General features: G+C 41.7%; 1 long non-coding RNA gene across 1 annotated transcript; it reads left to right on the top strand.

Annotated features, from left to right (window-relative positions):
• Positions 1-21841: 21841 nt before the first annotated feature.
• Positions 21842-53086, top strand: LOC136373775 (uncharacterized). The gene is made up of 4 exons (XR_010745729.1): positions 21842-21991; positions 43466-43551; positions 48671-48726; positions 52911-53086. It is a non-coding gene; the product is annotated as an uncharacterized lncRNA (long non-coding RNA).
• Positions 53087-72089: the final 19003 nt, after the last annotated feature.

Genomic DNA, 72089 nt, shown 5'->3' with positions numbered 1-72089 from the left:
AATAAGTACAATATTCTCTCCACAGCGATGCTCTGCTTCATTATTAATGAGAAATCTCATAAATTAACCACTTCTACAAGTGCACGCAGCACAACTGTCTTTAGGAAGTTACTTTGTTATTCACAGCATCCAAGACCCACTAGGCTGGAAGAGGTTGGGAGATCACCTCCTCTTTCTGCCAGACAGCTCTCAACCTTGTCAAACATTCAAGCATCTGCAGCAATGGCAGAAAGATTGGCATAAAATAGCTGTGCTAACGAGCCATTGGGTAGCAAAGTGGTTTTATTTTCCTCTACCTCGATTAGACAGCTATAACAACTAAAACATTTGAAGAGGAGACTAGGTTTGCAGGAAGCAGAAGTAGCAAACCCAAGAACTCATTGCACTTATAAACTATGTCCAGGGCATATTGAGCTGCCAGCTCTTTTGAATGCCTCTAGAGAAATGTACTGATGCTCATGGCAGCAATAGGGCTAGAGGAGTGTTGAAACAGTCTAATGGTTAGTTTTGCTTAGGGCAAAATATTCAAACCTACTGACTGGCACTTCCCTGGTCAGTTGTCTTGCTTGCTTGTGGGATGTGCTTGTACTAAAGGCAAACTTTGCACATCCACAACTAGCAAACCACTTGAAAACACTGTTTTGCTGTTCCCCTGATCCTTCTGAGATCTTCGACCTGCAGCAGCACCCGAGATAAAGTGCTGGCAGAGCAGAGCTGGCCCTTGAGAGCAGCCTTCACATTCATGTGCTGCTTCAGAGTGGAGCACCCCTGCGGTGTGGAGAGGCTCAGGCTCCAGACCACATGGATTTCAGCAGTTCTGCATGGCAGTGGTGAAAAGCACTGGCTCTCCTGTCCCAGGGCTGTCCTTCCAAGGGCAGTCCCTAGTGTTTCCTCTGCAGGGTGCTCACTTCTTTTGCATTCACAGAGCCAGCTACAGTTTACCTTGTGGTTAAGAGTGAGCAGCCTTCAGAAGGTGGGTTCCATAGGCTGGGATTGATTGCTCCAGGCCTTGTCTTGGGCAACTGCCTGCAAAAGAATAAGCTGATTTGAAAAGACATTATTGACTCAGCTGCAACATTCAGAAGGTCTTCAGCAGAGGCAGGGCGGCATTTAGTCTTAGTATGGAATCCAAAAACAGCTTGCTCCATTGTTTTCTCTAGGTGTGTCTTTCTTCTTTGTTACCAGGGAAGGGTTGGGGTAGATGAATATACACTTGTCTAGCACTAGCTGCTCAGCATGCAAACGTGATGATTTCACTTTGGATCTTAAAATCTGCTCTGTACCTACCATGTTAAGGCTGCAATGTCAGCACTGCTGTCAGACTGTATATTTTTGGAAAAGACTCTGATTCTCCAGTATCTCACCAGTTGTTAAATCAGTGCAAAACAGGAGTCAGATTCAGTCATTTAGATGTTTTACACAATGTCTAAAGGGGAAAGGCAAGCAGATTATTTTAGAGGTATTTTAGGGCAGCTGCATTCAGGCTGAAACCACAGCAGCACTACAAGGGGGAAAAGCTGCACTAACAAACTCTGCCTCTGCTGCCTCCAGCTCCAGCACTGCCAATTCTGTATCACCATGGCTCCAAAAGCAAAGTGCACACAGTGAGAGCAATAAGGCACCCAGAGCTTTTGGAAATGAAGCAGATCTGGGAAGTTTATCTTGGGCTCCTCTTTTTCACAATGTCAAGCATCACCTGATGCTACAGAAGATGAAGGGATTTCATGCTCTTTGCACTCAAACAGGACCAGATAAGCATGACTCCTGCTGAAGGCAGGCCAGAAGTGGAAGGAGTTTTGCTCCCTGCCCAGATCTGACATCCAACCTTGGGGCAAATGGGGCACCTGACAACTCCCTATCATCCCCACTGGGATACAGAACTAGAGGAGCCTTTCTCCCTAGAGGAATATGACCTGCTTGCTGCAGTAACTCCTGTAGAAATGGATGATGCTGTTATGAAAAGACTGTTTTGGGATGAATGCTGTCACAGCTCTCAAATGGAATTTTTGGAAGGCTGTGCTCATGAGGCAAATATACGAGCAGGGGATGGGCTGCTGCTGTGAGAGTAAGGGATGAGCTACAAGGTTATGCTGTCAGGGAATGCAGATGGAAGCCCAGTCACGTAAATGCCCCAGGAGAGCCTGATAAATGTCAAAGGCATAGGCAGCTCTAAAGGAGAGCCAGCCTAACTCCAGAGACATGCTACATTTAAAATTTACTTCAACACAGCTAATCATGAAAATTGCTTAAACATTTAGTGGCTGTGGAAGCAACAGGCATTTATGGTAGGAGAGATTTCTGATTAAGTGTACAAACAGTAATGGATTACTTTAACTCTGTTTACTTCTTGATTTCTTTAAAATTAAAATACGATTAAAATAGAATGAAAATAGTCCTTATTTTTAATATGGCAGTAGGCTTCAATTAAAAGAATTTTTATTCTTACGAGCAAATTAAGGACATATGAAGTGCATAATGTTTATCTATAATCAGCCAAAAAGCTGCATTCAGAGAAGCTCCATCAACAATTTGACATTCTATTGATACCTACAATTCAGGTGATCTGTACTTGAATACTCTCTATATATAGTATTTTCAATCATAATTCTGATAAGGGAATAAAGGGTGCACCTACAAAATTTTCTGAAAAAGATTGCCTGGATTTTGGATGCCAGGATAAAAAATAATAAAATAAAAAACAAGGAAGACCTTTCTAGACTGAAAATGGGACTAAAATTGAACAAATGGCATTGATTAAAGACAGCTGTGATATATTAAGAAGTAGAGATCAGTGTACCGATGCAAAGTGAGTAGGCAGTGGTCCTGGTGTACGACATCAGGCTTGTGGTGGAGGCAAGAGCAAAAGGCTGTGACAAAAAATGGCACCAGTTATACTGTTAAGTATTATCAGGGCTAACGTGAAAATCATGGGAGGCAATTCTGTATTTGCTTTTCAACTAAAGGGAAATCTTTACACTTGGACTCAGCACTTAAAGTTATAAACAAATACAGGAAAGCCCAAAGAAGTTCAGACAGCAAAAAGAGAAAATGCAGCTTGTGAGGAGCTGATTTTTTTCTGACTTAAAAAGAGAGTGCTGGAAAGGGACATGGTAGTTGTAACTGGAGCAAAATCCAAGAATAAACTGCTTGCCAAATTCAGTATGAATAGGATAAGATGTATTTAATTAACTAAAGGTCTGCATAGTTAGATAGAAGGAAAAGTTTTCTAACTCCAGAGGCAGTTGCTACAGTTGCTTAGGATCATTGTGGCAACCATATCTTCCTTATGTCTGTGTCCCTGTCAATGTACAAATGCTGGCTGGGATGCTGTGGTTATGCCTGATATGACTTTTTGTCCCTATAATTATATGGGAATGTAAAGCTTTCTAGCTCTACTTCTCTAACTGTTACTGTGCAAAACCTCCACTGCTATGTGAGGTAAATCCTACTACATCTTTTAATTAGGAATTTTCCTTCCTGCGTATATTGCAACAATTATAAATAAAATTTTGGTACTAACAATCATAATTTTTAGGACATCTTTTATCCATTGCTCTTAATATTCCTCAAAACACGGAAGTTATTATGGTCTGTATTCATGAAGCAAAGGCACAGTAAGATTATGGAATTGCTGAGTGTTTGTAAACTGCCCTGGTATTAAAACCAGGCACATAACCTGGGAAACATGTCTCCCAGGCCTTTCCCTGTGTGCCAGACCACATTATTTATCCAATAAATTATGCTGGTGAGGATGGAGTACCTAATTCACAGCTCAGACACAGATTGTTTTTTCTAGAAGAATGGAGAAACCATAATTCTCTGATGTAGAGGAAGTCCTAGCTGGTGACAGTCCAAGGTAAAATCCATTCCACAAATATCTCACAGAATGCAGGTTAATACAACCTGAGAATTGAGGCCATGATATTAAAGTATAATTACCTTCTTTTTTCTCTTATAAAAAACATGTTGCTCTGATTGTGAAACTCTCTATGATTTGATTTGGAAAAGTTAGAATACTTAATGTCAACAGAAACTAATATTGTCTAATTAATTAATTTACCTCATGATGCAATATGTAATATAATATGTTTTCTCACAGTATTGTGCTTTTACAGAGCTGCCATTCACTGTAAAGGTTATTATCTTTCTTTTTATTATGTACAAAAACTAACTGTAAAACTTGAAATCTTTCTGGGAAATTTCTTGGATACACAAAGAACATACAAGCCTATTTTTCAATTTTCAGTGCTTTCTGAGATTCATATAAAGGAGTTTTTGTCAGCTTCCCATAGTTAGATGTGCAGAATCAGGTCCTCCAGGGTTGCGGTTTATTTTGCAACTTTCTCACAACTTTTATAATTGCAGATGTACATTAAGATAAAGTGTCAGTTCTTTTGCAAGAGTCTGTTACAATTTCTAGATTCCTGTGTTGCTCAGTTTGCTGCTTTAAAAAGAATGCTTCCTGCTCAAGAACAAAACCAGTGAATGCCATGAAAGTGTTGCTTTTTCAATGTTCTTGCTTTCTGTTTTTTACGGACTACTGTGTGAACAGCTATGTCACTTGTATTACATATGAGTAAGGAGGAAATAGCTTGACCCTGTTGATTAATTATTGTTGTGACATTCAGTGTTTGCTTTGGAAACACTTCTGAAAATCTTATGAGGAGATGAATGCTTCATCCTGCTGGATATTCTTCACATATCCAAAAACTTCGTTTCAGTGACCTTACCAAGGCATTTTCCATTCCTTTTCTATTCTTCTCCTTCTTCCCTTCTTTCTGTATCAATTACAAGCAGCCTGTGCTTGAGAAAATCAAAAAATAGACATACAAAACAGTCCAGACAAAGTAATTGCAGTGACTTCAAAGAAGATTTCTTCAGTCTTCCAGTCGCAATTAGATGCCCAATGCTCCGGGAAAAGTCTGTAAGAGAAGATGGTTATCTAGTGTGCTGTTGAGCAACCTGGTAGTACCTGCCTGCACCCAGAATCCAGCCTTCCCAGAAGTGTCGGAGAAGACAGTGACAACCAAATCCAAATGCTTTATTTAGGATAAGCAGATTCCGGAATGACCATACAGCTGTGTTCACACCTCTTACTGGTGTCAGCTAGATAACAGCAAGATTAGCATAAACTTTTATCAATATAATAGGGAGGGAAAGAGGAGAAACATCACCATTTATCCTGATTTGACAAATTTCAGAGTGTTTATGGCTGCAGGAGATGGTGACCCACACAGTGATGGCATGTACACATTCTGTGATATGCAAGGCAGGCATGTGTGTTCGACACTCAGGAACATGTCCACAAGAGAAGAGCTTTGGCACTGGGCATAAATATGTCTAAGAAAGGAGCAATACATCTGTATTCTGTTTAACTTGGTCAAATAATATCCATAATTTGTCATTAAAGTTGTTTGGTTATTAATTTTTCACATTATAGATCCAGACATAAATTAGTCAAACAACATTTGTTCTATAATTTAAATCCCCTAGTGATTCAGGAAATAGCTGGTTAAATTATAGATTGTTATTTCCACATTATTCACTCAGCCTTAATAAAGCACTGAAGTGTTGGCCTGAGTAAGTTTGCTCCCACTGGTATTGTAGCAGTGTCCATATACATGCCTCAGTCCCGTGTTGCACCTTTCTAAAAGTTTTTGGTTCACAACTTGTTCACTGGTGGCCCTGATGCCAAGTGCACTGACTTGTTAGACTTCTTTCCTCTTCCCTGGTTTGCAAGTAGTTCCCTGAAGAGCAACCCTGTTGGTTCTGTACTAATTTATGAAAATTTATATAAATATTGGCAAAAAAAATATATATATAAGTGATATAAGTGTGAAATCCCCCACAGTTTACACAGAGCCTGAAAGTGATGGGACAGCCTCATCACATGACAGTTTAAAGTGTGACACTGCCTGCTAAACCGTCTTGCTTTGTTTACTTAGGTGAAGTAAAATATCCCTGTGCTTTCAACAGTCTTTTGTCTGCATCTACCCAGACAGCTTCCTCCTGTGGGACGCCCCATTTCTTCTTGCTGCCCTTGCCTTGGGAGGAGCTGGATTTGCTCAGGGGAAGCCAGGAAGCAGAGGAGGGTGCCAGGCCAGGGCCGGGTGCTGTGTCTTGAGTCAGGATGGCCCCAGGGAGGCGGCTGCTAGGTCAGGGCACAGCAAGGGGACATTTCAGGGCCAAGGTGCTGGAGGACAAAGGACACACACTATGGCAGAGGCGCTGCTGGGGGCAGGGTGGGGGCATCTGCTCCCAGAGACGGTGCAGGTGAGTGATCGTGAGGACAGGAGAGACTGTTCTGTCAGTCTCACAGAGACTGGTCTCACTCCCTCCTCCATGGATGGTCTCGTCAAGCTTGCTCCCAGCAGAGGGGCTGGGCAGGCTGTGTTTTCACCATGTGTGCTGCCCCTCAGGAGACAGCTGCATCTGCTTTTCTGTCACTGAGCAGCTGCAGCAGGATGTGGTCACAAGTTTCCATCTCTGTCTATCTCTGGCAGTTTCTGTAAGTCACCTGGGCAGGAACCTGAACAGGAAACATTTTTCTAGAATGCAAGGTGCATTTTAGCAGCAAAACCGAAACCATCAATACCAAGGCGGAAAAAGAGATAGCCATCGATTAAAAGTAAAATACAGCTCTTTCAAAAAGCACATAAATTGATGCATCATGTTAATAACCTTGTGGCTTGCAGGGCTACACTGTTTCTGACACAGCAAGACCACCCCACTCCTACAGAGCACAAAATGAGTTGCTGTTTTTGTAAGGTGCCTCTTGGCAGAGGGTCGTGTTGTTCCTCTTGGCTTCTTCATCTGTGGTCTGCCTGTACGATTGGAGGCCAAGGATCAGGCAGCACTGGGAAAGGAAGCACTGAATACTGTGAATCAAACTGGTTTGGACACAGGGACCTTTATAGAGCCATCTGTTAGAACGAGACTTCTCTGGCCTGATCCTGACCACATCACTTGTGAGCAGCTGCATAAAAATCAGGGATACTGCCTGGCTACTTGTACACCCAAGGCAAGGGTGGCCCTGGGGTGCCCTGGAGCAGAATGTCCTCTTGGGCCTCTCACTGCAGTGCTGGGGGTCTCTCGGTTCCTCAGGGAAAGCCAGCCCTGGGGCCAGTAGTTCAGGGTGGGACTATGCTGTGAAAGGTTTTCCAAACCCTTGTGTCCTAGAGAACACATTTCAGCCTTACCAGCAGGCTCACAGCACCAGAAAACTGGGATGTACTAGAAAACTGAGATGCCCTGAAGTTGCCCTTACCACAGAGCACCAATCATACAATGTGACTCCCTCATCTCTAAGCTCATACACAGAGACTGTTTTTTTTTTTACTTTTTCCAGAAAAATACATGACCAGTTTTTGGCAAAACAGTTCTTTAAAAAGTGGCAGGTTTTTCAGCTAAAGGAAATAATTCTCTTAAGGGAAATATCACTTCCCAATTTGTTCTGCTAAGCATAAGATGTGCAGAGCAAAGCAGAGATCTGCAGATCAGGAGCATAGTCAGCAGCTTCTCCCGGCAAAGTCAAAGCACCAATAGTTCATATGTGGGAAGAATGCCAGGAAGCCAGAAGTATATTCCCATGTCTCTGTGAAAAATCCTCATAGCATCTACTGGTTATCACAAATTTGATGCTCCTTATGTAATTAGGAGCTGTATGGGTATAAAAAATGTCTCACATTTAAAGGATGAGTAATTATCTGAATTCCTGCAAGTAACTGCAAGTCCAAATTCCTCAGCAATCTCTGAGCAGTTGCAGCCTGCTTTGAACATGCCCTGCTCAGGATGATGAAATCAAAGAGGCTTACAGCAACTTTGACTAAAAAAAATCCAAAAAAACCTCTAACTCCCCAAACAAACAAACAAACAAACACACAAACTAAAATGTAAACCTAAGAAATCCCCAAACATTTATTCAGAACAGCAGATGTGAGAAAACACCGCAGTTATTCGGATCTGCTTTTAGACACAAGCCTTTCTGGAGCTGGGAAAGGACCTGGCCCCTGGGGCTCACTGCTGACACAGGTCCCCGAGGTCTGCACTGAGGTTTGGCTCCCGGGAGCCCAGGCACAGGCAGAGCAGAGACAGGGGCTGGCGCTCCGAGCTTCACCTCTCTGCTGGGTGACAGCTCCAGCCCCTCCGCCTGCTTCTCGGGCTTGTTTGGTTTGGTTTTGCTAAGCGCTGCTGCTTTCAGTTCCTCTACAACAACGGAGCTTGTGTACAGAAAGGTCATCCTCAGGTCAAGCTAGGATCTTTTATCTATTATTTTTTTTTCAAACCTGGTATGCAGACAAGCCTTATCCTGTAGAGATAAAGTGAATTTAGGCATCTTGAAAAATATACTGGAAAATGTTAAAAATAATCATTGGACAGCAGCTTTTGAATCCCCTTTTACTCTGAGCATCATTAATGCGTTGTAAATGTGGAATAAATGCCCAGTGTCCCTGAAAAGAGCACAATAACAGCACATCTGGATCAGAATGGGTTTATAAAAAACATTATTAAAATGAACTGACAGGATTAACCGCTGTAACTGAAGAAAATAAAACCCACATTTTCCCACTGAATGTGAGCTGCATTTTTACCATATAGGGAAGTATGTGTCTCTTTTCAGTTGCTAGCAAGAATTGATCCAAACAATTCTTTTCCTGATTTTAACTTCAAGGCTAATCAGTGTAATCATTTTCTGTGACAACCCAGAGAGCTCTGTGGTGGTGATGGCTGTTGTTTTGCTAAACATCTCCCTGCGAAATAGATTTTGGCCAAAGGCAATGTCATGTGTTGTCCCCCCTCCTGTGTCTCATTGTTGTGTATCTAAAGTCTGTACCCAAGGGCGACTTTTTTCTCCCTGGGTATCTGGATATATCTCTGGTTAAAGGTATTAAACAATTCTGCTTTGCTGCTGCTATGCCCTGATTAGGCAGCTAAAATTTGGGTTAGCAGTGGCATGGAGGATTTATTTCTGGTGCTGTGTGCTCACCAAAAGAGCTCTCTTGGTCAGTGTGATCAAGTGTGTGAGGGAAACTTCTGTAGACTCACTTCGGTTTTAGTGGACACTGTGCAAGCACGCAGCCAGAAAGTGGGCTTGTCCTGTAGGTCCTTGGTTCTGCAGAGGAAGAGCAGGCTGGAGCTGTAGTGTGCTCAGATATCTGATGATGTAAGTAAAATTTATCCCAAAAGTGTGAGTATCAGAGCAGCAGTCCCAGATGATATCAAGTTTGCTGGGCCATGTTGCATTGTTGTAGGGCCGCTGCCCTGGAAGGGAGTGGGATTAACTCAGAGAGACCCAGAATACAGTAATTCAGAATAATACAGAATACACTGATTACCAGCACCCAGTCCAGTGTCCAGCTTATTGTCATCAGCTGAGAGGAGATTTTCACTGAACAAGAGACATGTATGAGATGTGATGTGTAACACTAGCCCAAGACCACAATCTCTCTCCTTGATCCCAGTGGCCCTGTGATGCCTCTCTTTTCTGGCAGCAGGGGGAATTTTCTAGGGAGCCCACTGCCTGCCGCATTCCTTCCAACAACACAACTTGCAGACCGCAAAGCAACCATGCTACAGCCCACCATGCTAAACCAAAGGAACACCCTGCACAGCAGGAGAGGACACTGTGGTGCTCCAGGAAAGAAGAAACCCAAGAAACTGGAGGACTCTGGGAACTGGAGAACTGGAAACCAGAAGAAACCAGAGGATTCTTCTTTTACCGACAGAAGAAAGGTAAATAATTTCACTGATGGACCACCATGCTTTATTTTTTATCTGTTACTATTAATTTCAATAATGCCCTGCCTTGCTGAAGTCACGATTTTATGGAAGATATCTTCTGTTGAGAAAACTGGAATTAGTGTAAACTTCTGTGGGAGCAGGGTTGAACCTCATGGCAACAGCCCATCCATGCATTTTATCTTCACTTTATCAAACCTGGGAGTAGTATAACCAGTCCTGGGACTGCCTGTACAATTCAAAGGCATCTTGAGGGCCATAAAGGGCCCCAGATAATATAGGATCAGACCCTACAGATGCAATTGTAATAGATGATCAAGTGTGAAGAAGTTTGCATGGCTAAAGCTGGTGAGAGAGCAAAGGGGATTCTTACTAGCATGATGCCAGCAGTCGTGTAGTTTGAGTGAAGGGAGGGAAGTTGGCTCTTTGGCTGTGGTGACTAAATCCTCTCTTTCTGCAGCTGTATTCATGGGGCACAAGGCACCCAGAGATCATTTTCTTCAACAGAAGAACAGCAGAGGTTTTTTGGCTACCCAGCCGAAACTCCAACAAGTGTCTCAGACCAGGTCTTAACTGCTGGGGAAGGTCAATGGAATACTGTCAGAGTAAGGAGGTAAGGAATGTTTGTGAATATCATACAGCCATTCCAGTTACGCCACGACAGCCTCACCACAGTGGGCAAATTGTGAGTCATGGACCGGTCCAGCTGGCCCAGGCAGAGCTTATCAGACCCTGGCATTGGAAAGTAGAGAAGGCATCTGCCTGCACTGCCAAACAGGATAAGGCACCTCTGTTTCCTAGGCTCAGCCTTTCACCCTCAGCCTCAAAATGTGGAGGGCTTTCTAGGGAAAAAAATTGGCAGGATTATACACATTTACCATCTCTGCCCACTCCCTTCCCCTTTGTTCTCACCAAATCTTCTGCACTGTTTCACTAGGACAGTATTTGGCTCCTGCAATATGCATGAACACATCCACAAAATGTCATGAGTCAAACCAACAATCCATCTTCTTTTGCATGTATCTTAATTTTCTAGATATTCAGCATATCTGAGCACCCGCTTAGACATTGCCAGAATTTGGCATGGGAGTGTAAAATGATAGATCTTTTCTGTATCTCTGGGATTCTGTGCAAAATGACATCATCCAGCCAAAGAGAGTGTGAGAGACAGCTGAAATTATGAATATACACCTGCACCAGGCAATTCAGCATCAAACAATGAACAATTACCTCTGCTTGCTGATTATTTGTGGCTGGCATAATGCCCAAGAGAAAAAGGGGAGTATTGCCTTCTGCAGGTTGTTTGTAGGCCCTGCAGTCTGCAGACAAGGCAAGAAGCAAGACAATTGTTGCTGTCCTAGACATCAGAAAGTGTTTCCTTTGGGCCAGCTGTCTTTGTAAAAGCATCAGAATAGCTTTAGTTTGCTAAATTTTAGGCACCAACAAACCTGTATAGTAGGTTTGCAAAGTAGAACGTTGAAAAATATTCAGTGAGCCAAAAGTCTAGTTGTCTCTGGTGTAACCAGCTGAATTAAGCTACACGGGGAGAGGGTGGAGGCTGTGAATTTCATCAGTCTGAGAGATCTCTTTGAAACTGTCACATTTTCATCATAGAAAAAAGGAACATCTGGACATATTGTGCAAGGGCCACATTCTGCTTTCAGTCATGTTGAGGCAAACCCCAATGGGACAATTCAAGATTTACCCCAGGATAAACAAGCACAGGATCTGTCACCATATTTTTGACTTTTTTTCTCCAAGCTTAACCTGTTTATGCCCTGTGTGCACTCTGTTTCTCAATTGTCCTCTTCTTAAATGAGACATGGGAGCAGGAGGGAAAATCTAAGAAGTCTCCAATTTTTCATTCAACTGGCTTTTCCATCATTCTTAGCATTATCTAAAAACCTATATCCAGTATCACCCTTTCCAAACTTCTCCCCTTGGCAACCTGTAAATGAGTTTTGCTACTTTCCCCCGACCCCTACATTGCTTACTCTTCTTTATTTTCCACTTCCAGTAAACAAGAGTGAACAACTGAGAGTTTTGTTGTTGTTTTTATCTTCCCACTGGCTCCAAAGACCTCAGCTAAGCAAACAAAACAAGACAGCTAGCTTAGGGCCATGCTGGGAATTGTACTTTTCAACTGTCTCCACTGTATTCCTCTGACACTGCACAAAATATGAAGAGCTGAGAGAACAGGAAGAGGCTGTCAAATGCAGCAGTCTTGTGCTTGTTTGATTTATCTCTAATTCATCTTAATTCCTCTTCTTGGTCTCTGACTAAACCTTCAGTTCTGCCATCTTTTGGACAGACTCAAATTTGAAGCTCCAATTTTTTGAGTAAAAAGTAATCTCAGAAGTAAGTCATACAAGCAGGGCATGATTTTTTGGAGATTTACTCTTGACACCTGAATAAGTTCAGCTTCCTTCAGCAGGATAGCTCAAACACTTTAGGAAACCAGGGTCTCTGGCAAAGTATTCTAAAAACAAAGGAACCAAAAAGGCTTAGATACAGCTTTGCATCCTGAGATGATCAGCAGCAAGAGACAGCCCAGCACCATCCTGGGTGCTGCATGTGGATGTTGGCTTCCGTGTTTTGCTGGGACATACAGGGCCTCAAGGTTGTGCCCCCTCTGCTTTTCCTTCTTGCATGGCTAGTGCATTAGTCACCTAACACTTTTTATCTAATGTTTATATTTAAAAGGGGCAAAAAGGCATATATTCTGCAGATAAGTGTCTGCAAAGAATATGGACAGCAACCTTCCCTACCTGTCCTTGCCTTTCCTCTCACTCTCTGCACTACTTTACCATGAGGCACCTGGGACCTGGTAACATATTGTGCTTGAAGTAATGGCAATTCTAAGATAGCTGCCTTTTTTCCTGAGAAAGTAATGTTCTTTCCCTGGTAGACATGAAAAAGCATCTTCATACAGACATTTCCTTATGCTTCTCTCTGCCAAAACTAGAACAGAGAAGTAGAAGGGAATGCTTGAATAGCATTGGCAAAAGGACAGTCTGATGCATATAATGCATATAATTTGAAAAAGTTAGCACAAAGAAATGGTTGTTATTCTGCTTAAACTGAGCTCAACTCAGTAGCTAATTAAGTACAGACTTTTTCCGTGGTTATATGCAGTTTTCAAATTCCTATAACACAAACTGTTTTAGAGGATAAGTTAAATACAGAATGCATTGAGTTTGGTAGAGAAAGTTTAAAGGTCTGCATTTTCCCACCAAAGCTATTTCATATCAGCTACAGAGTGGGGGTGTGTGTGTGGAGGGGTTATGACCTCTTTTATTTTTACAACCATTGCCATGATTTCATAATACTGGCAGCAGTCACTTCAAGCGAGGGACTAGACTTTATTACTATAATTATATGCTAGTATGTGGGCATAAAACAGAAAAACTTTTCTATAGATAAATGCCAGTAGCAAAATCCTTTTGTCCAACAAGCAGTCCCTTAGCAGTGTTATGAATATTATATTAACCTCAATAAAAGCTATGCCAGAAATGTCTACTGTACATGACGTGAGTCCTGTGTTCTTAGGCAGCTTTGTTCCAAAAAATTAACAGCACTCAGAGCATGCAGCACCTTTTCTTTGCAAAAAGATGGCAGAGATGTTCACTCATGAATCATAATGGTCCATTGTGAGAGGTAGTAACACCATCTGAAATGGAGGGAAAACAGGCAGAGAGGGTCCAGTTGCTGTGGAGAGAGTGTGGTGCAGATGCAGGGCAATACAGAGTGAGCCACAGCGCTCCAGCCAGCCCAGTACCGATGACTGAAACCCGTATTTAGTTTCTGGGAGGCATAAAAAGGAAGGATGTATTGTGTAGGGAAGATGAGGCACTGAGCCCCATCCCCACTGTCCCTAGAGAAGCCTCCTGTGGTGGCAAGGCAGATCCCACCCATGTGGGAGCTCCATCAACAAAGATTAAGGGGTTGAGGAATCAGAGAAGACAAGAGCTTTGTTGAGCTCTTGTCACTTTTCTCCAGCAGCTTCTCTTCAGCTTCAGCCCAGCTGTGAGATTTGCAGAGCCATGGGCCTACCAACCACCTAAGCCTGGCTTGTGTGAAGCCTGTGTTGAGGTGATGCATGAACATAGAGCAGAGCCTGGGTAGTTCACAGCCTGGGTTGGGAGATCTGGGCCCATGCAGGATGGTCCCTGCAGCACAGAGAGCTGCGAGAGCTGACAGCAGGTAACCTCCAAATGTGAGCAAACTAAAGAGAAAAAGCTTTTAGCCTGAGCAAAAGCTGGCTTTGCCATCTGAAGCGATTTTACACTTAATGACTCTCCTCTCATGAATCTCTTTGGCGGAGTTGGACTGATGGCTGGTGAGGCAAGGGCCTCAGCAAGCAACTGGTTCCCTTAGCAAAGGCTAAGCAGGAGTCACTAGCAATTTAGCAAATAGAATCACATGACTAAAAAAATGATATAAACCCCAACAAACTATTGATCTTGATTTTTTTTTCGCATTTCCAATAACCCTGTCCCTGTTTTCTGTAAGGTGATAGAGGAATACAGAGTAGTATACCCATCTTTGAGGAATTTTAGTGTTTTTTTTCCAGTGTCTCTTTCTAGCTGTATTACGTTTTCCATCAGTGAATTATATAAATAACAGCTTTGTCTCATGTTAGCTGGAATTAGCAAAATTACCTTTTTTAAATATTTTGCAATAACATTTTGAGTACTTAATTTTTTTAGTGATCTGATTTTAACAGGTAAAAAAATGGTATTTGCCTACTAGCATGTGGAAGAATTTGATGTATGGCTGAATACAAGCTGTTATTATTAACCATTTGTTATCAGCCATATAAACCATGCAGTACCCAATGTGTTCTGTGTTTCTGCTTGACTGAGACTTTTCCATTGCACAAATAGTGTGAAGAATTTACACCCAAAGGCCTGATTCTGATGTGCTGATTTTCAAATTCGTACTTACACCCTTTTCAGTATGGTGGATCTGGTATTGACAGGTATTGACAATCCTGTAATGATGTTGAAAATTGAATCAAAAAGAAAAATTACCACATGCAAAAGTCACCCTGCTGTTCAAGCATGTGAGGATAACCTAAGGTGATCTAGCTTGCTTCTGACACCAGGTACATTTAGGAGTAGTTTTAGTGTGTGGCATGTTCATGATTGAAAATAAAATGGCAGTCAGTAAAGGCTACCAAAAGTGATGGCCAGACACAAAACAAGCCAACCCAGTGCTCATGCAAGAGTACTGAATTCCCATCTACTCACCCCACAGATATTTTTGGCATTGCTTCCCTCAGCTGGCAGAGTCTCTTCCAGGTGCAGTGTTCATCCTCACAAGGATCAATGATAGGCCTTATTCTATCTGTAAGAGATCTTCGCTTCCCATTCAGCAAGATTAATGAGCAAAGACTGCCAGTGGTCTGTGAGATCACATCTGGGTTGCTGGTTTCAAGTACTCAACAAGAAAATTTGACAATGACTAAAGAGAAAAGGTACGAGATAATTTTATTGTACTGATGTTCTGATAATTGTTATTCTCAAACTCCCACCCAACTAGTCTGTCTCATGGCATGTAGACAAAAGTAAACAGAAACTAGTTTGGTGTCTGTTTTCATGCATGGAGCCATAATAGGATTAGTAGAACACCAGCAGTGCAGCATAGGGCTGATCTGAGAGTCTGTATAGCCATTCCACACTGCCTAGTCCCTGGCTAGAAAATGGAAATATATTTGGGAGAAGCTAAGACATCAAAACATGTCCCCAAATAAGCAATCATTAGGCACAGTCTTAAGATTAGGGCCTACATTGCTCTTTTTTTTTTTTTTTCAGTTGAAAGAATAGGAAAGAATAACTCAAGTCAGAGACCTTGTTCAACAACTAAAACATCTGAGTTTGGCTAAGCATAAAAGATATCCACTTCTGAATTACTTTCACAGCGTGGAGAGAAGAGCAAAGGAGGGAAGGACCAGTCTGCTGTGTCAGCAAGGGGAATAAAAGGGGTTTTTACCCTTGCAGTGGAAGAACAGAGACTGAAGAATGGACACAGCTTCTCGTCCTAATGTACATGGCATGGTTTTGGCGAAGCCTTCCCCCAGTGTGTGAGCCCTTGGCAGACCACGAGCCACGTACTGGCAGAAGCCAAACTCATGCTGCTCCTCACACGAGAGGTGAGCACCAGGGCTGGGGGAGGCAGGTGCTGGGTGCAGACATAGGCAGGGCAGCAGAAAGGGCAGCAGGGAAAACAAACCATGTATCTCAGAATGGACCAAAAATACATCAAAATCCTTTGGTATATTGACATTGACATATTGATATAAAATTGACATATCAATTCCCCCAGATAGTTCAGGGGATTCCCTAATAGCTGTCTTGAACCTCGAAGACTGGTACTCACTGACAAAAAATTAATATTAAACATTAATTGTTATTATTTATTAATTTATTAGTTAATTTTCTTTACCAAGATTATATTTATTACTATGGATACTTGAATTTTTCTCTAATCATCTCTTTTTCCTCCTAGATGATTAATTTCTTTTCCTAAGAAGTAAACACACCATTACATGAAAACATCACTCACTGCCAGAAGTCTGCTTTTCAGCCCTATTTCTGTGCTCCCAGTGAGCTTCAGTTTCCAGGTCCAGTGTGGCAGCCAGGGAGAAAGTCCTTGGTTTCCCTATTCTGAAAGGAAATATTTGTGCGTAACTTTAAAATTTGTGCCCACGATTTATTAGAAAAAAATTAAACTCCATACAATTGTGCAATGCAGTTTGTAATAACATGATATTTTGCAGAAACTGTTTATTACTTGTCTATTTTTAAAGTTATGTGGAGTGGGGGAAACCAACATACCTCACGTGGGCCACTTCTCTAATTGGGTGTGCTAGATACCAAAGGGGACCATTTACATTTGCAGCTGCTAGTAGATATGCTAAAATTAGACTAAATAAAAAATAGCAGCTGCATGGGTAGAAACAAATGAAAGCTGGTTCACAGATGAGAGGCAGCTTGGGGGACTCAGGCAATTGCAGCTAGATTGGACACAAAGGCTGGTCCAGTGTAAGATCCCTGTGCCTACAAAGACACAATGGACCATAATGGTAGGCCAAAACTATGTTCAGCTGTTCAGCTCAACCTCATTGCTGGGGAAATCCTTTCACTGCCCTGGACTTCTTTTTTCCTCCTCCTTCTTTTTTTTTTTTTTTTTTTTTTTTTTTTTGTGCTTAAACATGTGGTACAATGTCTCATTATGTAGGAACACACTTTCCTTTAACATGTCTGTCTTCTTCTATCCCCTCGGCCTCCCCCTCAGACTTTCCTTGGACAACCACACTCATTGTGGCCAATGCCAAAAAAAGCCCACTCTCTGCTTGTGTCCAGTCCCATACTGCCTGCTAACTCCATGCCAAGACATTGACAGAGTGCAGGATCTTTCTCAGCAGCCATGTCAGCCTGTTTTTTTGTAGGATTCTCTTTCAAAATGCTAGTGCAGTGGAACTTCATGACCTCTTCTACCAGCAGCTCCATCTTACATTGCCCCATGCATTATATTTAGATAAAAGGATATATTGTTGGATTTAAGGCTCAGTCTGTGTTACAGGGAGGAGGGCACAGAAGGGGCAGACTGCACAGGCTGTGCTTTCTGAACAGTCAGACTGGATTTTCCCTGGGCGGAAAATACAAAAAATTCTAACTGTTTTTCAAAGGAACTCTCAGCAAGATTACTTCCAGACACATTTGATTAAAAAATACTCTCTCTTGTCAGGAAGAGTGGGACTGTCCCATTCATGGCAATACAATATTAAATGGGCTGTACAGGATTCCACTGTGGTGTGTTGGAGAAATCAATGTGACAGCACAGAGTCAGTGAAGACCTTTATGTCAGCCTGTTCATTCCCTGCTGCTCTGGTTTCCAGGAAGGTTTTTTAGCTTGGACTCCTCACAGGCACAGTGCCCTGGGAGCAGTCCCACATGCCCTCAACACAGCAGAAGTGTGGGTCTTTTATCCCCAGGTAACAGAGAGCACATGCACAAAAGCAGTCTGATGTCAACTCTCAGGCAGCTTCACTTCCAGACTTGTGCAAAATGAAAGAGAGTCTTCACCACCTTGTGATGGCTTATCTATCCTCATTCCTTCACCTCCTCTCTGCTTCCACTCCCAGGTCCTACTGGGACATTGCCTGGCAGCCACATCACCTCTGCCAGACTGCTCCAGCTGCAGTTCTTACCATGTGGCCTGGGCAGGACTGTGCCAACTACAGACAAACATACATCTATGTGCTTCAGACCTAATTCCTCCTACTTAATCAAAAAAGGATCAAAAAGCAAGGCAGCGGTTACCAACAAGTCAACTTGCACTCAACTTCAAACAGCATTTCTGAGCAGATCCTCCCTTCGCACTCTTCTGTACATCCACTCCTTGTCCCAGGGTAATTTCCAGGAGAACCTTGCAGCTGCCTGGCAGTCACTCTGCCTCTGCAGTGCAGCTGGGACCTCAGATTAAATTCAGAGCCTTACAGGACAAATTGAGTACTTGTATTGGTAAGGGCTCACCTCTGTGGCTCAGGTAGGAGGACTTGGACTTTTGACTTCCTCCTTCACTGTAAAAAGTCCTTTTTGTGAGTCATCTCCTGAACTCTACAGGCTCACTCTCACCCTTTTATAAAATTCTTGGATTTAATCTTATCTTCAGCTTTTGGGTCCAGCTTCAGCCAGAAGGCAGGACAAAGTCTTACTTGCCCTCCATGCTTTGGTGCTTATGACTCCCTGGGAAAACAGGAAACATACAATTTGACTGAAGATGGAGATGAGTCCATATCTCATATTCAAAGAACTATTAAATTAGAGAAGGAACAATTATTGGCTGCATACAGAAGGGACTGCCCAATGTGCATAAGATTTGGACACATAATGGGCAGAGTTTGATCTAACTTGGGAGTGTTCTGCCAAAAACCGGAGGCAACTGCATTTATGAAAAGGAACTTTTGGAACTGCGATTTTGTTATGAGGCATTACAATTCCACTTAAGCCTTCCTTTAGACAAATCCATTCCTTGCTGAGGCTTAAGTGTCCTGTTTAATGGCCAATGACCTTGGATGCCAAAGCAGCAGAAAGAGTGGAGGCCCTGAGAGCTCTCCCTCTTGGCCAGTTGTAATCCGTGCTGCAAACCTGTTTGGTAGCCCTTGTGTGAATGGGGCCTTTGTTAGCAACTGATGAGTAGGATGTTCAGAGAACTTGGGAAAGTATGCTTGGCAAGTAAACTCACCTAACTAATAATAAAAAATACTCTTCAAATTTGCCAGGCTTCTTTGCCTCAGGCAAGAACAATAAAGTCAATGAATTGTTTAATGTGAGGAAACAACAAGAGAAGGAAGGAAAAAAAAAGCATAGTGTTCTCTGATGCTGTTTTGGAATTTCTCTTGTGTAGATCCTCTTCTGGATTGACAATAAAGCCTTTGGCATGCATCCCACAGAGAAATCAAGAAGGATAACAGAAATATGTGATTCTGTTGAGAGTTATAGCACACCTAAGCATAGGGATGGATTCTCTGATCTAAGGCATTTTTCATTTGTAGCTGGGGTGATCCTCTATCTGGCAGGCACATATTTGATGTTGAATGTCTTAACAAGCCAGAGTACTTTCATGGGAACACTCACAATGGCATGGAGAGCTGTTTTAAACTGCAATCCTCCTCCACAAGAGGCCCAGAGCAGGCACTAATTAATGGGATGGGTGTAGCACATACCTGCTTCTGGTGGGAAAGAACTGAGCCTGAGAACTGCATCTCTGCATATCCAACCAATACATTCTCCTCCTTGTAAAGCCAGAAGGCAGAAAATAATTTTAACTCTTAAGAGGAGTCATAATCCCTGTGCATAAGCCAAGAACCTGATTTAGAAAACGTCCTTCTTGTGGCCTGGACAACAGTTCCATCATTTTCCCATCACTTTTCACTGTCACCTCTCAATTAAAGACACAGCAGCCCTCAGCATTTTTAGGAGGCAGACGTATACTAAGAGCTTGCAGATTAAAGCAAGCACTAAACTTGTTAGGTACTCACCTTTGGAAAGACTTCCTTAATTCTTGAGTTCTACATCTTAAATGACCCCTTACATAACTTGCTATGTATTTTCCTGGATGGTATATTGGTAATCTTGGGTTGAATGAGAACAGAATTCTAGGTAGTAGTTTCTGTTGTTCTGCAATTCCTAGTTAAATACCAATGGATTTTTTTCCTGTAATTGCAAATAAACAGACAAAGGAGAGAGATTGTTAGCTAGGCCTACTTTTGATTGTGGTAGAAAGATCACAAAGATTAACTTTCCTTATTCTTATTCTATAAGATGTTCATCAGGATGTGGGAGGAATGGCACTTTCTACAATGCCTAGTGGTTCCCTGTCATTCCTGATCATTACAATGTGGAGTAAGGGCACACTTCTCCATGCTGGAAAAAGCCAGGGACTGGTTCCTCTGTTGCTGGTTATTTCTGACATTAAAGTTCTCGGCAACACTTAGGTCTGAGCAGTGCTACAGGTGGAAGAGCGGAAGATGCAATGGGACATTGCAGTAGCCAGATTCTCACAGTACAGCAGTCACACTGCTAAGCATCCTAAAGCTACCACAGGTTTCCAGTCTCTTGGCTTAACTTTATCAGAATATCAGAATATTTTAAACCACAGAAATATGGTCTTTAAATGGAAAAAACCAGACTTGATATATGATATAGACTAAAACACACCTCCACACTTTGCAGAGTCAAGCCCCACTTCAGATGCAGCAATTTTCACAGAATCACAGGATACCAGAATCACAAAATTAGCTAGGTTGGAAAAGACGTTTGAGATCATCAAGTTTAAGCTATGACCTAACACCACCTCATCAAGTAAGCCATGGGACTGAGTGCCACATCCAGTTTTTTTTAAATACCTCTAGGGGTGATGACTCCACCACCTCTGTAGATAGATGACTCCAGTGCTCAACCACTCCTTCTGTGAAGAATTTTTTCCTAATGTCTAACCTAAACTTCCCCTGGTGCATCTTAACACTGTGTCCTCTGATCCTGTCACTGCTTGCCAGGCAGAAGAGGCTGATCTCCACTTGGCTACAGCCTCCTTTCAGGTAATTGTAGAGTGACAGCATCCCCTGAACCTCTTTTATTCTGGGCTAAACAACCCCAGCTCCCTCAGCCATTCTTCATGGGGCTTGTGTTCCAGGGTCTTCACTAGCCTTGCTGCCCTCCTTTCTTTTCAGTGGTTTCCTGGCTTTCAGCAAAGTTCACACTGTCCTCATCTGATTGCCATGACAGCCAGATTTTCTTCATCATATTAAAGGTTCAGGTATGGGTCCACTGAAGTGAGGCCTCTGCTCTTTATGTCTTTTACTGACTGCTGTTCACAGTTTCTCTCATCCCACTGTGTCTCCCAAGGCTGTATACATGCCCAGCAGGTGGGCAGGATGTAATGTCACCCCACATGACACTCACCAGCAGACTGTCCTTCCTTGCAGGCACAGAGAACAAGACAGACAGACTCTCTGCCATGTGGGATGACATTGCACGCTGCAGGTGGGAGCTCTGCTGCAGAGGGACAAGAGGGAGCACTGAAGGCTGGGTGCTGGAGCCCTGGAAAACAGGGGGCTGTAGTTTGTAATCCCAAGGGTAAATTCGGCTCTAAGTGCAATGCAGTGGCAAGCCTGTTCTGAACGTGCCTGTCCTCCCTGCCTCTCCTTGCTGCGAGGACGGCAGGATGTCCGGTGCCAGCAGTAACATTCCAGTAAAGCCGCAGCTGGTGCCTCCATGCGCAAGGCAAGCTGCAATTCCTCAGCCCTGTGATCACCATCAATGATGCATTCACAGCAGAGGACAGGATGGAAGAGTCAGTCAGCTAACAGTGCTCTCAGGCTCCTCAATGGCACCACTGTCTCTCTGCCTGCTGACAGGGGCTGTGCATGTGCAGAGAGTTGCACGCTCCCAGCGAGGATACACCAGTAGAGCTGGCAGGTTGTGTTCTAATCTCCAGGCAGGCTCAGCCCAGGCTGTCAAATTTGCTTAGAACGAAGGAAATCATGTTTTTTCCTGCCTTTCCCTCCTGCCCCTTACTTAAATAACCTCCTCTGTGGCTTAAGGAAGAGGCCCAGATGGCAAACAGCCTGCAGCTGTGCTACCCGGGGAATAGTACAAGGAAACAAGTCTCACACAGCAGGAATAGCTCATGGACTTGTTGGAGCTTGTGCAGAGCAGGACTCCTTTAATCACCCTTTCTCAAGGTAAACTGCATACTTTCATTCAGCTTCATTTTTTGTGTTCCTCCTTTTTTCCCTCCCATTTGATGCAACTAATTCAGGTCCGGTCACAGGTACTCATGCAAGGCTTTCCACACTGAGGTATTCCATTCACACACAGGGAATAATGTCAGGCATTTTCCTTTCCCCACCGGGCCTTCACACACTCTTTCTACACCATGTACTCACTGCCTGATGATCCATTGAAGTCTAAATACCTAATCCTCAAAATCTGCAAAACTCAGGCAGTGACTTCACAACAGGGGACTATTCACATGAGTCAGGGTGCAGAAGATACACCCTCATCCTTCTCTATCCCTTCTCTACTTCTGGCACAGGTATACATAGTGTTCAGTTCATAGTCTAAACCTTGTCTCTCTTTTGTTTCTCTGTTCTCAAATCTCTAAAACTTTATTTAGAAACAAAGGAGGGAGGACACAAAAGGTTTGCAGTTCTTGGTGTGGATGTGTGTTGAGGGTGCCCTGAACACCAGCCAGAGCTGCAGGGTAGGAGGGCAGATCTGAGTGAAGGAATCAAATCTTCCCCTAGGCTGCTAACATAAGTATGATCAGAAAGAAAATATTAAAGTATAATGACATAATTTTATGACATTGAGATCTACAAAGGTCTTCTTGCCATGGAGACAACCATGAGCAAAATGGGATTTAGCAGAAATTTGCCAGTTAAAGACATTTAACTCACAGTATGGTCTTGGACAGGGTTTTGGTTTACTTCCATAGGGAAAGATGGGTTATAAAATGCAACAGTTTTGATGCTGTTTCAGGGAAGCTGGTTCAGTACATGAGCATGGGACAGGTGAGGGTACAACTCACTGAAAAGCAGCTCTCCTTGCTTCCCATGCTTGCAAACTCTCTTTGCTTCCCATGATCATGGGCTCAGCAATGGTGCAAAGGCAGAATATGTACAGTGGGCAAGCTGGGGCATTGCTCAAAGGGGACAGAGCTAACATGCTTAGCATGTGTCCTGGTTTTCAGAAGTTTTAATTTTTGCTGAGGTGAGTACTCTGAAGTGGATAATCTTGGCATCACATTAATGCAGCTCTCTGCCAACAAATTCCACAACATTTAAAAGAAACAATTTTCTTCTTAATACGCATATAAGAATCTGTCATTACTCCCTGGTTGTGCAGGTGGCATGATTTTGTGCCTAGTTGTAGGTAAAGGACCTCCTGAAATTCTGTGGAAATCTTCCAGTTTTGCTTTATACTTTACAGACTGAAATAAATTATATTTCCAGGGCACAGCTGCTGACTGAATAAGCCATACATAGGGTTATAAACAAAACCCCATTAGAACCCCATTCTTCTGGTCACAGTATCTCTCATATAATAAGAGTAAGACACAGCTCTCTTCCTCTCTCTAGTTCTTCCCCTAACACATCTTGCAACACATATCCATGCCATAACTTTCATCTTAACTCCTCTGTAAGACATTAACTCTCTAGAGACCCCAGTATCTTTCTTGCCTTTGCTTATATGTGTATAAATGGCAACTGGAGAGAAACAGTCCTTTGTTTTCTTTGGCTAAGTTCTACACTGAGCCAAATACTCCTCTCCTGCATCTCCAGCCAAGTTTTTCCAGCCATATCCATGGTCCATCTACTGCCCCTTCACTGCAGGACAACATGTCTTCCTCCCTGCGCCAGTGCTGCCATTCCCTGGTTCCTTACTACCTGGAGATGCTGCCTATTGTACTTTCACATTTCCTGCTTATCCAGGCTTGAAATTTGTGTTACTGTAATTCATCATATAATTCCAGTGTTTTTTAGATTTAGGTCTGTATGCCTAATGTCCTTCCTCCAAGATTCTGCCTCTCATGATTAAGACAGGGAAGAGGGAGTTTGACCCCAACCAGTCATGGCTCTTCTGATGTCCACACAGAGAGACCTGCACAAGGGTAAAGGTTTAAGACTAATAGTATTTCCCCTGCTTGAGTGCAGAAGCCTGGTGCAGGTTCAGGAGGGGACATAAGTGGCTGGCTCCTTGCTGTGACAGAGTTCCCACCAGTGGTCTATAGATGTTGACAACTTGGTAATTCTGTGGGCTATAAAACTGGCTGGTCCTGTTTGACTCTAAAACTTTGATCTAGGAATTCCTCTTGGGGCCCATGAAAACATAGCGAACTCTACATTAAAATAGGAGTTTTGCAGCCAAAAATATGGATAATCCAAGAATCATCAAATTAACAAACACTATGATGCAGTTCTGTTTTGTAAACACAGTGGATGCAGCTAAGCTCCCATGAAAAGCCACAAGGCTGTGAAAACTGAAATGTTTATTCTTCCATTACATTCAAGGACACTAATAAAAATAAAATAAAGTAAATAGATACTGAGACCAGAGGATTCCCAAATATCAAGCAGGGAGAAAATCTGAAGTGGGAAAGAGAAAGAAATAAGGGTCAATTATTGAAGCTGCTTTCTTTTATTGTGTTTCCCCTACCACTGCTTGTCAGGACATTCAAACCACATGTTTCAAGGAAGATTTTTATGTTGCAAAATCTCAAGTGGTATATCTAAAGAAAAGACCTGTTGTCCAGCAGACATTTTCCTTTGTCATGCTGGCTGCAAAAGAGATGGGTCATGTGCTGGTTATGCATTTCCCCCCTTGCAAGGTGCTCTATTGACTTCTTGCAATGTATTTACTGGATGAATCACACACAAAAGTGCTAACGGGACCACGGTGTTTCCCTTGCCGACATGCAGCCACCTCTGCGTGCAATCCTTAATTAGGTAAACCTGCCCAGGTGTTGGGCAATACACAGGCATCCCGTTTATATAAATGTACAAAGACAGCTGGAAGGTGGCCAGTGTGATGCCCACCCACAAGGGGCTGGAAGGAGTATCCCTGGATCTACAGGCCTGTCAGCCTGACCTCACTGCTTGGCAATATAAGGGAACACATAATCTTAAATGTGATCACACAGCTCACACAGGACAACTAAGGGATCAGACTCAGGCAGTACAGGTTTAGGAAAGGCAGGTCCTACCTGACCAACATGGTCTCCTTAAATACCAAGTGATGCTCCTAGTGGATGAAGGAAAGGCTGTGGACATAGCAAGCCTTTAATACTGTCTCCAGTGACATTCACCTGGAAAATGTGACAGGCTATGTTTTGGACATGTGCACCTTTTGTTGGGTAAAAACTGCCTAGATGGTTGGACACAGAGAATGATGGTGAGTGGTGCCACATCCAGTAGGCAGCTGGTAAAATGGTGTTCCCCAGGGCTCAATATTGGCCCAGTACCTTTCTATTTCTTCATTAATGACCTGGATTAAGGCATTGAGTGCAGTCTCAGTATGCTTGAGTATAACACCAAGTTAGGTGTGGTGTTGGTTTGCTGGAGGGCAGGAAGGCTCTGCAGAGGGGTCTGGACAGGCTGGGTCATGGGCTGAGGCCAGTGCTGTGAGGTTGAAAACCAAATGCTAAGCCTTGCCATTAGACCACAACATCCCCAAGCAGCATGACAGGCTGGGGCAGAGTGGCTGAAAAGCTGCCCAAAAGAAAAGGACCTGGGGGTGCTGGTGACAGTGACTGAACATGAGCCAGGCTGTGCCCAGGGGGCCAAGAAGGCCAATGGCATCCTGGCCTGGGTCAGCAATGGTGTGGGCAGCAGGAGCAGGGCAGGGATTGTCCCCCTGTGCTGGGCACTGCTGAGGCCACACCTCGAGTGCTGTGTCCAGTTCTGGGCCCTCACTGCAAGACAGACACTGAGGGGCTGGAGAGAGTCCAGAGAAGGGCAATGGAGCTGGGGAAGGGTCTGGAGCAGCAGTGCTGTGAGGAGCAGCTGAGGGAGCTGGGGGTGTTTATTCTGGAGAAATGGAGGCTCAGGGGAGACCTTATCACTCTCCACTTCAGCTGGAAGGAGGCTGTGGGCAGGTGGGGGTCTCTTCTCCCTGGTAACAAGTGACAGAACAAGAGCACAAGACTCAAGCTGTGCTAGGGGAGGGCCAGTTTGTACATCAGGACAAATTTCCTCAAGGAAAAGATGGTCAAACATTGGAATGAGCTTCCCAGGGAGACTACCCCTGAAGGTGTTCAGTAAATGACTGGACGTGGCACTTGGTTCTGGCCTAATTGACAAGGTGGTGATCAGTCAAAGGTATAACCCTATGATCTCAGATTCCTTTTCCAATCTAAATGATTTTGTGATATTTAGGCATACCTTCAGGCCGTAGAGGACACAGCAGTACCCAGTACCTTCACTCTCTGTTGTGAGAAAGAAGGGTAAGGAGGAGTGCAGAGACAGGTTTTCTGAGCATCCTGAGCAGTGGCTCTGATGGCTCCACAAACTCACTTGTCATCTACTTGCACAGTCTTATGTTCCCAAATTTTCTGGTATCTTGCAGATCCAGCATAAACTTTCTCTAGCCAAATATTTTGTCTTTTCTACCTTTTTTTCTCAAAAGCTTTCCACTTCCTTTCTTGACTCTCATTCTGCCTTTCTTGTTTTTACAATCCAGCCCTTTAGGCTCTCCATACAGTGTTGGAGAATGTGCCCCTTCAGGTGTTCCTTTATGCCACCTTCAGAAAGCTCCATTCCCCTGGCAAACTCTCCTGCCTTCTCATACTTTATAATCCCTGTTTTTCTCATTACCTGAATTATTATCCCTATAATTTGTCTTGTCTTTGTTTGACTTGTCTGCCTTCTGTGGCAAGCAGTGTAGAGTGGGGAATGGGGCTTGCTCTGTCTCGCAGTTTGCTACTATCTGAGTCCTCTTCAAACAGCAATAAATCTCATATCTGCCTCATTTTGCCTCTGCTTCACACTCTGTTCAGTCTGGATCTGATGGAAATGCCCTCTGGCACATTTGGATGGCAGACCAAGTCCCCCAGAAGTTCTGAGAGATCCATGCTGGACTTTCCCTGTGAGCACAGCTCTACCAGTCTTCACTGAGGCCCAAGAACATGGAAGGTGTTCAGGGTGCCTGAGGGAGAGTCTTATTCTTTGCTTAAAAATGAAGTGGAAGAAAGGACAAAAATTGGGGAAAATATTACTATAAATGGAGAGAATCCTTTTCACTGCTGGCAGAAGTATTTCATGAGTCATGATTATTTTCTTTTGAATACAGAGCTTCTCTGAGCTGATTAAGTGGAATTAACAACACACTCAGGAATCCTCACAGTTCCCTGTTTCACTGATCCCTGTGGCTCTTGTTTTACCTCTCCTGCCTTTGGGAACACTTGAGGAATTTATTAATGAGGCCCAATTACAGAAAATTGTGGGTTTATAATCAACATTCTGGCTAATGCTGGAAAGGAGCTTTTAACTCCTTGGGAATTTAAAATAAACATCAGAACCCACCTTCCCAGGCATTGTTGCTCCCCCAATCACCCAGAATGAGAGCTGGCCACTTACCCCTACCAGGGCACTGCATCACCAGTTGAGCCTCCCAAGCAGCAGCAAGTCACAGGCTCAAGATGCCTCTCAACACACCCTACGCATTGGGGGGACTTTGGCCAGGAAAGGGTTTCAATTAACTGTCCAATTATTGCCCAACGTTGCATTTATTTGACCAAATTACTTGTGCAAAGCAAGGACTCCCAGGAATACTTGATGCTAACTCAGAATGAAGGGTTGAGCTGGAAGGCACTCAGCAGGTACTGGCACATCTTCTGAAGTTCAGTGGGGCTCCTCCAGAATTGACTTAATTTTGTCATTTGGAATCTTCTAGCTCTTTCCACAGATAATAAACCTTGAAAATGGACAGCTGCTGATAGCAGTACTGAAGGTCCAAGATTGGCAAGAGGTTTCTCCACAAATAGAGTTACACTGTTGGTGTATCATGAAAGTCTTCTGTAAAACCAAGTCAGATAAAACAAGGGCTAGGTTTTGGTATATAGTTTTATATTGCTGAATAAAAGGAGATTGTAATTGATTGCTGGTCCTGAGAACAGGTAAAATAAAGTGAGTCACTCTATACCACCATCTACTTCTGGATGGAGTCCCTAAGAAACAGTTGTTATTTTTGTTTTTAGTGGGGGGGGGGGGGGGCAGGTAATGTGCTTGAAAATAAAGACTGCAGACCTTTCTGCAGTTCCTATAAACAGTGGGTTTATAGTATAAAAGTTAGTATATGCATTGCATGACCTTGGGTTGAGCATGTGGACAGTGATGGTTGGTTCAGTGGTTTTGGGAAAGTGTTAAAGGAATGAGGAGCTAACTCCAAGGAGATGAACTTATTCATGGTGCTTCCTGAGAATAGCCCCTGACCAAATTATTTTCCAAGTCAAGGCTGGGTGTTGTATTGGAGAAAGCTGGCTGTGGTCTTGTAAAGCAAAGCTGAGGGGTGAACAAAGGAATGAGCTCTGCAGACCAGTGTCTATCCAGAGGACATGTCTCCATGGACCTCATTAGCAGTATGGATGAGCGTGTCTCTCTCATGGACCTTTCCAGATGTCCCATAAAAGCTTACAGTTGAGGCACAAATAAGCCCCTTTTTGCCTCTACCCAAAGATCTAATTTCACAGAACTTGCAGGACTTTCTGGATCCATTCCCTGTTTTGTCAAGATTGGTTCAAAGGTTACTGAGATAGGACTGGGAGGCAGTTCCAGAGAAGTATGTAGTTAGGGATGGTACAAATACATATGCCTTGCTTTGATGAAAAATGTGGCTGAAATCAGATCACATCAACTCTGCTGTTTTTTACAGGAGCACTATAATTTCTGATCACTTCTGACCCAGAAGAAAATTACATCAGTGTGTGCTATAGCTAGGGAGAGTATAAAGCTATGCTCTTGAAGATTTTCTTCGTTCCTGTCTGTCAGCTGAGGCTGCACTCTAACTTTTAGTATTCTACTAACCCAGAACTGGGGCTATAGTTGTTCCATATTTCAAAAGGGAAAATACACCCTTTCATTGCCTGCTTTATGGGCTGTGACATAAGTTGTTCCCCCTCCCAAGCACCCAGCCAAGTTCCAGGTAGCTCCATCGGGAACTTCAGTATGTTTGGTGCTCCTTAGTAGATATTTATAATTCTGCTTTCCTCAGTGAGAAGCTTCAGTCAAAAATACAGCACCAACAAAGTCTGAAGAGGCCAATGTAGTCTCAGAATGTGTTGCAGGAGTAGCCTGGTGATGAAAAGCTGACATCCATGGTCCTATGCATCTGCAAAGTTCACAAGGCTGCAGACACTTTCAGCTAGATAAGGCCCTTTGGGATTTATGGGATTATTAGTTATTGAGAGTTATGTCTGTTCACAGGGTAGAATATAGCCTTTAGACTACATTACTCATTGTGTGAGTCACTGTGTTGAATAACATATGTTTCCTATATTTGGTGGCATGACCCAATACATTGCACTTCTGTCCAGAACGGCGTTCTATTTAAACACCACCAGCCTTCATTTTCCATTGTAAAAACCCCAAAACATAAACTTAATTGTCCTACAAATTTATTATGTTTGAATTTTTATTTTTTTTGCATAATCAGTTGCTGAACCTGCAGTATTAAGGCAGATCAACCAGAGGCTTGCTGATAGCATCTCAATTATATATATTTATAAAGCTTGTATGTTTCCAAATGAAAGATGTATTAATTGACAGATGAGGATTCCAGAGGTTAGCTGGACTAAACAAACAGAAAAAACATTTAATTTCAATAATTTATGCCATTCCACAGGAACCAGTGAGACTATTCAGGTGCTTACAGCTGAGGACATGCATGTTTGTTGGCATGGTAGCTACTCTATTGTTCTTACAAAGAAGGAGTAGTGATCCATCATCATCAAGTGTAACAGGGTGCTAGGGGCTACTTTCATTAGAGGTAACAGCAAAATTCCCATTGATTTCAATGGAAGAGGGGCAGGCTCTCACACAGAAGTAGTAAGGTTGTGTAAACAAAAGTTACGGAAAATGTTCCTCATTAAAAGTATTTATGATGACTGTGGAGCCTGAGAGTCTTTTGGGTGTGGAGTCTCTGAAGTAAAGCAGTTATTAGTTCACTTTTCTCCAGTGCAATTAAGGCTAAGGCATATCAACAACACACAAATTTTGAGTATGTGGTGCTGGCTTCTAAAAGTGATATTACCTCAAGTCAGAGGTTTCTGAGAAAGCACAAATTGCATTAAAACAATCCACCTCTTTATTATTTGGCTTATTTTTTGGCTTTCTGCTACAATGAAATTAGTTTTAGTTTTGCTACTCTGATGTTTCTAGAACAGTAGTTATCATTCCCCAGGGTGGGGAACCTCAAGTTCCCTCAAGATAAACAGATAGAGAAAAATTATCTAGAAATCTGCCACAGTTATGCTTCTATTCCAAGTGGCTCCCTATTCTCTTTTAACTGAATGTATAAATGCTTGGAATACTAACGCAATTACTCACTAAGCTTTAGGATCTATAATGGAATTGAGGGTATTGCCACTAGCCAGGAAGTGCTTTTAACGTTTTTGAATCCTTGGAGCTTTTGACTTTGGGATATTATGTTGAGACAACTTCTGTTGTATAAACACATTGTTTTGCTCTTCACTTGAACTAAGTTTTTCAGTTTTTCCAGCATCCCTTTTCTTTATTATGGTACTTTGTAAACTTTTTCTTTATTGTAATGGAAGGACTAGAATAGCAGCAGTTTGGATGGTTTTTTAACTCTAATTGCCAGTATGTTATATAAAATACATTGGGATGATGATTACTGCATTCTGAATAAATGCACTGTTTCACTCAAGTGGTACAATGTGACAGAGAAAACATCTCACTAAAATCATCACTTAGTGTTTTTCAAGGATCAGACTAACTCATCACTATGGTATCTGATTTTAAAATCCTTAAAATTAGTTCTAATTAAAATTCCTTTTTTTTTTTTGTTTTGTTTTGTTTTGTTTTGTTTTGTTTAACAGCCAATTGGTTTATTCCTATACTCCTTCAGTGTACTTGAGAGACTACTAGTTGGTCTTGACCATCTGGCTTTCAACGAGATTCTAATTTATTACACCTACTCTTATAGCAGTGCCTGTAAGGTTCTACAGTAACTCTATGTCTTTAAACCTGAGATGGATGTGTACGAGAAAAAAAATTCTGCCAGCCAAGGATTAAAGATTTTAATTCACCAAAGATTGATATGAATTTTTTAAATCTAATTTTATTTATCGTTCTTAAGTGTAATTTCTCAAGTCTAGTTTTGAATTGATGCCTCCTAGGTGTTGTGAAATTTATTTATATTTTGGCCAATACTGTCTTTGAGATATAGCTACTCCTTAAAGAAACTGCTGTATGTTACTTAGAATTGCAAACATATCACACAGTAAAGACAGCCATGCTCTCAGAGCGTAATGGAAAAGTTGCCAGTTGTTTTAATAGCATTTCATTTATGGATATTCTCTAATCTAGAACTTCACCACTTAATAACAATATGGCAGCAAGACAAAATATCTGTGCAATTTTTTGAGATTAGTGGTTTTTCATAAGAGGACCATAAAGTCTCACCGGTCTGATATTAAGGGCTTAGATGTTTTTCCTTATTTTTCTCTTCAGAGAAAATCTTTCCTTGAGCATCGAATTCAGGTTGAATCAGGTTATGTGATTTGCTAATCTTCTGCAACACAGTTTTGATGATCTATGAATCAGGGTCAATTATCCTGAAAATAAAGGGTATCTTCTTGTAGAGAAAGAAAAATAAGAATACAGGCAACAAACTTTGCTGCATTTTCTTGGCCCAGGGTCTTTCCACGTGAGAAGGGCTGAATTACGTCTTGTGCTTGTGTCTGCCTGAGATGTTACACTACAATGCATGTACTTGAAATTCATGATCAGACATGACCAGAAGAGAAGTCGTTAAATCTAAAAACGTTCTGTGCAGATCCTGCCTCAAACATGATAATCTGTTTGTTCATCTGATAATGGGAGAGGCTGCAACATTAAGGGAAAAGAGAGTTTTTACATACAAGCCTTGACTTGAACCCTGACAGCTTTTTACAAACTTAATGTAATATAAAATTCATTCCTAGTTTCTGTGAGTATGAGATGTTCCAGAGTTTGCAGAATACATAGCATGTCAGGTGTGTCTTTCTCCTCCTCTCCTTTCTCTTTTCCCCACAGCACAGGTGGGCTTTTCATGAGTGTTGTGTCAATTTCCTTGGATGGTCTTCAACAAGTCTCTGGGAAGGACTGTTCCTGAGTCCCTGAGTTCTGGATTAGGAGCCAAATCAACTCATCTCCAGGAGCAAAATGGAAGATAAAATACTTCTTCCCTTCGCCAAATTAATTTTAAATTGCTCTCCAGAGCAGGGACTGATTCCAAAGCAGATATGTCAACAGTGAAGTTACAGTATATTTTCATATTTTGTATTCCTTGGTAGAGTATAACAGCCCAAATGAGTGCCATGATACTACAGAAGATTATAATACCTCAGTACTTAAACTTCTGGGGCTCTACTCATAGCTGAGCTATCACTGAGATAAATAAACCCTATGTTTTTGTGCAGTGTCACATGCTTTATTTTAAAGTAAGCTGATTCCATTATAGTGGAAGTTGTAAGATTGTCTTGCTCTTTTGTTAACAGGAATGCTTCATTTTATAAAAGAAAAGGATGAAAGGGTGCACAGAATAAATAAATCTTCTTTCTTTGTGTGCCTCTGTTGAGTGTCTGTTTCGCAGGTGGTGCTTGGCAGTACTGAAGGTTTGTTATGACTGGGTTTTGTAACAGTAATCATACCCCAGGTGTTAGTTTTTACCCCAGGTAAAAATACTCAGACATGACTCAACAAAAGAAGAGATCTTCGCATTCCTACAGTTAATTCTGTATGTTACATATTAATTGGAGTTGTGGACAAATACTTCTCTGTTCACCATCTTTCACTATGATGCAAAGGTTCTAAATCATGCAAGTTCCTCCTGGTTTTAGTTGCATAGCCTGTCAGTTTAGACATGCAAAGCATTTTTTCTTGTTACCCAACCTTCTTACCTAACAATTAAAAGAGCCTCAGCTATAACATTATAACTATAATGTTGAGATAAACATTATCACCCTCTTACAAATTAGGTAAAAAATTTAACAGAGTACAGAAATGAAGAAATTTTAAGAAATCAAGTAGCAATCTTTGGTGTTGGTGACCACTTCTCGTTATGTCCAGATATGTTTGAACTCATCAGAGCTCATGCCACCTTGTGTTTATCTCCAAAGCAAAATGACCCTCTCTGGGCCGATTAAGCAATCCAATGACTGGTTCATATTTGCACCATTTCTGTGATACAATCACAGTGCAAATATTATAATCAAGCATTTTGAGCCATTTTTTGTTTCCTGCTGTCTGTTAGGATCTTACATCTGTCTCAGGACTCTGAACTCAGAATAATTTCAAGGCTTAGGTTCAGCTTAGATGGTACCAAAATCTCAGAGAAATCCTAGTGAGGGTTCAAACGTAGAAGTGAGAAGATGGTGGTTTTTCCTGCTCTTCTGAGATTGCTGCTTTCTTGGTCACACCAAACCAAATTCAGGAAGCAAGATCCACTCCAGCTGCAACCAAACTCAGCCCTGAAAAGGAAAAGGATGAAGGCCAAAGGGTGAAAGGAAGGGTGGGAGGGCTGACAGGGGCTTCTGGTTCAAATAATTATTCTTCTGTGTCAAATAATTATTCATCATGACTATGCAGGCCCAATAACTGCTGTATGGCTTCTCTTGCCCACTGCTAGATTTCTATACTTGCATTTTTGACACCTTTAGCTTGACTTTGAATTCTGAGAAACCATGACTCTGGCTGGGTTTTCTGAGGTTTTATGTGCAACTTTGAGCAACCTGGAGTGTTTTCATTTGCTGTTTGTTACTTACCTCTTTTTCAGTCACTGTGAACTGAAAAATGTTCTTTGAGAACTCAAAAGCACAACAGTGTTCAGATGAATTGGCCTCAGAATCTGTTTCATCTTAATGAAAGCATTTGCACCTCTGCAGAGGTTAATTTCCCTGCTTCTGCATTGCTCTCAACGTGTGTTGGCCTTCCCAGTTTATTTTAATAAACGAGTGTCAAAGTAGCTACAGGCATTCTGCTGCTGGAAGAGAGTGTGGTTTTGCAAAGCAAACATTTGTGGGGCTTTCCAGACGTAGGAAGGGCATGGCAGTGGGTGCTGTCTCTCAATGGGAAGGGAGGAATATGGCTAGCAGCAGACAATATACCAAAACCTGTGAGTAAATATATGTATAATTTGCCCTTTAGAACAGAATAAAATGAGGAAGACAAGGTTAAAAAAAAACCCCAAAAACAAAACAACAACAAAAAAAAAACCCCAAGCAAACAAACAAACAAACAAAAAAACCCCAAAAAAACACAACAAAAAAAATCCCCAAGAACCAAACAATCATGGAAGAGAATATAAAAAAAAATTAAATCTGCATGAAAGAGAAGATTTATCGTGTTTTTATTTTTGAATGGCTGTTTTCCACAGCCTAGGACTGTTCAAAGCACAAGCACAGGAAGGGAATTTCCCCAGGAACTTCTCACATTGACACAGCTGGAAGTGTCAGGGGCAAACAAGGATTCATAGATGCCACAGAGATGTTGTGAGAATCAGTCCTGGTTAGCAAAAGGAATTAAAAAAAATTCCATCTAGGACTAACTAAAAGAACTTCTGCCGTCCTTCTAGCTTTCTTGGTTGAGGTCACATTTTTACCTCTGCATCTTGGGTCACTTGGAGCATCAGCTGCCAATTTAATCTATAGGAACCTCCCTCCTAATCAACATGTGGTAGATTTCAAACAGAGTCTGTCTTAAAGTCTTTTGAAAAATAATTAAGCTTAATATATATTTTCTCTCAGATTTCACTTGATGTGAAACTGGCTGAGAGATGTGTTTATATATTCACAGCATACATGAAAAGAGAACCAAAACAGGGCAGAAATGTATAGCTGAGATAAAACATGTGTGAGGAACTTCTCGATGCTGGGCTGAAGATCAGACAAGCTTACAAAAAGGGCAGGGAATGCTCATTATGGACCGAGTCAGCCCAGCAGCTGTGAGGCTCCTCCTTCCCCACTTCAATGATTTTATTGTTCATCCAAGCCACTGGCAGGCAGTCAGGAGAAATCCTGCATCTGCCCCTCTGCTGGATGCAGTCAGGCCTGGGCAACCTGGTGCTTCAGTCAGCTTTGTGAGATCTTGCTTGCTGTGACCTCCTCTGGTAGGAGGCAAGGGCAGGGGAAACCAGCGGTGCTGTGCAGGCCTGACCCATGCACCATCCTGGAAGCCACAGCTGAGCTTAAACAAAATAAAAAACAAATGCTCCCAGAGTACTACATGGATGCTGACTAGAGCTGCAAGTTTCAGAAGCTTAAATTAAATCTCCCTGTGGCTGCAGGTGTACAGTTTCCCCATACAGGTTAATAATGTTTCAGACTATTGTTGTGTTTTTCAGATTTTTTTTTTCCAGACTTTACCACTCAGGTTCACTTTGGGCATGGCATTCCGCGGAACTCTGCCACTCAGTGCTCTATCAGCTGCCAAGTGCATTTCCAGCAGTGTAAAATCTGATAATTTTGAATTGCATTGTTTCCTGTCCTTGTTCCTTCTTCTAAAGGTTATTTTGAGGGGGGGAAAGATACCTGAAATTTCAGACAAAAGACAACAGTTTTCTTTCTCTTTTCTTTTTCACCATTGAGAAAAGATTGACTGGTCTCTAAGGAGCATTGTGTCCCGGCCCTAGTCCTCTCTGAAATAGTTGTTTTTGTCTGTGTGCTCTAGACAAAACCATAATGGCACTGAAAGAATTCACAGTGCTGTGTTCCATCATAAAAACAAACAAATAAATACATACATACCTACATAAGGAATTCAAGGCATTAAGAAGCCCTAAGACCCAAAATATGTTCAAAGAAGTGTTCTGCTCTGATCTGCACCCACTGGTGTGAAATAAACTGAGCTTTGGCTGTTGGCATCACGGAGGGTTCACCTGCCTGGTGTCAGAGACAGCCCAGGAGGACACAGCCACAGAGAGGTTACATGCTTTGTCTGAGAAAACCCAAGCCTTGAGTGCATGCAATCATCTTTTCACAGTATGTTAAACAGTTTCTGGTCACCGGAGGGCTGGCTGATCACAAGTCTGAAAGAAGATCGCTTCTTAAAGTTTTGTCTGCCTGTCTATCTCCACAGGGGTTGTCCCCGCTGCCATAGTATCTGACTGCCTTTAATCTATCAATTTTTACACAGGTGATGCACACTACTTTAGTTCACTTTCATTTTCAAAGTGTTTTTGTAATATTTCAATCCTCACAAGGCTCTGGATGCTGATACCCTCACGGTGTGATGAGAAAAACTCTTTCTTCAAGTTAAAAGAGACCTAAAATTCTTTCTCTGAGAGGCAGAGAAGGGCTGTCTGAACTAGGGGCAGAACTTAAAAACTTCTAGCTTGTCAGCTTTGAATCTCAGAGAGCAGACATTGTTTCCAACAGTGCAAAGAATCATAATGTGCTGCCCTGGGTTAACACGTTCTTCCCCCTAAGTGTCCTTCGCAGTGTAGACAATTCACCGTAAACAACGATCTGATATCTAACACAACTATCTAACACAGATAGTATCTAACATACATCGAACAAGTTGCCTCTCCCCCGAGAGCCTGCTGAGTTTACTGGGTTGTTAAATGATACAGCTCTTTTCCTCTCACGCTCTAAGGCCTCCCCTTTTGTCATATATATGCACCAAGTTGCAGTGGAAAAGCAGTAACCAGCTTATTTCAGTTTCCTTAGGAGTCAAACCCTGAGTCTTTCTGGTTTTGAGCTAAATCTGTTGCACCAGCCCAGCGTGTGTTTATGGTTGAATTTAAGGGCGAGGCACCTCCGCTCTCACTGTGAAGTCTGCTGGAGGCTGGGAGCGCTGCCTAATTGCTCTGCAGAGCAGCGTGCTCGCAGTAACCTGCTGCAGATCCCCCCCAAAGCATAGCTACAGCCACAGCGCAGTGCAACCCACTGCTGCAGGCAGGCAGGAGAAACAGGAAGCTCAGGAAATGAACAGACAGACCCACCAAGGTTTTGGAGGTTATTTACAACACCAGGTAGAAATTCAAAATGTGAAAGGCTGTGTTAGCACAGCTTAAGCCAGAAAGCCTCAGCTTGGCACTTTTGTGTGATTGTCTGATGTGACTGCATGTAAACCTCATGTATACACAGCAGTGGTACAGTCCTACGAAAGCCTCAGTTCACCTTTCCAAACAGCCCAGCAGAACACAATAGAACCATTTTAATCTGCACTGAGATTAAATCTGAGCACTCTAAATCAGACTTTTCCTTTCATTGAATGTAAACAATCAAATCTCACTGTGAAGTCCTTTCCTGCTTTACTCAGCAACAGGCTCTTGCATTTCACCTCTCTTTTATTTAGTGAAAATTCTCCAACTTAAAAGACGGTTTTAATAAAAGTGTTTCATATTCAACAGGAGGCATCTGAAATCTCTTTTATCCTGGCACTACAGAGCTGGAGGAAATCTGACCTGAGCAACTCTCAGAAAGAGTTTTTTAAGAACCGTGGTCAGATTGTTATCTCTCTCACTCCTGTCTAAATCCAGAATATATCTATTGATTTCTGAAGAGCTGGTTCTGAGTTACGTAAGAGAAAGTAAGATAAAAATGGATAGTTTGCTTTTTCAAGGCTCTTGGCAGGTATCACCCTTGCAGTGCTTTGCTCAAAGTAACTTACTCTACCTCCTGCTGCCCCCAAGTGCTTTTCCTCAAATACCTTCTTGCCCACTTGGAAATTTAGGTGCTTTAAAGTGCAGAGAAGCCTTCTCATTGCCAGGCAGACTGCCAGGCCTCTGTCTCCACCAGGCACTGCCTGGGAGAGCCTCCAGTCTGCTTCTCTGGAAGCAGCCTGAGCTGAGGGTGGGTTCCTCTGCCCTTCTAGAGACATTTGCCAGGTGAGGTAAGCACACTCAGGTACCAAAAAGCAGCTTTAACCCTCTGAGGCCAAATCAGGAGGTCAGCAAGAGGCCTCTGGTAACATGACATCCCATATGCACAGCCGAGCCCTGTGCTTCAGCAAGCATCTTTCTTTCTGCAGGGAATGTCAGGTAGAATCAGTCATCTAAAAAATGCACTCACTTTCTAATCAAATCACAGAGAGGGAGGGGATACCAAGAAAAAGAGGAGAAACTGGCAGGGAAGCCTGTCATTCTGGTCTGTAATAATTAAATAGTGCTTGAATGTATACATTGAGAAAGCCTCATTTGCCCTCCCCCTCCTCAGACACTAATTTAAAACATATCACAGTTTTTGCAAAGGCATTCCTAATACTATTGTGCTGCAAATCCTGTCTGATCCAACCCTCAAATATTTATGTAAACTGAAATATGTCTGGAAAGAAGTCAAAAAAATCCCCCAAATATGCCACACAATCTAATTCCTACGTATCTGTCCCTCCTCATTTATATTCATGTTAAATCCTTTCCAACTGGTTTCCAACTGGTACGTGGTGGTTGATGAGTGATAATTGCAGAGCCCATTTCTTTGAGTGCATTGATGGCCTAACCTCTTGCCAAACAATTTAGTCTGGAATTTTCAGCAGTCACAAAAAAGATTTTACAGCAACCTTTTTTTTTTCCCATTTGCACATAGATACATGTAGTCAGAAAAAAAATATTATTTGTTATTATTGACAGTGTTCAGAAAGATGTAACTTCAAAAAAAAATTAAGTTGAATTCTTTCTACTCTAGGGTCCAGGGTATGCTTATCCACCATATCCTGCTTAGCTGACAGATTCCAGTAAAAGCAGGATAAAAAGTATCTGAAAAATAGATATGTTTAAAATGCAGGTACTTGTAAAACCCTTCTGTACCATTTGCAAATTGCATCTGTCTCTCTGTTTCCAGAGTTGTGGCTGACAGATGCTGCTGACTCGCTTCTCAGTGGAATGGCAGTGCTGAGCAGCGCAAGGGATGTGTGAGAAATGTGCCACATTCTCAGCTGGCTCGTGTACCTGCTGATCCCCCCTAGAGGTGATGAGAGCCTGCAATTTCATTGCCTGCAGTGGTGAAGAATGCTGCCAGGGCTGGGGTGCGATGGGCATCTCTCCACTGAGGGATGAGGGAGGATGACAGGCTGCACCCGTGACGTGCAAGAAAGTTGGGAACCCCTGCTCACAAAGTACCCAGAATTATTTGTGCCTGAGCAGTCTGTGTCTTGAGGGATAGGTCCATCTTGGGAAGACAGTGTTACTTCCTTCATAAAACTAATCTGGCATTTCTGCCTTATTTGGGCCCTTTTGTAGTGCTCTTTCTCCTTATATACAGCTATTTCAAACCCCTCATTTTGAAAGAAGATTGCATCAGCCACTGCTGTGCAAGGCCTGTATGACCCTGCCATGCTGAGCAGCTCCAGGGCAGCCATAAATTGAAGAAGCACAGAATCCCAAAACCACAGAGGTGGCCACATCCTCCTGCTCTGCAGTAGAAGAAGAAAATGCAGAGCAGAAAACTATGCAGAGCCACCTCCGTGATGCTGTAATTATGATGGAGGCTAGTGGTAACCTCAGAAGCATGATGGGAAGATACCTTTACAAGTGGATTCTTTCTAAGAGTCAGATGTGCTGATCTGCTGTTACAGGAATATTTGTAAGCAAGAATGAGATGAATTAAATCTGGAATCTGTATAACTTTGGGACATTTTTGGCAGAAGAAAACTAAGTATGTCGCCAGCTAGTTATGCAGCAGTAAGAAGAAAAGGTTTGTCCTATCTTACGGGGTTTTTTAGGGTTTGAATGTACAACACGAAAGCTGGTAGGACTACAAGCTGGACATCTGACAAAATGGCAACCTTCCCCTCTCCTTTCTTTCTGTCTTCAAAAGAAAAGCTCTGAGTATATTCAGCGGTTCTGCAGTCTTCCCCCTGTCAGTTTGTATCAGTTCCTCACCCTGCTCTCTGAGGGATGGGACATTCATGTAGTCAGCACAACCATTTCAGGTTTTAAGAGATTGCCCACACAAGCCTCTCACCAGTCCTTTTCTGCTGCCTGGTGGCCTCTTGGGTGGGGATCTCACCTGGAAGTGCATCCTGACCCCCCAAAAACAGACCTTAGAGAAAGATTCTGTGTCCAAGCTGGTTCCATATGGGCAAGTCAGTCCTAACAAAGCAGACAATGTCTCTATTTGGATTACACTTCTTTCTTTCCTGCAAATATCCTAGTGAGTGTGATCCACCTGATTTCTTCTACCACTTTTAACACAATATTTTGCAAATATTTTTTACCTTTGAAACCTCTGTTTTCATGTCTTGTGAACTGTTAAATAAGAACTGTACAGATATTCTATTTTTTTCCAAAGACTGCATTATGACAGAACACTTTTAATTAAAAAAGAGGATTTATTTAAGGATATGTTTCTGTTAACTATTAGACTACCTTGGAAATATTCACTGCACAGATCTTTACCTCTGAAACGTCACTGCATGGAAGATTAACAGTATCGAAATTTAACTTTCTGTCTTTTCTGTCAATAGTTATTTCAACTAGATCTATTCTGCTGTTTCTTCAAAATAATATAGCAGTATAAAACCGCTGCTGGCCTCAGGGGAAGCAATCAACTCCAGCCAGAAGTACTGGAAATTTCTGCATTTATCTAGGGAAAGATTTTGCATTTTGAATATACTTAGGTAGAGCTAGTCAGCAAAAAGAGTTAGAAAGACATTGCTACATTAAATATGTGTCAATTTTATTTGTCAAAGCAGGTCCCAAAGTGGGATTCTGAGTTTGGGTGAGGTTAAAGGAACACATGTGTCCATTATTTCTTCTAAATATGATTATTAAATCATGTATTTTTTAGACACCTAACATTTCAATCCTTATCTTTTGGCTCTAGATCTACATTGCTGGAGTGGGAGTAGGCAGATTTTAAAACAGCAGCTCATAATTTTAACCCTTTTCAAATTTACAGTTTGGTCGACAGGTGTGTCTTCTCAGTTTTTTAAAGTTATGGAATTATTCTGATATGCATCAACTGACCTAGTAGAAATTATCTACTAAAGACTAGGCAGCTGGGAAACTATTTAATGAAATGAAAAATCCTCTGTACTTTCTTATATTGGTATTCATTGCGTATGACTTTGTTATGTGCAGCAAGGCTTATTTTCCAAAAAGAAGGACTTTTAGAAACTGCAGAGAGATTATATACCATACACCTAGACTTCATTCTACCTCTGAAATGATGGCTTTAATAGTGCTCGTAAGTTCTAACACTTATAAAGCTGAAACTGGTTCATGCCTCTAAGCAAGGGGGCATAGGGAGAAGTCCTAACCATCTGCTTTGAGAGTTCTCCCCTGGTCCAAAGCATGAAACTAATACTCCTTTTAAAACTGAATAGAAAGTTCTCTTATTTGCAGCCACCTTAACAATAGAATCAAAGTACTTCCACTCCGTATATCACCAGATTATAGGACCTGAAATATTCAAAATCCCATTCTATTTTAGAAAAAAGAGGAGATCTGTTCTTTGAAAGAGTCAAGACCACTGAATTTAAACTAGAATAGAGCAAAAAGGTTGAATGAACAAAACTGAAAGTGTCCAGCAACCACTCCCCCCAGGAACAAGATCACTTGCATCTTATTCAAGAAATAATTTCATCTTTCTTAGAACGGTGGAAGATGCAAAGGTATAAAGCAGTTTTAATGGGAAGAGGAATCAGTCAAGAGTTATTTATTCAGCTTTCAGCTCATTTCATCCTATGAAAAGCAGAAGGAATTCAGGACTACGTCCGGTCAGGTGTAAACATTTTCAGGCATAAGGAACTCCACAGCCTCTTTGGGCAACCACTTCCAATGCTTGATTAACCTTAGAGTAAAACTGGTTATTTCTATATTCATTGGGAATGTCTTGTATTTCTGTTTGGGTATATTGCCTCTAATCCTTTCACTGGAATTCCGGCGATAAGAACCTGGCTCTTTGTTCTTTATTACGTCTTTTCAAGTACTTATACACCTTGATAAATTTTTCTGAGGCTTCTGTTCCCCCAGCTGACCAGTCCCTGTTGTCTCAGCCTCTTCTTCTGTACCAGGTGCTCCTCCAGTGGCCTTCACTGGACACATTCCAGCATATCCGTATGTCTCTCACACTGGACTGGACACAGTGCTCCAGATGTGATTTACCAGTACCCAGTAGCGTTGGCAAGGCTCTTTCTAATGCTGTCAAGCATGCTATTACCTGTCTTTGCCACAAAGGCTCATTCCCAGATCATAATCAGCTCCTTATTCACCAGGATACCCAGGCCTTTTTCTACCAGTTACTGTCCAGGTGGTTGTCCTCCAGTCTGTTTTGGTGCACAGGGTTTTTCCTGACAGGTGTGGGATTTTGCATATCCCTTGTTGTGTTTTGTGAGGTTGCCCTCTGTCAGTTTCTCCAGTCTGAATGTCACCACAACCATGTGGTGTGCATCAGCCACTCCTCCAGTTTTTCACCATGTGCCAACTTGTAGAGGGTGCACACTCCCCAGTCTCCCATGTCACCAATGAAAATGTTAAACACTTTTAGTCAAGTACGAACTGCTGATAACACCCACTAATGACTGGCCCTTGGTTACATTTTGTATTGCTGAAGCTGGAAATTCAGATAGCTTTCTGTCCATTTCACACTCAACTTATTCAGCCTGTGCTTTCTCAGCTTCTCTATGAGGCTGTCACAGAATAAAGTGTCAGAGGCCTTACTAACTGAAGGTAAACAACCTCCTCTGTTCTCCCTTCATACACGTACAAAGGCTGTCAGGTTACTTAGAAAAGAGTTCCTCTTTGTAAATCCATGCTGACTACACACAATCACTTTCTTGCAACTGGAAATAGTTTCCAGGATTATCTGCTCCATGATTTTCATAGTGATTGAGGTGAGTCTAGCCATCCTATATTTTCTCAGATTTTCTTTCCTGTCTTTCCTCAGAAGTGATGTTTGCTTTCTGTCACCCCACAGGAATGACTCCCATCATCGTGATCTTTCCAAGATAAGCAAGAAAGCTTACACTGAACAGCAACCTCAGCAGTTTTGAGAGCATCCCATGAGATTCCATGTCTTGTAAATTTACAGGGTCTGTAAGTGTTCCCTAACCTGATCTGATGCCTTGAGTTTTAGCTCTCATGTATTTCACATTCTGTGCTGCCTAGGGGTGTAGTTCTGAACCTCATATTAAGTCCCAGTGAGCTCTCTTCACAGAGTGAGTAGATTAAACAAATGCTTTTCCTGCTGAAGACCAAGGACAGTGAGTATAACTTTTAGGCCCAACAGCATCAACAATGGTGGACTGAAGAGAGAAAACAAGAAGGATGAGACCTCACAATCTGAGGCTGCCGTTGGAAAATTGAACCCCAAAATATAAATGGACCAAAACATATAAAAATGTAAGACCTGGTGACTGTTGATCCATTTAGTGACCATTCTAAGCCCACCTTGGGTGTAGCCCTGGTCAGGCCCTGTCCTGCCCAAGGTGTATGCTTAAAGGCCTTTCAATAAATACCTACTTTATTCTCTAGCTCTGTCCAGTCTGTTTCAGGTCAGCCTTCTCAAGGCATCAAACCCTCAAAGAAGGGTACATTTTCCTTGCCCTGGGTCCCCCATTGTTTTCACAAATTACTGAAGGTAAGTTTTTTCAACAAAGACCAAGTGGAAAAGTTCATTAGCACCCTGGCCATTTCTGTTTATTTTCTCCAGGTTCCTTGCCATGTTCAGCCTTGGCCTGTGCCCTCTCTAGAAGTTTACTGCTGAAATACCTGCAGAAACCTTTCATGTTATCCCTTGCCTCTTTCACCAGTTTCAAATCCACATAGGCTTCAGCTAACCTAACATCATCCTCGCATATTCAGTGCCTCTATATATCTCCTGGGTCTGTTTACAGAGTTTCTCCCAACTGTCCATTCCACAGAAAGGTGTTCCATGTGGTAGAGTCCCAGAAACACCAGGCCACCTTATCTATTGTGCGTTTCGCTATGGGTCACGTGTCTTCTGCTGAAGCCTTTCCAAATCAGCTTGTCTTGGCAGGCACCTCAAATACAGCAATATATCATCCACATATCAAAGGCAAGAGGAGAGGGGCACATGCAGGTGGCTTTTCATTAAAGCCCTCCCTTGTTTTACACTTGGCTCATTCAAGCTATTCATTAAATGTTCCTGGCTCTCTGATCACCTAGGCACAATCTCTTGTAGCATTCATAAGCACTTGGCCTGCTCCTGTTATAGGGATTAGGGAAAGTGAGGCTGGGTAGAAAGTGACTCAATTTCAACAAAGATTTCAAAGTTTCTTTTTGTTTCATTCTGCTTTGAGAGAAAGCCAGGGCATCATGGATTAAAGGGTCAAACTGGCCTTCAGAGAGTGTATTCCATGCTAGGTGCAAAGTGATTTTTTTTTATCTTAGACAGCATGTAAAGTGAAAATAGTAGAAACATGATGCAAGTGAAGTGACCAGTCTGCTCTGTCACTGAGCCTGTATTTCCTGTGTATTCTTACAGTGCTCCTTCCTTGACAGTCATTTCCTTCTGTTGCTTCATTTCTTATCTTCAGAAAGGTAATTTTTGTGGAATTTTCCTGAACTTTCCCTAACTCTTTCCATGGCTGCACCCTCTGCAGTGAACATTCAGAGGGTGCTGCTGCCAATGTGCCTGACTTCCCATAACTTCTATTTTGCATGTCCTACAGATAGTACCTCTTTAAAACTTCCTTTATTCTTGGGCAAGTACTGCACAGTGATGTCGAGATTTCACTGATCTGAGCAAACCGAGATTTACTGAGAAATAAATCTTGCCATATGAAAAGTTAGACCAAACAGCAGTGCAAAGCCCAAGGTTTGTGTGCTGCATGAGCTCCCTCCATCTGTTTGAAGCGTGGCAGTAGCATGCCTTTAGAAGCAGAATGTATAACAGTTCAAATACTATCTCCATGCTCTGCTGAAAGCACTGCGGCTTGCTGCCCCCTCAAATCTCAACTAGCCTTGCAAATTTTACTCCTTTAAACAATAGGAAAGAAATTACATTCCCCCAAACCATTGCCGTTCCATTTCCCATGTGAAATGTCAGCCACAGAAGAATGTGCACATATTTACAAAATCACTTCTCATGTAAGTTTTAATCAAGCTAGTAAATAACACTGATATTTAAGTAACAATTGTAAGGATCTCATTTTAAACCTTCTTTTGAGGTGAATAAAAGCAGTTAACTCCTCTCTACACTGTTGTTTCTGGTTATCTACAAGTTCATAAACAGAGCTTTCTGTTATTTTAACCTTAATGTTTGAAGACATTCTTTGGAATTTGATTTATTAATGGTTATTTCTCCGCTCACCTCAAATTCCCTTAGAAATAGACACCTCAGTGCCTCAAGCAGACCTCACAACTGATGTTCAATGTGTATTTCATTCCATGGCAAACTTCAGCTGACAAGGTGTAAGTGTGTAAAATCAATCTGAAAATAAGATGGTATTAAAAATGTCTTCTCATCTTGTAGCAGCAAAATCATTAGTCTCCATTAGTCATCACCTAATCACTCCCTCTATTTCGTGTTTCTACTTCTAATTGGAAAGTCTGTACAACAATGGATGAATCATTAGGGATTCAGGCTTTGGTTTTTTAGATATATAAAACCTAAACATTCCATTATGGACTTAAATTTTGTTGTAGAAACTACATTTTACCATCCATGTTAGAAAATCCTATAAAGTAAAAACTGCACTTTAACAGGAATAATTGTACATTGCGAAGGAATAAAACACACAGAGAGGACAAAGGAAAAGTCCTAAGACTATGAATGAAGAGAAATACCAGGTTACTCCCTTGACTTCATACAACAATCTATCTCTTCCTTTGGGGTGGTAAAGAGTTTCCTTGCCAGGAAAGGATACCACTACCTCAGATTAGGATCAAATAAAGAGGTCAAAGTCATTGGATATGGCATGTGTGTTCAAAATTCCAGATAATACAAATATGTCCCTATATTCATTATTCTCCAAGCATTTATTTTCTCTGTATATCCAAAGAACCTACCTTCTCCAGCACTGGGATATTATGGTCTCAGCCACAACAGGTGAAGAAAGTCCTCCTGGACGAATGGTTATCTGGTCTATGGACTTGGACCTTTGCAGAAGCCCACCAGCACTTTATTCTTTCTCTTGGCACTGTCCTTATCTGACATCAAAGTCCAGCCAGCAGAGGCAGCTACTCCTTTTGTCTCCATCTCTATTTCTCTTTGTTTCAGAGCTCCCAGCCGGACTCAGCCATAATGCAAACAGCCAAATGAGTAGCATGAAACAGTCCAAACCTCACAGCCTAAGACCACAGAAACATGTTAGGTGAGCAAAGAGCTTGATACGTAAACGTAGACAAGTTGGATTTGTCTGTTGGTTTCAGGCAATACGTCCTCATCCCACATGTTGATATTAGAATACACCAGAACACACAAGAATTTCATCATTTAGAAGGCAATTCAGAAGGACATGATGGTCCATCCCAAATATGTGAAAGGTTATCGATAAGCATAACTGGGTAGAAATACTATGCATGTATTACAAAATGTATTACAGGAAAAGTCACCATTTCTTTCAAGGTAGTAGGAAGAAGAAAGTAATTTAATTTTCTGGTATTATCTTTACCAAGAAAAGGAACTATACCACATTTGTTGATAGGTCATAGTCTCCAGAATTATAATAAAATATGCATTAAATATATAATAAGATAAAACCATCTCCCTGAGCATTTTATGTTTGTGTATGCTTGGCTTTTTTTTTCTTATTTAGTCAACATTTTCCTAGCAGTGGATCAATCATTTCTGCAGCTTGTCTGCAATCACACAGAAGCATTTTAGAGTAGAGAGGATGAGTGATGAGAACTTTACACACATACTGGGGCAACTCTACCCATTACCTTAATACAAACCTATAATACTCACAATATCCTTTATGGTCACAGAAAAAGTTCTTGGATAAGAAAGAGATTTCCTAATAAAAAATACCACTCAGACAGGGTCAAAGTAAACAGCCTCCTCTGCTTCCCTCTTTTGACCTTGTGGAGGTCTGTGTATGGTACATCTGTAAAAAATAGTTCACAGGGTTCACAGGCCTTTTTCCTATCAATGGGTTTTGTTTTGGCACAATTTGAAAAAATTGGCAGTATTGCTTGTTCTGACACCCTTCAGATAGTTCTTCAGTTCATGTAAAACATGAGCCTAGGAGCTGACCGGAAGCAATGATATGGTCTTGCTTGTAGAACAACATTCCTCTCAAAATATATTGCCTGATGTGCACCCCTGCTCTTGTAACAGAGAATTTACAAACAGAGCTTAAAAAGTGGCAAGGCCAGAACATTAAGCAGGATCTTGCAAGAGAGCTCCAGCGAGGTCTGAGGCTCTGCAATTCATTTGTAGCTGAGAGGGTAGCATTACTGGAAACTTCTTCAGTTTATATCCTTGTAAACAGCTTTCCATGCTCAGCATAAACCAGCTGGGAGCCACACTTTCTCCCCTGGTTCTTTGGCCAGGGGTGTGCATTTCTTTTTCTTTGGGACATTTGTGAAACAGGAACCACAGAAGCATTTCCAAGGAAGTCAGCAATTTCCTAATCTCCTGCAAGTGTACTGTTCAGAATTTACACTAATATCAGCTTTTCTTTATTTTGTGAACATGGCAGCAAATCCTCCTTTTGGTATATGTTCTCCAGATCCTCTAGTTCCAACAACTCAGACCATGGGGAAAACAGTTATGTGACAGACAAAAATTTCAGTCTCACCAATTCAAAGATAAAAATAGACCTAAGTCTGGTGTGTGTGATACACCTCGGTTCCAAACTACTTAGGCACTTACTTCTTGGGTGCTGAATGAATACAGCCACAACATGAGTAGGCTGGCATGGGAAAGAGAAGATGCACTTTTATACTGACTTATATTACCAGGATGGGGCACAAAAATGGGGGAAAAGGAAAAAGCAAACAGGGATGAGGTCTCTTTTGGTTTCCTTCATTTCCCATTACCATTTCCCATTGCATCTACATACATTCTGAAATTACTTAGAGACTATGCGTTTCTTATATGACAATTCAGGGCATTAACTGCTTGTTTCTGGAAGAAGTTTTATTTGGACATCTGTGGAAAGAGGCCTTTTTCTCACTTGTGGAGGCGAAGCTATGACGAACAAGGGTTGACAAAGTGCTGTTCAAGATACACTAGCTAAGTGGTTTCAAGACAAGTATAAGCTAAAAAAACCAAAGCATAACTAAATATGTGACTTCAAAACCTCCACATCAAAACCTCTAAGTTCCCTCTCTTCATCTTTAATTTTTTCTCTTTCTAAGCAATTTAGGGGGCTGGGGAGAAAAGATCTGTTTTGAAGAGGGAAGTAATGAAGTAAATCTGGTAAAATAAAAAATCTCTAGAAGATAAAGAAGAGTTGGAGATAGTTCTATGTAAACATAAAACCTGATCTAGAATTCCAAAAGATTTTGTTTAAATGTTGTGCAATTTAAAAGAACTCATCTTCTTTTCAACCTGTAAATCAGTTTCTCCATGAAATGTGGAAGAAAAAGGTCCCACCCTACTATTAAGAGATACATATGAGCATAGAAAAAGTTTGCACAACATCCTGTTTGTCAAGATAGTCTTGATCTAGTTCTCTTGTCAGTAAAGCCACTTTAAGCCAGCAAAGTCACAATTTGTTTGCTTGAATTTTTTTTCTTCCTAGCAATTTCATAATTTTTATATTCTTTGTGATTTTTTTTTCCAGTCTCAAAACACTAAAAAATTTGGTTGAGAACAATACAACAAAACAAATCAATGCATGTGAGTAACCACAATAATCACATTGCTTCTCTTTCTTTTGGTGAAACACTAAGTAGCTGCTGACTTTTAGTGAGGAGGGAAAACAAAGACCTGTTAGTATTCCTGTGCACATTTTTTTATTTCAATTAGTAGCTGATTTTAGAAAAAGAAAGAAACAGAACTGATCTGATGTCTTTCCTCTCAAGATCAACCCACATCCTTCCTAGGGCAGGAGGAGCACGTGAATAAAACACAGGACATTTGCCACTTCTTGGCTTGCATTACCCAGGTTATTCCATTGCCTCCCTGAGAACAACAGGAACAGAATTCAGCAGAGTGGTTTGCTCACTGGAGAAGTGAAGTCAAGAGAATCTGCTGAGGCATTTTGGCATAGGCACACTGAGTGTTGAAAAATCCCTTCTGCAAAGGACTGTTTTTCTGGCTCTGTGAGTAAATCTGTAGGGAGCAATTTTCTCTTCAGATGTGTGGCTTGTCCTCACATGGAGAAGTGCTAGTTGCATCAGGCTTGTTTTAAAAAATGCAAGACAGAGAAGGGGAAGCCAAGGACAGAGCTAACAAAGCAGAAGCACAGCCTGAAAAGACAGCCAGGCAGCAGGCACTGTGACCCAGGAACCTGCACACCAAAAGGGCATGTCTGGGAAATGTTTTTTTATGTCAGGCTCATGTCAGAGTTCCACCACTTTGACCCAATTTCCTGATCAGCTGCATGATGGGACAAGGGAGATTTTAGATTTCCTATCCTGTGATCCACGTAATCTAAGTTGACCTGTCCCACCAGGGCCAGCTCCCATGCATCAATGGAAGAAGAGAGACATGCTGAGGACCTGGGAACCTGCCTCTGACCCCTCAAAATGAGAACTGTGGTGCAGGTTGCCTTAGGCACATTGCAACCTCAACCTCAAGATGCACCTATGGGAGTGGGGAAGGGGAGGGAGTAGCCAGGGTGTCTGTAAAAGGTCCTGCAAACATCATTCCATGTAATAAATGAAGGTAGAGCACTGTAAATTTGGGATAAGAAGTTGTTAAGACTGACAAACACCTTGGAAATGCTGACACCTGATAAATATCAAGAACATTTTAGAAGTTTGAATGAGATGTGAATGATGTAGGTGATAACTGTAAGCACATACAGAAGCTCTTCAGGCTTCTGCCACCAACAGCTGACTCCCAAGTGAAAGAAGTGGTGTGGATGACAGGCCAGCATGAAAGCAAGGCTTATGAGAAACATGGACTTTCCAGACTTTATTTTTGGCTCTGCCAATTCTGCTGCCATCTCTTTATACACATAATCCTGCTGCATTCTTAAGACCTGCTAAAAACCCTTGCTTTCTCATTAAGTTTATTATAAGTTGCAATGATGCAATGATGTTTGTATATGGACAATGACATGCTCTCATGGCATTTATGACCCTTGCCGCATGTCACAGCAGGATATATGTATCCTGTCTCTCCCTCTGCCCCACGGTGTATGGTTGCTTTGTTGAACTTATATTTCCAGAGTGACCTTGAACACAAGATGCAGATGTAACCCACTTTTGCCCAATCTCACTGGCAGTGCCTGCAAGCCCCACACCTGCAGGGGGGAAGAGTGTACCAAACCTCCTCCTCCAAGGGAAGATAGGCTTGTAAGACTAGCTAATTAAATCACCCAAGATAAGCAGCTGGAGTCAAATGCTTCTGCATGATTTATGTTTGCCACTGCTCCTTATTCCATGGACATATTTTTTGAGATCTATTTCTCTTTTGTTCTGCAAGGGACAGTAGAGCTGCAAAAGTGAAAAGTTAAGGAGCTTAGTATCCCTTTAGTTCATTATTCTCTGCTCTCTGGAGAGGCTCCCAGAGTCAGGACATTTGTGTTTGCCTTCATAAAAAATAGTAGTGATTAAATTTATATTAGTTCAAATGTTTCTGTGGTATGGTCCTGTTAATTTGCCCTGTGCACAGAATTCAGCCGAGTCAGCTTTCACCACTTCAAAACCATATGAAGGGAGGAATGGAAGTGCTTGTTTTGGGCATTTCCCAAAACACAAAAATAGTAGTAATAAAAATATGGAAGGCATATGGTGGGCTTGTGTCAGGGGATGCAGCTGAGGCTAAGAATATGTACACATGTAATTCTTCTCCCGTAGTGAAATATGTTTATTCTTTGAGGCTGTTAGAAAACTAGAGATTTCTTTTTCCAAGCAAGAATTCACACAATTGTGTTGTAATATAATATACACTATCCAGTATATGATAAAATTAACAAACTAGGCATCATAAGTTTAGAAGGTAGTTAAATACTAATTCTTTGTGCATTTGAAATTATCATGAAGGGAGAAAAAGAGGCATCACTTATGCTATGGCACCAAAGCTATAAAGTTAATTGGTTTTCTCATCCCCCCACCAGGACGGTTAACAGAACATATTTTTTAGATATAGTAAAAAAGGGAGGTAGTGGAATTTGAACAAGAGCAGCATGGCATTTCCTTGCAATAGATTCCTGTTACAGTTACATAAGATCAAGAAAGATATCAGAGATGGTGCAAACCAAGGGTTTGTTTTGCCTGACACAGGGAAAAGTTGTTCAGTGCTGGTTCATCTCAGCAAAGCTATTATCCTTTGAATGCTAGAAAGGTCAGCTGGGGTTATCTGCTGGATAACTACTGGCTGCCCAAATTCATGGGAGGGAGCTTTGCTCTTGCACCATTCCTTCTGAAACAACATATTGTTATTTGGGCCATTGTTTATGAATCTGGCTGCTATGAGTCAGTCCTCTTCTCTGACCCCCTTTTACAGCTGTCTGTAAAAGGGGGACAGAGAAGTAAACAACTTTCCAGATGGGCTGATATCTCACTGTTCATGGGCAGCTCTGCATGAATATCCTTGTGTGTCACCCCACTGGAGGAGGTGTGTGGTACAGCTACTCAGTTTGCACAGTGGTGTACAGGAACCCAAAGATGGACCTAGCTGATAACACTGGCTGGAATCCAAATAGAAGTGAGCACACCCTACTTTGCTCTCTCTCTGATGCTGTAATTGAATATTCCTGGAAGACTGCAGGTGATAAAGATACATAAATAATAATAAATAGTATTTGCAAGAAATTTAAATCCACTTACCTGACCACTAGGCTGAAACAAAGGACCGTTTCTGGATTTGATTCTGCTGTGAATTAATAGTCATTTTGATTTTAAAAGTTTGAATTTCTTCACTAATAACATGTTTGTAAAATAGTTAACTGACTTTCTTGGCATTTTGTGTTGTGGAGGCCACGTAAGTGTGCCCTGTTTGTGATATCATTAAGGAAATGGTGTTTGTGCAAGTTCAAGTGAGATGTTACATCTGGCATCCTGTTAATGGCTTTTAAACCAGGTTCTCTCTCTGATAAAAAATGCTGATCTGAACTTTTCAAGACATTAGTTAAGTTTCAGGAGTATATAAATTTTTCATTACTGTAGTTTACATGGGTAATGTCATCAGGATTCAGTCCTCTTTGCACTTAACTGCGCACTGCAACAGAGATTAACATGGATTGCTCCTTAATGCAAATAATTCATTCAGTTTTCCCCACTGTAAAATTTGCTTTGGCATTTGATTTTTTGATGTGTAAGAAGCCAGAGGCAGATAGCACTGACCATTAAAAACACTGTATTATTGATTGATGTAGACTAAAAAAAAAGCCATTTAATTACTAGAAAATTAAGTCTTGGCTGTTTTTCCTGATACTTAAGGATCATTAAAGGGCATAGTTGAAATTTGAGCTTTTCTGCAGGTTGACTAACATATATACCAGTACACCTATTATTCCCATTCTCAAGAGACAACCAAGTAATATTGAGGAAGATATTCTCTGGAATGCACACATAAATGTTTCTTAATTATTCGAATTCTGTCTTTGTGGGAGTATTTTTGCCTAAGCAAATAATTGCCATAATCATACTTCTCAAGGATCTTAGATGATTCTTAAAATAAATAAATAAATAAATAAATAAATTCAACATTACTCTGATAAAATTAGGTCTTTGCTTGTCAGGTCCAATATGTGTTTTCTGCTAGATACAGATCTTCTGAACTCATGGTGCCAAGTGATATCCCTGTTGACAGAAACAGCAGAGTTCTTCAGATAAAGACAGATCCTAAATCATGAAAATTTCCCTACTTTATATGAAACAAATAAAAACATTATGAATTTTCCTTTTCAGGCATTTCTACTTCTGGATGATGTCCTCCAGTGCCCAGTGCTGATATTCCAGTTTTTCACTTCAAGATGAGCTGAAGAGATGGAAGTAAATAAAACAAGCTGTCCAGAAATATTTTTTATAGTTTATCAATTCACATAACACATTTTTTCTCATTTGAAACTGTAGGCTTTTTGATAGGGAATAAACATCTTCTAAAACATGTTCATCAACCAAGCTGCTATTCAGTGAAAAAATTATTTTGGAAAAACTGATTTCGATGTTTGGGTGAACATTTCTTAATCAATACTGAGATATGAAGAGACAGTCTTGAGATATGTGAGCTTGTACTGAATTATTGTACTGAATTATGTTGTGTGTGCAGAAAATGTCCATGCTGTCAATAATACCAATGTGTGAAAGAATTCCCTCTGCTCCATTACTTGTGATCTCTATTACAGTGTCTGAGCAGCCATCCTTTAATTGCTTGTAAGGGTTTTAAATTTCAGTAAGAGTTCATAATTAGGCATCTCTTGGTCATTGAATTGACACTCTTCAATGCTGCATCACTGAGGTAACAAGAGTGAACAGCAATCTGGTAAGTTATGCTTTAAACAGAGGTAAATTTGGCTTAAACCACTACTACTTGTCAGTTGAAATCAAATCCATGCTTCTTACCAGATTTCTGTGCCATTGCAAGATTGCTGGATCCTCAAATATAAAAGCGTGGGGTGCCTGTGAGAAACTTCCTTAACTGCGTTTCACAGCCTGCAGAACCTTTAATACACTGACATGTGCACAGCTCTTACTTCATTGCACAGGGAGCTCAGAATAGACCTTCTGGGAGAAACTGAGCTGATGCCAGAAATTCAGATATGCCCAATTCCCCTTAAGAAACAGCACAGAATTTTACATACTGCAAACAGGATTTTGTCACAGCATAGGGATTTGGCCTCCAAAATGCCACCATCTCCTACAATGAGCTATTTGCAGCAAGTTTCTGCTCTTGCCAGGACTGCTGTCAACCACCTCTTCTGACTGCAAGAGGCATCACTTCCTCTTGGAGCAGCTGCTTTCCTCCATGTCAGCAGAATGATGACAGATTGTGGGTTGAAATTATTGCAAATCTGGCATTTATTTTCCCACTTTTTAGCCTAAAACCCATTTTTGACTGGGTTTCCAGGGCTTTGTGTCAAACAGTAAGATGTGATGAGATTCTCAGGATAAAGTTCCTTTAGCACGTTTCTTTAATTATAAAGTTTGAATTTGCATCAGGTGTCAGTTTAAATAAACAGTGTAATTGCCTTCTTTTCAAACCCCCCTTCAGTTATTTCTGCATATGCCAATAGATTTCTGTGGATTTGATTAGGATTTGAAAGAGATTAGTGATCATCTAAGACTTCTAAGACTGAAAAAGTTGAATACTGTATAATTCTTTCTTTTTTGTGGACTCAGAGTAACCACCTTGCTTGTCCTGAAGTGCAGAAGATGCACTGAAATTCTGTCATTTTAAGGTATCTGTCATGAAGTTCAGTCAAAATAACCTTTGGCCTTTCCTGAGAATCATGGCGTATATTAGAAGCATCCTACCTCCAAGTTGCTCTGAGACCCAGATGTTAAAAAGGGAAAAAAATTGTAGTCTTGAAAAAGAATCACAGGATGGCTTGCTTGTATGAAATGCCTCTAAGCACATATCATGGGCTTGAGCTGCTTTGTGTATGTTTCTGAAACTGTATTAAACCCAAAAAGGCCTTGAAGCCAAAGAGTCCCTATTCAATAGGACATTTGTATGGTTAGCCATGGCTGGAAATTTTCTGAGAATGTTTTTATATCTATGAATGTTATTGAAGCATCACTTAACTGAGATGTTCCACAAGAATGTGTAATTGCACTCAGAGTCCCAGGGGATTACAGACATGCTTTGGTTTGAAGAAGCCAGGAAATTTTATGCCAATGCCAGCATAACAGCTTCCATGTTTCTGCAATATGTTGTGTAATAGATGCAAAGAGTAAAGTCAAAGGTAGCCATTTCAATACCACTTTCACAAATAAATATTTTCTTTCATGAGCAGAGTACCAGAGAATGTAATTTTTTTGTCCCAGTTTAGGGACATAACAAAGCATCTGAACCTCAGCACCTCTCACTTGACACCCTTTGCCCTCCAGATGCCATGCTGGAGCTGCTCCTAATTGCAGTTAAACTGAAGTTGACTCTACATAAACTACAGGTGAAGTGCCAGAAGCAATCAAAGAGACAGACTATCTGTGTCTGACATACAGCAATAGGGCTAGCTAGGGTAGATGCTGCGCTTTAACATTCCAAAGTGGGCTGCTGCTGCTGGCTAGGAGCGCCAGTGCCGATCCAGAGATGGGTACATGGATCCCAGTGCAGATCCTCTGCATGTATCACCTGTGCTGCAGAGAAGTCCTGAAGGGCAGGGAGAGCACTGGGGCACTGCTGAGACCTCAGCTCAGCAGGGTGACCATGCTCCAGAACTAGTTTGGGCATCTCTGCAGAAGCCGATGTCAGTCACAGCATAATTAATTCATCCACTCGCACGTTCTCTGCTATTAGTAATAAACTCCCTGGACATCTTCATTACCACATGAAGGTAATGAACTGCCGAGGGTGGGAAGCAAACAAAGAAGTTTCTGTTTGACATGCAGGCATACAAGTGCTAAAGACTAAGCTTCTTCGGCCTTTTTGAAGCCTAAACAGCCTCCAGTTTTCCCCTTCAGGCTCCTTCAAATTGGCAGCTTCTGGCCACATATTTTTGTGTGAGCTTTTAGCACAGTAACATACATACTCAAAAAGGCAAATAGAATAATTTCCCATGAAGATAATGTTTCTCATTTTCTTCGTCTTAAAAAGCATTAGACAGAGAAGAAAACCTGATTTCTTACACAAATCCAGCTGATAAATCCTAATTTTTATTGGAAATAAGGGCAAATCTTCCCCTAAGGAACCTTAACACAACCTTAACACAACCTGTACCTTAACACAACCCCTCATGGATATTTTATCATAGTTTCTGCATACCTGAAATAGGATCATCTCACTTTCTACTTAACTACTAGATACTCTTTAAATTTACAATCTTCAGCCAGACCAATAAACAGAAATTCCTGTCTCTGACCCTCTAGAAGTTTTCTTTTGGTCTCTCTTCCTTCGATTAGTGATGCTGTGCTCCAGTTTGGTCTAGGACTGTTTTCTTTTATCCTAATATCAGATAGGGACTCTCTTACCTCGAAACACTCATAAGAATATGAATGAGGAGCTTAGTGCAGTGCTGATTTTCTCCTACTGGTCATGCCCAGATGACAGCAGAAGGAATGTATTTTGCTTTTTCCCTGGATATACTGCACATACTGAGCAGTGGCAACTGCTGTCACAACCAAACCACTTAAATTGTATCTGATAAAAACTAGGTTTTTGATGAAAATAAATTGCTTACATTGAAATGGAGTTGTTATGCATGACTAGAGTGATTCTCTTTGATGATTAAAAATATTCCATTTGCAAGCACCTTTCTTCCAACCACAATTTTGATGAAACAAGGACATTCACCTATCATCAGAAGAAAGTGAAAATATCAGCAGAATAACAAATATACAAGAAATTTCCTGCAAGGTAATGGGAATTGCAAGAACGACAGGGCTTATTATTTTAAAATGTGTAGTGCAAATGCATTTGCAGTTATATTTAGACTGATTTTTGCCTGGGTAGTTCCGGGTTCCTGTAAAATTACTGACAGACAAAACCACTATTCATTGTCAAGACTGTGAATATTTAATTTCCTTATATTTTTGCTTTTGTTGTTGTTGTTGTTCATTTTACCAAATATTAAATACAAACACTCCCAAGTCTGTCTCTTGTCTTTCTTTCACCTTTTTTCTTTCTCACTTTCCTGTAGAAATTGAAGGTGGCATTTAACTGCACTGTCACAGGAACCAGTGTCTACCTACTTCCAGAGGACCTTGAATTCTTTCATGTTTGCTAAACAGCACTGTGAACTATTTGAACAGAGCAGTTAGCACCAAACACATTAGTATCAACCCAAGCAATCACTAGTAAAATTCCTCCTGAGGCGAAGAAATTGGGTTTTTTTCATTGTAACTCCACCAAAAACCTGATATGTAATATGACTGAGAAATCAAAATAGAACTGAAACTTTACATCTTTGGAAAAACATTTATCTCTTACAATTGCATCACAAGTAGCCAGGAGGAATGACAATAAAGAATAATGAACTTTTAAAACACACCTTGTTGGAAGTTTTCTCAGTTGAGACCATACCTGTCTTTACCTTTTTAAAGACATCACTTTGAGAGAGACTCAGTTCGTTACTGAAAATCAAATTGCAAGTTTGATAGGCAGGTAACTCAAGGCACAGGAAATAAAATAAAACTGTAATACCAGAATAAAATTCCTTTGGGACAAAAAGAGATGAATAGTTCAATAAATCCTTTCTATTTAAGCCAATTAAAGGTATAAGAACTATTTTATCCTCCCTATTTGTCTTTTTTAGGAGACAATTCCATCTTTTTGAAGTTTAGACAATTGAAGTTCTGTCTTTGCATACTGCCACAAAAGCTGTTACAACTTTTCCCTTTACATAGTTTATAAATCTGATTCGTCAAGGCACTTATCCAGACTTTTCCAAAATTGCTTCTTATAAAGACAGTATTTGCAAGTTACTTTTGAAATTATTTTTGCAATGAAGCCATATGGAGCACCATTTATTATCACCTCTCCAAATTACCAGGGACATTTGGAATTTTCTGTCAAACTAGTGGAAAATTAAGCCATTTCATGTGTCCATGCAAACATCCCTGACACCTTGTTCCACATCCCCTGCACACTCCCAGGGAAGGTAAGTACACATCTGGATACGATTACTGATGCCAGGACTCACACACATTGCACCTGAATATTCATGTTTCTGAAAGCACGTAAAGAAATTCCATATTGTTGCCAGCTTTGCTATTCTCTCATAAATAAAGCTTTCAGAAAAGAAGAAGACAGCTGAAAATGGGCCAATTAAAATTGCAGCGTTAAACATTTATTGGCATTAATCCCTTACTAACTGTTCAAAAGCATATGGAAGCACATATTTATATCAGCCTAAATATGATCAGTGTTATAACAGTTTAGTACAAACATTATGAAACCTTTTTTTCTGAATTTATAGATAAGTGTCCCACAAATCTGTCTAGACTCATCATTGCTTGGATGATCTCCCTGGAAATTAAATGTCTTGTCCTCGGGATAGCAGCTGCTTTAAAAGTGATGAGGGAATACCATATCTGATGGTGAATCTCAAAATTGTTTTCATCTCCTCAGTTGTTTGGAAAACAAAATTGCAATTTGGAAAACAGTTTGAGTATCTGAAATATAAATAATTGAGGTCTGTAGTGAAGGCAGCAAATAGTCTACACATTGAAATTAGTCTGGCTTCAATGTTGTAAATGATGCTACAGGGACATCAGAAATACTCATGCTTGGCTTGTGATGCTCAATGCCATATATCTAAAATGATCTAGGAAAAACAAGAATGTAAATTTATTCTGTCTGTAGACGTAATTTTTTTTAGGCATGTTTATAGTGAAGACCACCCAGGCACTTAGGAAGTCAATTTGCAACTGAACAGTGAAGCTTCTGCAGCTTCATTTACCTCAGCAGTCCTTTAACACAGACCCATTTTAACATTCATCCATTAGAAAGAAAGGATGAATCCTGCAGATGCAGGTGAGGTACAGCAGCACACTGCATAAAGGGACAATGCCCTACGCTGGATTAATTACAGCATGTCTTCAAAGTAGGAACTTCATTGCTTCTGGGTCAAGTCTCTTCAGTCTTGATAGCTCTGAAAATTCTCAGTATCTTCTTCTTCCAGTCAAGAGGGTGGCAGGTGTTTAACCTTCTGAGTTACACAGTGAGACCATTTCACACATCTGCAATATTAATATATTATAATACATCGTGTTTAACCCTTCAGATAGAAACAAATCCACATATGATGCACACACAGCTCCAAAAAGTGGCTTTCAGCAAATACCAGATCTATACACATCACTAAGGATTTGATCAACCACCAACTCTGGCAGAGCACGCAGCAGGTACCAACTTTGTAATAAAGAGTCAGTATTTAGAAATACAGAATAGTTTGTGTTAGAAGGGATTGCCCAGTGTAGAGGGGGTGGACACTCATCACCTGAGGCTAAAAGCTAGGTGTTGAACAAGATAAGGAAGAGGCAAGTAAGAGGCAAATTCTTTAGGGTGAGGCAGTGCTTTTTATCACGACAATGTCATGATAAGCCTTGCATAAGAGGCTGAGGTGTCAAAACTCCCTTCTGAAAGAGTGAAGTGCTGGGACATTCTCAGGTAAGCCTGAAGATATTAATCTCTTCTCATGGGTTGATTCAACCCTGCTGACGTAAGAGACAACTGTAACATCTTAGAAGATGTCAAAAAATCCCCAAATGTCCCATGAGCCACAGCGTTACATTATCCAGCATAAAACTCCCTGGCATTGCCACCTCACCTGAGTGTATATTAACCCAGTGGGCTTCACATTGTGTGGGCTTCCTCCACCCTGGACGGGCCAAGACTGCAACCACGACTTCCACCAATGAACATCAAAATTGCTACAATCAAGTCTCATGGCTGCATCCAAGGGTGGGGAGTATATACCTTTCTGCTCTTATTCTTTGTTTCTTTTACCTTACGCCTTTTCCTAAGTGCTATTTTTATGCTTCTATATTGCCACATTTCTAACAAAACCAGCTACATTTTAACATTCGTCAAGAGCCTTATTCTACCTTAACATTCTAAAATTTGCCAGTGAATGTTTGTTATTGAACTCACTGAGATTTGTTGTTTCTCCCACGCACCACTCAGAGCAAAGAAGCAACCCAAACCCACCCAACAGATCAGACAAATGATTACAAGCTGGAAGCACTTTGCTGTCTCTTTCTCTTCACCTACTCGAGAGGTATGGGAAGAGAAAACTTCATGAATACCTCAGCCTTCTTCTTGTCTGTTGTTACCAGTTTGCCAGTGTTGTTCATCAGGGTATCTTTGATTTGTCTTTTCTGGATTGTTATAAATGATAAGAAGCCAATTCAAAATAACAGAATTTATTTAGCAAATTTCCAAAACCAAATTAAAAAGCCACAATAAATTCAGACAACATAAATTGAATGCCGGTTGGGCAGAGTGACAGTAACAACGGTACCATCAAACCTCAGCCACACACACTGGGTTCCTGTGTAAGGTTTTTTAATACGGTTTATTTGTCCTGAGGCTAAGTCCATTGAAAGTGCAAATATTCATGTATCTCTTTATTTCCAAGCAAGGTCTTGAAAGGGGTTCCCGTAAGTATGAAAAGACAATTCAGGAGTCTCCCCGGGTCTCGTCTTTGAGGTGCTGATTTGGTCATCCTCCGGATCCCCTATCAAGATTGATATCAGATGTCGAGCAGCTGTGAAGTGGAGGCCCATCCTTGATGAATGGGCCATCTCCAGTCCGGCCATGTCATTTCTGTTGCAAATGTTGTGGTTTCACAGCTTGCACCACAGGTCTTGGAATCTCGGAGATGCCCTGGAGTGGCTTTTTAATAGACCAAATCTTTGATACACAAATTTATCCATTACATTCACCACATGGATGACAGAAGTGTAGAAGCCCTTATTGCTATTCCTTAAAGACCCTATTAAGTTTGCTTCCAGCTTTTCCAGCACCTACCTCATCCCATCCCTACAGAGCCAAATTCTATTCCTGCACTATTCCCAGCATATCTGTCCCTGCTTCCATTGTTTAGGCATTCTTGCCTTTTAGTCTGAACAGTAAGTTTTGACTATCTATACCAGTCTCTTCCCTCCCTTTCCTGATTTCTTATACCTGTGAATCAAGAGCGTTGTGCTCTAAGGAAAGTGTCCTGCTCTAAGGAAAGGCAGCTTAGTTCTGCCCCCTTGTCCCTGAGGCAGTTTCCCAGGGCATCCTACTTACTAATTCCTTGAGCAGCTGCAGTTTGCTTTCCTGCAATTCAGGGTCCTGACTACACTCTTCTCCTGTGCCAGATTCCTCAGCACTGCAGACTCCACCAGTGATGTTCACTGCAGCCCTGGCTGCCTCCATCCTTGACATCACCCATGAGCTCTCTTACTCTGCTGACCATCAGGCCCAGTAACAGCTCCCCTGTGTCAGGGCTGTTCATTTCCTGGCTTAGGAAGTTGTCCTCTGTCCATTCCAGCAGTGGATTGCCTACAACTCACTGGGCCTCTTTTCCAGCAGAGGCTGGAGGTGGAAGTGCCCCAGCAGGATGAGATCTGGTGAGTTCAGTGTCTCCTGTGGCTGGAGCTGGAAGGTGGTGTTGTCAACAGGCTCCCCTGGGTCAGGCAGCCTCTAATAGACACCATCCACAAGGTTCCCTTCGTTACCTTAGTCTCTGACTCTCACCCATGAAGCTTTGTCCTCTTTGTGGCTTCAAAGAGAGCCCTTCATAGTCTATTCATTTCTTGATGTACAGGACAATCCACAGAAAGGCTTGCCTGCCCCTTCTGAACCATTGTCATAGATTAGGAATTTAGTATTCCCACTAAAAAAAACCACGTTGCTCCCCTCCCCCTCCAACAGGAGGTACCGAATGCAAAGATGATGGTAAATTTACAGGTGAACTCCTTGAACAATCTCCTCTTTAATTTGTTCAAATCTCATTGTTGTTCAGGACCCCACCTGAAATCATTCTTCTTTAATATTACGTGATATGGAGATGGTTTACGAGCTGAGAGTTTGTGATCTAGAATACGCATTCTGCAAACCCCACAGCACCTGGGAAAGCCTGTGTTTCCTTCTCGCTGCTTGGTAGAGACATAGCTGGTATTTTATTGAACACATCCATTGAAATCTGATTATGTCTATCCTGCCATTTTACTCCCAAAGCTTGAATTTCTCAGGCAGGTTCCTTGACCTACTTGGTTTCATGGCAAAACCAGTCTTCAGGAGGATCTGAGTTATGTTCTCCCTTTTCTCAAAAACTTCCCCTGCTGTGTTCCTCCATGCAGTGATGTTATCAATGTATTGCAGACATTACAGGGCCTCACCCTTCCCCAGTGCAGCCTGGATCAGTCCATGGCAGATGGTGGGGCTGTGTTTCCACCCTGGAGGCAGTCAGTCCCAGGTGTACTGCACACCCCTCCTCTACTGCCAGAGGAAAGGAGAGGAATATTTGCAATGCCCATGATGACACCACTTTTCTGCCTTGCACTCCTGTTCACACTGAAGCTCCAGCGTGTCCAGCACAGCAGCACTCTGCTCGTGTGCCTTCATTCAGGCCCCAATAGTCCTCAGTCAGTCTCCACTCCCCATTGGACTTACACACTGTGCACTTAGGACTGCTAAAGGGTGTGTGAGTATTCCTGACTACTTCCTGGATCACCAGTCCATCCATGTCATGGATGGGGGCCATGGAGTCCCAGCTTGTGCAGAATTACCAACACTTCACTGTTGTGGTAGCAATCAGTACCTGTTGGCTGGCATTCCATATCCACAGCCTTGTACCTGTTGCACAGAGACGCCTGGAAGGTGGGGTAGGCAAGGAATGGGTTTGCCTGCTATTCTGGATGTGGACTTACCTCCATTCACTCCTTCTCTTTAAGCTACTGTCTTCAGCCTCCTGGGAGAAAAACACAGGATCCCCTTGATCTTGATTTCTGCTTTTATTTCCGTCTCCAGAAAGTCAGAGAAGGGTTCTGCAAGTCCATTTCCTTCTCAGACTTCTCTAACCTTCCTACTTTCTCTTGTAATACTGAGACAAGGCTGAGAAAGTCATCCACTTGGTCACATCTCACACAGCTGCTGTGTCTACTGCCATCCATTACTACTGACTTACTCTGGCACTTCCTGCAGGGCCCTGGATGGTTTCACATTTTTATGGAAGCTATTTCTGGGTTACCACATCCATTCTGGCAAGTGAAGAGGACATGATTATCTGTCAGGTGGGTATCATCTGAGTTCTTTCTGAGATGGAGTTGACCACCAGCCGAACCCTTCTCTTTAGTTGGTAGGATGACTGTCCTTTCTGCATGAACTGCCACAAAAACTGCTGATGTCCTATGTTCTGTTTGCCTGCTCTCTCAGCAGTGTTCAAAGATACATCATTTTGGCAGATGCTCTCTAGGTTAGAAAGCAAAATGTTTTCTTGAGATTCAACATGGCCAAGTGCTGGCTTCTGCACTAGTGTCACAACAACCCCACATAGCACTAAAGACCAGCTGGAAAGCTGCCCAGAGGAAAAGGAGCTTGGGATGCTGATCAGCAGCAGCTGAACATGAGCCAGGGTGTGCCCAGGTGTCCAAGGCTGTGATCAGCAATGGTGTGGCCAGAAGGAGCAGGGCAGGGATTGTCCCCCTGTGCTGGGCACCAGTGAGTTCTGTGTCCAGTTCTGGGCCTCTCATCACAAGAAACACACTGAGATGGTGGAGTGAGTCCAGAGAAGGGCAAAAGATCTGGGAGAGGGTCTAGAAGGTAAATCATAGGAAGAGCAATGGAGGCAGCTGGGATTGTATGTCCTGGAGAAAAGGAAGATCAGGAATGACCTTATCACTCTGTTCAACTGCCTGAAAGGAGGCTGTAGCAATGTCGGTGTCTCTCTTCTTCCAGGTAACAAAGGAGACAACAAGCGGAAAGGCCCTCAAGCTGCATCAGAGGAGATTTAGGTTGGATATTAGGAAAAATGTCATCATAGAAAGGGTTGTCAAGCACTGGACCAAGTTGCCCAGAGAAACAATTGAGTCACCATCTCTAGGAATACTTAAAAAGTGTAAATGTGGCCCTGGGGGACATGGTTGAGTGCTGGGTGAATGGTTAGGCTCTATGACCTTATGAATACAGACACACGCACAACACACTGGTTTCCATCACATGAGAAGTCAACACAAAATACAGGAATTGCCAAAGATAGTCAAAAAGCTTTTGTCCTTTACAGTTCCACCACTTCTTCTGTTGGATGAAGGAGAAATGAAGGCAGCAGGTACCTGTTAATCAGCAGAGAGTCTGGCTGGACAAGACAGCTAAACCTGAGGTCTTTCTTCCTTGGAGGAATGAGCAGCAGGGAGTTGAAACAGAAAGCATGCCTATGAAGTCCTTTCCTAGTTTGTGAAAACTTTTCCCCATTTATTTCTGCATGCAAGAGTTACACCACTTGAACACTCCCAAAGGTTCACTCTGCTGATCTTCCAGATATGCACCTGCACTGTCCTCTACAGCTCTGACCCCATCTGTCCTTTCATGTGTTCTTCTAACAAAGTTGAAGGAAAAATCTATATCTGGTTCTTAGTCCATTGCACACAAAGGGATTGCAAAATCAAGTGGATGGATCTTAGGCATGACCTCTGTTTAAGACTCACAAATGTTTCCTGACTCTGTATGAAGGGAGAAGGGGGCTTAGGAGGAAGGGCAGCACTCTAGAGGGTTCCACAGGATGAGTGGCAGATCTGAACTTCTCACTGGAGCTGAAACTTTTTATAGCATCACTTCTGCTCTCTGCCTGTTTCTAAATGTAGAATGGATCAGCATCTTTCCCACAGCCACCTGGCTTAGCCAGGGAACAAGGCCAAGAGAAAGCCATTGGAGATGTGTGTGGGGTCACAAAAGGGGCTCCAGCAGCTTTTTCACAGACCATAAAAACAGTAAATTCCCATAAGGTTGAGGTTTTTGCTCATGCCTGTCCATGCAAATTTGGAATGAGGTTTTCCCTAACAAAGGAAACATACAAGACAGGAACCCAGCTGCATTTGAATAGTAGCTATATCATGAATGATTACTTGCTATCTCTGTCTGCTGTCAAAACAATTTGAATTGATTTAAATACCTCTCAGAAGGCTGGCTTAACACATAAACCTAATACATATCTAAGAGTCATCACCTCTGTGTTGATTTTTTTTGGTTCAAGCTATCATATCTAAGTGGCTCCACATCCTGGATCTGTCTTGCCTGTTGGGTAAGTAACCACTTGAACTTTCACTGAACTGCTGTTCCTCAGACCACTTGTTCCTGTTACTAAGGAGAAAACTAACTTCTCCCATGTAATCATCATCATCATCATCATCATCATGCATAGCTGCAGTGAATACAAATACTGCTTCATGTCTTGGTGTTCCTGTAATTTAGGGTTGACTGCCCTAGGAGAGCTGCCAGTCAATTATCCAGGACCTGAATCCTGAATTCTGGAATTCAGCATCTGCCTGTGCCATCATATCCCTGGCTACCAAAAAAAAGAAAAGGACACACAGCCACCTGAGTCTTGCTATCTGACCTACTCACCCTCTGTGCAACAGACAAGACTGTGCACTGTAGCCTACAAGGTCAGGTTTCCTGTTCATGTAGGAGAAGAATTAACTTGAAAATATGTGTCATCCAGCTAGAAACACAATGCTACTGCAGAGTTCAGAAAGATATTAAGACAGATGAAATTTAGTATATTCTAATTTTTCAGTTGTTGAGGTATTTTTTACTGAATTTTCAAATTCTACTGAACACCAGTAGACCAGCATTGTTGCAACTTGTAAGTCTATTTAAAAGCCTCCTGCTAAAGTTAATTTATTCCCAGCTCATCTGAATTTTTAGTACATTTTTCATTTTTTTAGTATGAAGATGCTAATGGAGCATACCCCCGTCCAGATTACCTACAAGCAGAACAAAAAACAGCTTTAGGAAGCATAAAAACAATTTCAAGAGGGGCAGTTGAGCAACAATAACCCATTTGATTACGCATGTGGAATCCAGGAAGTAGTCCAGGAAGTACAGAATTCTTTAGATGAGTTTTGGAAATTTAGCCCTATGTTCCTTGACTTCTAATCCACACCAAACATCAGTTCAGTATCTATTCAGTTGTGCAGCCTGTGCACAAGATATCCAGCTACATACACTTTGTGGCACCCTGAAATAACCTGGAGACCAGGAACTCAGTACACAACAATATTCAGTAATGAGACTGAGGAACTTCTATCAAAGGCACTCAAGTTATGAGTATAAGGAAAAGGTACTCAAAACAAGAAAACATGCCAACTTATAGCAAACCACTTGCTTCATGCAATGCAAAAGCCTCCTGTAAATCAGATAATGGTTTGTGTTGGAAGGAACCTCAAAATCAACTAGTTCCAAAGGCAGAGACACTTCCCTTGCACTGGACCAGGCTGAATGTGAAGCAGCTTTTCCTGCTCTAAGTGAGAAAGGAGGAAGATACTCTGGACCCACAATGGGCTGATCACATGCATGTGTGCATCTCTGTGAGTTCATTTCCTACCCTGTCTTGCCCTGAGTAACCTGTCTGGGTATCCCACTGAAGACCTGAGGACCTCTCCTGGTATTTTGAAAAGACCTCAAAACCTCTGAAGCACGTTTAGTCTAGGTGTGATTGGACTGCCCCCAGTTTACCTCTGCCAAAGAGAGAAATATATTGTAAATTATCCCAGGCAAAAAAGAAAAATTTACCAGTGGTTTGAGTTTACAGTTTTCTCTCTTTCTTGAAAGTTCTTGGAAGAGAAAGAAGGATTTTGTATTTTCTGTTAGCATAATATAAATGGAAGCCCAAATGCAACAATGTGCGTTTTACAACATGTGCTTTTCCCTTGTCAAGTTTACAGATCTTGCAACAACCTAAATGCACTGCAGTCCAAATCATTCATCTGAGGTTCCCATTGTGGAAATGATTCACTGGTATCAGTAACTTGTGCAGCACCTCTGTTTATCTCACAACCAAACATGGCTTGTGTCCCTGGATTAGTTACAATTTTAATCCATTCAATCCTTCAAACAAGACAATCACTAAGTGTTCTTTTTCTTCTTCTTAAGTTCCATAACTCAGCAACTTCAGTGTAATTTAGACAAATGGATCATAAGTGGAAAACCCCCTGATAATTTGTTTTCTTGAGGTATGAGGTTTCACTAAGAGGAAATGGGACCAGAAACTGTTCAACATATGAATTATGTTAGTTCGTCAAGGGCAGGATGTCGTCTTAAAATACTCTTATTGCTATGGGATACACATCTCATTCTGACACACCAATCAGTTATAGGGTGTAATCCCCATTTCTGAAAAACAAATCCATGTTAAAATCAGCTTTCTCAGTTATTTGGAAAATGCAGCCACAGCACCTCTGCCTGACTACAGCCAATTTAAAGGTGCTCACCATGACATTCACCTTTCTCCAGGGAATGCCAGTATTCACACTACCTAAGGGTCCTGCATCTCACCTGCTTGTGCTAACATAGCTCCACAGAGCCATGAGACTGACACAAGAGTCACTCTAACATAAATCCTGAGATACTGTATCCTATCCATTTATTTTAAAGAGCTTGCTTGAACTTCGAAGTTCTCCCTTGGCAGCAAGAATCACTGCAGCCTCACAGGAATGGCTGTGTGGGACCTGACTCACAGAGAGAGTATCTGACTATGAAAAGCCTTTGTGTCTTCCCTTTATGTAAAAGGGCTCACTTTTGGTTTGCAGAAGTGCAAAATCTATTCAAGAAACATAAGGACCAGCTTTGAGACGAGAGAAAGAGAAGGTCAGTTCCAATGGTCACTGTTTTGTTGCCCATAGGTCCACATAGATGCAGAGAATAAGAAAAGCAAATCTAATACCCTTCTCATCTACCCTGCATTTACAGTAAAATAACTTTGTGAAATTCTTGCTGGTTTACAGCAGCTTTACAGAAACCAGCCCCCAGGCTGGGAATGCCAACCCACACCCCAGTACTACGATTTTCAGGATTTCTGACAAAATACAGTATACCTTCATTGGAAGAGCTGGAAGTCACTGTAAAAGAATCTGTAAACAGATTAACTGAATCAGACATGAGTGAGAAAATTACTTTTCATGAAATAATTCCAGTCATGTACAAAAAACACAGCATGCTTCATATTTTCCACCCAATTCTAATGCAGTTTGGAGCACCTTGCATCTAGGAAAAATTGTGCTCTCACCAGCCAGCCTTTCACAGATGTATGCCCTTTAACACATGCAAACACCTTATCAAGTTATCACAGCATATCCTTTCAAGGACTCTGAAGGCAGCTGCCACCCACGATGGTTCTTGCTGCCTGTAGCATTCCAGGCACTTGCACCTCACTTAATACAGCAACAAAGACAGCTTGGCTGCCATGCAGTCTACAGTCTGCTATTACAGCTGTGAAACAGCTAACTTTGGCAGCCATATATCATTAAGGCTTTGTTTCAGAAACTCAGAATAGATTTTTGCCATGAAGCCACCAGTGTTAAGCCACTAAACTGGCACAAGTGAGCCTGGTGAATGGCTGAGAGCAATGGACTGGGTTCTGGAGATGATGAAATTAAGATGGAAACCAAACCACCACCAGGCAGATACTTCAACAGCAGTCATTTAACAGCAGCTTCTCCCACGATGTCAAAGTTTTTCAGCTCTTGTTAGTGCCTGGACAAACAGGCTGAGTGCTGCAAGTCACTAGAAATTAAAGAAAATGGTTCTGAAATTGGACAGAAGTAATTTATGCCGAAATCAGGGTCTATTCTCTCAGAAAAAGACTCTGCTGTTTATTGCCTTAGGGATATTACAACAACAAGAAAAAGAAAAAAAAATAATACTCTTTTTGCAGGGGGAAGATAGATAGTCATCAGAAAAAAAATAGGTCAGATATCACAAACCAGCCCCAGCAGATAAAATGCCACCTGCACTGAGTGTGCTGAAGAGGACAAGACTCAGGGTGCAGGTGCATCCTTGCAGGCCAGGCTAACACTTCCTGTTAGTGTTTGTTCAGCAGCAAAGGCAAAAGTAAGTAGCAAAGGCTCCCTCCCCAGGGATGTGTCTCTCCATATAGGGACAGCACTGTGTCTGAGGAGGGAGCCTGTAGGAGTGGCTTTCCTCAGGACTTCCCTCTCCAAACAGGACACTCACAGACATACAGTCTTGAGCATCCCACATGCCTCAACAGCTGCCAGGCTGCAAATAAGGGAGAAGAGTGAATAAGCTGTGATTGTCAGGACAAATTCAGCTGACTAATTTTTAAAATGGACTTAGCAACCTAGAGCTCTGTAGTGACTTTCAGACATGGCCTGGGCCAGAGAGAACATGCACCGAATGCATCTATTCTTGTATTTATGTGTGTGTGTGTGTGTGCGCACATTCAGGAGACCAGAGTGCTGTGGCACAGCTAAACCCTGCCACAGTTAGTCTGGGCAGGATACCCTCAAGTGTCAGCCCACCATTTCCCTGTCTGAGCCCCAGTCTGGTTGCAGTGCTGAGCAGTGGCTGGGCAGTGGTCACATCTTCCCCACCTCTCTGGACTCTGACTCACTCCACTGCAGGCAGGAGAAAGTTCACTTTCTCTTCTGATCTTTCCTATAATTGCTTGTATGCATGTGAGTCATACAACCTTTCATAATCCAGTCCAGACATTTTTATCAATAAAATTAGCATTAATCAAAACCAAAATAACTATTTTGTACTGGAGAACCCCTGTAATTGAAGTTTCTCCTGACTCAGAAGATGGTCTTGCCTCTACAGGCCTCAGGAGAAATGGTCTTTCTTTCCTGCTCTCAGATTAATGCTCTTTTGTGTTCATATTTGCTAATCTCTAACGCTGTGTGTAGAAAGGACTAAAGCAATAGGTGTTCCGTGTGTACTCTCTCAGGAGGTGTTTTCTTAAGCAGACTTGAATGAAATACAAGTGAATGCTTAAAGAAAGAGGAATATATAAAATACAACATAGATATTTTTGGAAATAAGGTTTCTTTCATGGTCGTCACGTGAGCTCATTAGCTTTTGTCTTCAATCAATGATGATACTTCTGTTAATTTTCACAGGATCATTTTCCTGAGAATCTCTAACTGTCACAACACTTCAGGCTGATACTGCAAAAGGGGCTTGGGAATGCAAAGAGGATTAAGATGGAAAGACAAGACTGAATTTGGGTCCCAATTCCTAATGTTTGTTGTCTGACTCTTCTATTTCAACATCACTGTTTTTTCTGGTAACCAGCTGGAAAAATATTTGATGGAAAAATAGCTGAAGGGAAGCAGCATCCATGGTAGAGTACAGAGGATCTGGCATCTGGAGTCTGGCATCTGCAATTGTCCAAAGCCTGGCAGGAACATAACTCTGCCTGAATGAGTTCTAGCATAGAGCAGAGGGTCAGAATGAGGAACTGGAGAACATTTGGTTGTGGCACTGTTTTTTTTAGCTTCAGCCTACTCTAAAGCTGTCTTGTGGTGACAGTGAGAGCTGTCTCAGTGTGTGAGAACAAATACAGGAGTGAATATCTGGCAGTTCTTCATCCAGGCTCTGCCTCAAATCAGGCACCAGAACTGCAGAACACACATCAAAAAACTACTTAAACAAAGGCCAGAACAAACAACTTGCCTGTGTTAATTTTGAGGTTAAAAAGCAGCCTATTTGCTAAAAGAAATATTTGGGCACATCAGCCTCAAGTGCAGTTCCCTGACATATTTATTTTTATTGCAATGAGTGAAGGAGATTACTTGATACAATGAGTTCAAAGTTGTTTTGTGAACTCTGCCCACCTTTTCCATGTCAACTAAGTTATAGATACATTAAGGAGTCCATCAAATATCCATAGACCAAGGTACTATGTATAGGGATTTATGTTATGATGTATTCTCCCTACTTCAGCAAATTTTGAAACCATTTCACTGTGGTATGAAAATCAAATCCATGCAAATACAGCATACAACTAGCAAATGTGTGTTTACAAAATGAAATTAGCACAAAATTACAGTCTTATCACAAAAATCTACTGAAGCTTTCATCTCCTAGACCCAACTGCTCGAGTGGTTTAACTGATGAAGAAAAGAGATCATACCCAAGAGGAGACATTGTCCCTTCATCTTCTGCTCCTGGGAGATGCAAAAACTGCAAAACTCCTGCAGCAAGACCACTGGCAAAACTGAGTTTGAGATGCTCTAGGAAATCTGATTAAATTTAGCAGCTTCACATGTGAAGGATTTCACCCTTCAACAGCACTGGGGTTGCTCTAGATTTTCATGCTGGGTAGCTGGAAGCTGGGAGCTGGGAGCAACACAGAGATATCTTCATAGTTACACACATTTTCATCAGGTTCCTTCTGATTGAGGAAGTCATCCACCTGCTTCTCCTTCTTTGAGGACACTACAAGTGCAAATTGAAATCAGAAAATTAACCTTCAGGAGGCAGGAGCTCTCTGGTGGGCACATTAGACGTTAATAACCTTCCCCTGTGATGCGCTTCTCTTGAGAGCTCTGCACTACCAGCTTGCTCCTGCAGTGCACAGTGAAGGCAGAAATTAGGAGGGGTGCCAGGCAGTAATGGACTGAGCCATTTGCATGTCTGTTTTTCCATTCAGCAGACCCTGAGAGCAGGGCTGATCAGCAGAACAGACCAGGAAATGTTGCATCATTGAGATTATTGAACTAATTCTGTACATATTATTACCAGATAATCTGATATGTGCTGCTGAGTAAAAATTCAAATAACAGCTCCCTGTGGATTTAAGTATTCAGAAAGATATGTGATTTTTGTTAGTTTTGGTCAATAGTTTTGGACCAAATAAGTTTGGTCCAAATAAATTTATTAGAAATGTCTGATATCTTAAATAGGCCACAATTAAAAGAGATATTTGGTTCCCAAATTTATCCTGAAAATATTCAACTGTTGTTTCTTTCTGAGAATTTCATACCCATTTGCATCTGATGCTGCACAGGTACTCAGGTTGAAAAGAAGGCAACACCCTCTCCACTCAATTTTGTTTCCCCAACTGTTAAAACAGTTTCAAAATCTTAAATTTTACTTTCCAGCTGTGTTACTGTGGTTGTGTCAGCAGTGGATACATGCAACCACTCTATGGTGACATACATAAGGCAGGGACCCCCAGTCCACATGTTTATTCAGTACTGCCCTCCTCGTTGGGCTTCTGACTCTAAAGAGAGACTGGAGGAGGGGACAAATGAATCTACACCATTGCTCCTCAAGGAAGTACTAAAGTCTGCAAAACATTTATCCCTGTTTATTACAAGAATTGCAATTATTGAGTTTCCTCATCTGCCAGTTAGTGTTACACAGATAATTGTGTGCCTTCTCTGATCAAGCACTTCTTCCACCTTTAGATTTACTATATTGGTCATGGTTGAAGCATAGGTTTCACTTTTGCCTAATTCTTTGACTTCACTCCT

The sequence above is a fragment of the Sylvia atricapilla genome, chromosome Z, assembly GCF_009819655.1.
Source record: "Sylvia atricapilla isolate bSylAtr1 chromosome Z, bSylAtr1.pri, whole genome shotgun sequence".
In the NCBI taxonomy this organism is placed as follows: Eukaryota; Metazoa; Chordata; class Aves; order Passeriformes; family Sylviidae; genus Sylvia; species Sylvia atricapilla.
This window is presented reverse-complemented; position numbering and strand designations above follow the sequence as displayed.